The sequence below is a fragment of the Hetaerina americana genome, unplaced genomic scaffold, assembly GCF_022747635.1.
Source record: "Hetaerina americana unplaced genomic scaffold, ioHetAmer1.1.p SCAF_7, whole genome shotgun sequence".
NCBI classification, from domain to species: Eukaryota; Metazoa; Arthropoda; class Insecta; order Odonata; family Calopterygidae; genus Hetaerina; species Hetaerina americana.
The window spans coordinates 72,556,710-72,628,798 of NW_027287316.1; the positions used below are offsets into that span (position 1 = coordinate 72,556,710).

At 35.5% G+C, this 72,089-nt stretch overlaps 2 protein-coding genes across 3 annotated transcripts; one reads left to right on the forward strand and one right to left on the reverse strand.

Moving 5' to 3' along the window:
- Positions 1 to 1,505: 1,505 nt before the first annotated feature.
- Positions 1,506 to 6,191, reverse strand: LOC139696934 (Fanconi anemia core complex-associated protein 24-like). Its single transcript, XM_071595829.1, has 4 exons — positions 5,869 to 6,191; positions 5,656 to 5,795; positions 4,644 to 4,799; positions 1,506 to 1,893 (listed from the first exon to the last, which is right to left on the reverse strand). The coding sequence occupies exons 1-4, from the start codon at positions 5,969 to 5,971 to the stop codon at positions 1,624 to 1,626; spliced, it is 669 nt and encodes a 222-aa protein (XP_071451930.1). The 5' UTR covers positions 5,972 to 6,191; the 3' UTR covers positions 1,506 to 1,623.
- Positions 6,192 to 6,269: 78 nt separating this feature from the next.
- On the forward strand, positions 6,270 to 38,431 carry Syn1 (Syntrophin-like 1). 2 transcript variants are annotated; one of them, XM_071595827.1, is made up of 8 exons: positions 6,270 to 7,610; positions 23,352 to 23,618; positions 24,121 to 24,248; positions 26,978 to 27,073; positions 30,641 to 30,858; positions 31,771 to 31,988; positions 32,883 to 33,079; positions 36,706 to 38,431. In XM_071595827.1, the coding sequence occupies exons 1-8, from the start codon at positions 7,154 to 7,156 to the stop codon at positions 36,796 to 36,798; spliced, it is 1,674 nt and encodes a 557-aa protein (XP_071451928.1). In that variant the 5' UTR covers positions 6,270 to 7,153; the 3' UTR covers positions 36,799 to 38,431. The 2 variants fall into 2 exon arrangements, with proteins under 2 accessions (XP_071451928.1, XP_071451929.1); XM_071595828.1 differs by having other exon boundaries at positions 6,271 to 7,610; positions 23,376 to 23,618.
- The last annotated feature ends 33,658 nt before the right edge of the window (positions 38,432 to 72,089 follow it).

Here is a 72,089-nt window from a genome sequence, read left to right on the forward strand (position 1 = left end):
AATAGTGGGAGAAAACCAATTATACTTACATATATGATAACTGAAAAACTAGTTTAATTAATTTTACAGTTGTAAAAGCATGTGATAAAACATATTTTAATTACATTTTACTTGCCATTAGTAAACATTTGTAATCTAATGGAGGGGCTGCAATCTATATTATAACAAGGGACTTCCTTTCAGCAAAGCACTTATGAAACATACAATTCTTAAATTAGATAAATGAATTAAAGTTGGCATGTGTAGATAGTTTTCATTTTCTTTAGCTTCTGCTCTTTTCCTCTCTTTCCAAAACACTTCCAAAATAGAAGGACTCCCAGGAGGAAATTAATACAGAGATAATGCACGTGTTTTTTAAATCTGAAACAGGGTTTATAATTTAGGTAGGTACAGGTTTTCAGCATCAATAGATTTTGTTGCATATAACATGATTTAAGCTATCAATGTTGTGTGGTCAGTATCTCATGAAACCAGTAATTCAAGGAAGGCACTTTTGCAGTCGCAATAACTTTTAGGGTCATATTTTGATACAGGTATCATTGATAATAAGTTTTAAAGAAACATTAATAACTACAAAAAAAAAGAGCTGAATGTTCAGAAACAAGGCTGGACCAACCAGGGGCTGGTCATATGTTCAAAATACATTGAATGACTGCCAAGATAAAAGGCAGCTCCAAAAACCAGGGCCAATCTATCCAAAAAAAATACTGCTATGGACAAAAATGACCCTTAGTCAATGATTAGAGTCAGCTGCCAAAAAAATGTAATGGCTTCCAAAGAAGGGGAAGTTTGAAAATCCAGAACTGACCACAAAATTCATGGTACTCTGTGTCATTATGCACATCCATTTCATTTTTATCCTGGACTATCAAAAAAAATGCTCTAGTGGATGCACTACAATTATAACTTCGAAGACTTTTGAGTGAATGTATCAATTCTGGCAATAATTTTTTAATTGACTCAGTCCAAATACTTTTGGGACAGACCTCATACATCTTCTCTTCCTTCATGTTTCCTGACTTCCACTGCCCCCTCATTATTCTATAATTCATATTTTGCTATTATAACAGCTAAAGCATTGAAAAAGTGGTATTAGAAGGTTAAACAAACCCATGCTAAAACAGATTCCATGAACTTTCCATCTGAAATTTCCTTCCTGTATATGCCAGATTCAAACGTAGCATACTCACAAGAGGAATACTAAGAATTATTTCCATGAGGGCGACACAGGTACCCTTTTTCAAAATGACTTCCTTGAGAATACGGGGACCATCACATATCACCATTCCTATATTTCCGGCATCAACAAGTCCCTGACCAATTCTGATTCTATAGCCAACACGTTAATCACCTATATAATGTTACCTTGAAACATAGGGTAAGAAAAAATATTTTTTCCACTCGTGACACCAAGTGTTAATAAATAATTTAATTTTTACACTTTAAATATTTTTACAAAAAATACATTATTTTAATCCTCTTATGGAATCAATTTAGATTAATAAGATAGGATAAAATTTTCATCAGAAAATCAAATGTATTTTCCAAGTGATTCATCTGATCAAACACAACTGGTCCACATTAGTATATTGTACTCCAGAGTGAAGAAAAACATAAGAATGATCAATTATTTACAGTCATCACACCTCCATTAAAAAAATCCAGGACAGATTTTGCAACAGAATTTCCAATTGCTCCAGCCAATTCAGAATATGTGGCAGTAGATATGGCTGTGATGGTACCAAAAACTCTGAGTAACTTCTTGGCATTGGTTTCCCCAACACCTGGAATGGTACTCAAGAGGCTTATCTGTTGATCTCGATCACTATGAACTTCTGTTTTTTTCTTCTTAAATTTGAATGGATTCACTGGTGACGTGGTTTCCATTCTTATCTAGAAGGAAGAAGACATTCACAAGAACAAAAATTATACATAGCTTGGGATTTTGGTTAAATGTAAGATTCATGCTTTCCCTTAGAATAAATAACCAACACAACACATTATGATTTAGAGTAGATTGTCTATTAGTAATTTAAAAAGTATTATTTGTAAACCTTCCTTTGAAAATATGAAAAAACAAAAATAGGATCAATAAATAAAGTTTACACTCCATTATGAAATGGATTAAAGCTTTTAATGCAACAATTTTAAAGTGTAAAAAAATCATTCCCCTTGACTTGGATTCGAACCCATCAACCTTGACATCCTGCTAAGTGCCTAAACCATTTAAGCTACCGTGGCACCTTAATACAATCTGAAATTTTATTTTAAAAATTTAGAGGGCATTAGGATGTCATGGTAGCTTAATTAACTAAAGTACTTGACTGGATATCAAGAGATCTGGATTTAAATCCCAATCAAGGCAAATTTTACACTTTGAAATTGATGCATTTTCATGCTGATTAGCAGAAGACTTTTTTCAAGTTTCTTTAAGTCGCAGCATCTCCCGCAGTTTCTTTGAAATTGGCTTAAGCCTTGCTTATTTAATACCCCACCATTAATCAAGTGTTCTGAGAGATAATAAACATTGCATATAACAATCTAAGTAAACATTTACATTAAACTTCTTTTAATTCAAAATTATCACATTCTTACATAAAAAAGTTGTGGCCTGTCCTCCACTAAATACATGAGCACTAGAAGGATTCCCAATTCTTCTGAGCTCAAATACACACGCTAATAAAATATACTCCTAATCAAATGAAAAATTAAAGGAAATAAAAAATTCAGATGGTCAGTTTATTTCCTAGTATTAGTGGTTTGAGGGGAGGCGACTGACAGCTGAGGTCAATTGCACCATTAGGGATGGATGGCAAAGAAGGAAGGGTGGAGAGAAACCCGGCATTGGCATTAGCCTAATCTTAACATAAGGTGCCAAGGGGTCGACAGCTTAATGTCCCATCCGACGGACAGTGTACTCACTCAAAGTTCTCTCTACAAAGCACCTCAAGTAGCGATCATGATACCTGCTGAAAAATAACTGCTGTTTCCAGGAGTCAAACCCTCTTCCAGGGTGCTCTTGGTGGGAATTCAGTATGTTAGCCACCGCACCATGTTGACCCCCTGTGTATTTCCTTTACACACACAAAAGACTAACCCCAAGTACCCTTCTAAGTTCCAAGAAACTGCAGGAGATACCACAAAAGTGACTTTTAATGGAGTTATCCGCTAATATGCATTTCAAAGCAACAATTTCAGAGTGTAAAAGCAATGGTTTTTACACTCTGAAATTGTTCCATTGAAATACACTTCTTAAACTAACCATGACAACAAATGTAACACTGTACTCCACAATTAATACTTCTTTCATTCTGAAAGCTTTTTGCCTACTTTGATTCTATCCAACAGGCCTATTCTTTTCATACCCTGCCTATCTAATATTTTCCTCTTTCTATCACAATTTTCAACATTCCATAACCAATAAAAATTAATTCTCTGAATCAACTTTCCCTGCTTTCTTTGAATTGCTACCAAAAACCCTCTCTTCTCCCCTACCACTAGTATTTCTTCATTTACTTTCATTTCCATCCATTTTACTTTTTCCATTCTTGTCCACATCCCACAGCCTCTGATTTACAACTCATCTGCCCTGAGGACAATGCTCGAGTCGAGCATTGAAATGTCAGCCAACGTGGAACCTCTGACCCGGCCAAAGACACGAGAAAACTTCATCAAGATGTGTTTTGGACTTCTTCGTTTCTTTGTCTTTCTAACAAAAGGTAAAATGACTTTGTAAGACAATAAACCTTTTTTTCCACTAGTTCAACAAGAACAGAATTTCTACCTTCCACAAAATGTTTGTGGAATCCCAAAAATTTCATCATTAAATCTGGCATCAGGGAGAGGTTTTCTGTTTTATAATTATAAAAATCACAAATATTGAGCTTCCAGAGTTGCGCAGATTCAAAAAGGAAAAAACTTGAAACATCTCACCAAAGCTCATGTTGAACCCCAATTCTCCAGTGCGCAGCCGTTTTCCTCATGCTATTCAATTTCTGGCCGGGAAGGATTGAAACTATTTATGGAACTCTGTTAATATAGAATCTTGAACTCAAATAATGAAGACTTTACTAAGCCCTATGAATACCCTCTGCTTCCCTTTAAAAGTTACTTTGGTATTTATTTTTATATATTTTTCAAAAGTGAAACATTATAACAGTCTATTTTCAAAAGGTTTGGCAAATATCTGAGCAGCGAGGTGGAATACAATAACTTTTATGATGTCCATACAGAGATCTACCTTCAATTTACTTCCAAAAAGAAAATATTTATGTTCTCAATTCCCAATGGTCACTGAACATTTTTTGGCATTTTGATATTATCTATTTTGCTCTCAGCTTCATATCCTATGCCGGATGCATAATCAAGTTTATATGTTTGAAGTTTCTTAAGTGGTATACTCACTCTTATACACCATGGAAAGTGTTTTGCTTCTCTAGTTAGCAGTTTTGTGCTTTGGCAATATCCATTATGGCCTATTTGACAAAATGCCAAGGTTACTCACCTACCAGCACCACAATTCACAAGAAGCAAGTTTTAAAAATTACTTTTTTTTATTCTAGCGGTCTTGTGGAATTTTTAAAAGTCTCAAAGGCAGAATAGGCTCTTCAACTTTCAAAGTGCATGTTCATTACCATACAAACCATTTGAATAAGGAGATCTGGTAGGCCATATGATGAAGTTATGGGCAGCACTGTCAGAGAATGATCAATCACGGCTACCTTCTGCATTTCTTTGAAAAACTCGTGTGTTGATGGACTAAGCACCATGATTACCACACTTTTGCATTTGGGATATTCCTTTAAAAAAAAAGAAATTGATAAGAAACAGATAAATAATGATTGGCTAGATTATTCTGTTAAGGTAAAATAACTGCATGCTAATGCAACCGTATATAATAAAATTAAAACTCCTACAGCCGTAAGAAGAATACCAATTTTTCAACAGGGTGCTTTATAAGTTCTATTGGTTTGTCCATATTAAATGAGTTGATAATTTTCCACAGACTTTACTTCACAGTAAAACGCGTTTCACCGGCTTGTGGCATCATCAAGGGAAATAAAGCCCGAGGAAACTTACAAACTCATTTAATATGGACATCGAACAATTCATGAAGTGAAACCTGGAAGTGTAAAGTGTATCTATTGCTTTAGCCGCTAGGAAATCTGATGATCATTTCAGTATCTTATGGTCAGCATAGGGGTATGGGGCGACAGTATAAAAATCAAAATAAAAATTCCACAGATACGATAAAAACAGTCGTCTTTATCATAATTTTGGGGGATCAGAGCCGATGTTTAGGACCGATTCAGTACAAACGAGACGAGTTAATAATGAATTTGGATTCTTATAACAAAATTACTATATTGTGACAAACAATAGGGCCGAAGCAATCCGCTTTTCTTGAACAGCTATTAAAAATTAGGCAATATTCGTCAGTGAATAATGCTGTGGGCGAAGTATCATTACTTTATTCAAATATAGTCAGTTTGAGCTATCCGATGATCATTTAATGTAGGCAACAGCACTGGAAATTAGCGGGTTAATAAACTGTACGGCACGACACGGCCGAACACGATACCACTTAACGGACAGATTTGGTTTACAATTATTGCATTAGCAAACTAAAAAGCTTATAAACCCTTGCCTACCTACCTTCGCCAAAGATTTAACTTTGGATTTATTAGATGACGTGCACAAAAGATCTGCTTCGTTCAAATAAATGACAGGGCAATCGGTGGACGGGAAAAAGTCCACCACTCCTAAATCTTCATAGCAGCAACCTTTGGATTTCCCTGGGCGAAAAATGTGTAATGAGCACACAAATGTACTTTAAATCAACACAAAACACACGCACTATTCTCTCACTGTGTATTTCTTGTGCGATTGAGCTTCCTTGCCATTTCTCATGGATAAAAATATAACCTGCTGGCACATTCATTTTCTTTTGCGGTGTATTGGAAGCAATCATAATTCAAGATCATTACGTATTTGGTATAAGTTTTCAGAGACTAAAATTATTATCTTCTTCTCAACCGCGAGACAAGGGCACACTTTGGGAAAGCTCAATTTGCGCTAGTCATTCAGGCATTCAAACCACGAAATGACAGAAACTCGCCAAAAACCGACACAGTGATAGGAGTAGTCCACCCTGTACCACTGATTCAAACATAACTAGTATGGTGAGACCCACCATTTCGCAAATTACGCTCTTCATCCTCTCTTTTTAGTTCCAAACGCGAACGCTAGGGTTGGAAGATCGCCGTCCGGTTGTCCTTCCAATTGCTCTGAATGTCTAATCGTCCGATATTGTAGTTAACGTTTAGGAAGGAACGGCTCGGGGAAGAGCAAACGTCAGGTAGTGCAATCGAGTTGAAATTTATTCGTCAATACCAGTGCAGCTTGTTCTCAGTGCGCAACCATTGGTCACGGATAGGAGAATGACATGGCAAGTGTGAAGATCGTCTCAAAATAAGCGATACTCTATTGTATTCCTCCTTGAGATAGTGCGCTACTCATTTGGCGACTCGGTGATTTAGTTGGAATATACGTGGCAGACGACTAAAATTCTTAACTCGTGTGCGGCATCTCCTGGAACCTCTTCTGTGTTTTCTGCGTGAATCCGCTATTTTATAATTCCTCACGAGCGTTGCTACATTGTTTAAACATCTCGGGCTATATTTTGAGGTTTTGTTGCTATAGCCTTTACTGTGGAAATAATGACGACGTGGCCGTAGTTACAGGGTGATTTGACTTACGAAGAGAATAGTGCAAGTGGACGAAGCCTGGAGACAATCATTTGCAGATTTTCTCTTATAATGGTTTTTAAAATTTCCCAATATTTCTCCCATGGGAATACAATATTATGTGGAACACTCTTTCTGGATCACTTCGCCGACAGCATCAAAAGCTTTACTTGAAATTTTCTTCAGATGTGAAAAAGGTTGACATTCTTTTGTCGGATATCCATATTTACCTTAAATTGACAGTTGCGAACGGAATAATATGAACTATTCCTGTTTTCAGTTCCCATTACTCTTGGAATTGAATGTTTGTTTATGTTAACAGTTAAGTGGATTGAGAAACCTTGAACTTAAGGCCAGACACTACTTCGGTTATACAAATTTCCCATCGCCTTAAGCCCTCACCGAAGATGGTATCCGTGGGCAGCGTCGGCGGAGTAGCCCGTCAAGGGATCCTTGAGACCCAGGTCAGAGGTCAGTGGCAGCGTGTTCTAGTGGCCCTCGATGACGATCATCTTTGCATCAGCTTGGACGAGAGCTGCGGTGAGATTGTTGGAGGAGGCGTGGTCAACGGCAACGGAGAGGATGCGCCGGAGGAAGTTCCCGAATCTGTGGCGAACCAGAAGCGCACCGTTCGTGTAGTCAAGTCGGATAGCAATGGACTCGGCATCTCCATCAAGGGAGGGCGTGAGAATAGAATGCCCATCCTTATCTCGAAGATATTTAAGGGCATGGCGGCGGACCAGACGGAGGCGTTGTACGTGGGCGATGCTATCCTATCCGTAAACGGGGAGGATCTCCGTGACGCGACTCATGACGAGGCTGTAAGGGCTCTGAAGAGAGCAGGAAGGGTGGTCCAGCTCGAAGGTATGAACATCTGAGAACCAGCTCGATTCAATATTACGTTGTTGATGATTGGGATACGTTTACTGTCAAAGACTGTCATTATATACTCTTATACGTTTGAATTACAGAGCTACAGTTAAGATTAGTTATTGTACATTTATTTTCTACAATAGCAACTTGTATTTCTGAGTCCAAATGGGCATCCCGTATTCGCGTAAAACTGCCGATGGTTACAATTTCTTGCTAATTGACACATTTGGCTTTGATGGCGTGCCTCATGCGTCAACGCCGGAATCTCAGAGGTACATTTCGTGGGCAGACGATTGGAACAAGTATGAAGGCCCTCTCTTTATATGCAGAGCAAATACTGTGCTTTTGGCAAGCTATGCGGAAAGGTGACCCCCGACTCTCCCGTGCAATTTTGTCAGTTGCATTTTAAATTCTGATTAGTTAAATTAAATTTTATTATCATAAGGATTCTGCACGGTATTCTTAGTAGTGAGGTTACCAATAGCTGTGAAAAATCGCCTGCTTCAGCCTTTCCTCTGAATAAATAGTAGGCTCGAAAGTCTGGCTAACTTCCATTTTATATTTTGAGCAAATTAAAACCGGCATCTCTGGCACGACTTATGATTCCCTCCAGTTGGAGCTTTTCTTTTTGTAGTTTTATATTGATAATTAAACAGTTGTTACTTACTGTTAGATTTTGTCCTACAATTTGTTCTGTCATCAATGAATATTTTTATGCATGTCAGTTCAATGAATACTGGTCATTTTCTTCTATACCAGAGAAGATATTAAAATGAACCAATGGAATATGTATACGGCACGACGCATGTAGATATTGCATTTTCTGAAATGCAAACAGTGAACTAATCGGAACTAGTCCCTATGGAATTGGAATTTTTCTTATAAATGTTGAAATATTGACTCAAGAGTTACAAATAGTGTTGAATTGTGGATCATAGTCTTGCTTATGCACAAAATGATCCAAGTTCGGAGAAACTTGAATGCTCCATCAGGTTTTTGCAAAATTGATTCACTTCTTGAGCGCTTCTTTTCTTCCTGTGCTGTTTACTTGTGACAAGTTACATTTCAGTAGATGAAATAATTAAATGCCCTTCATATGTAGTTCATAGAGGAATCTGTACACACATTATAGCTATGTAGTTCTTACCTAGGTGATGGATATGTCGCCATTGTGCTTTGGAAGTTTTTTTTTCAGATTTCTACCTAAAGAGGCTAAAACTAATTTGCCATATGTGTGTCAAAATTTTTTTGCATGGTTCACATCAGATTTAGTGTATCTGAGAGTCTCTTATCAGTCAGTGGAAATAATTTTTGCAAGGAATTTTTATGATGGGTTTTAATTTAAATTGCCCAGCTAAAATTTATTATTACTGGGGTCATTATGAGAGTAGTATTGACAGGTTAAATGTTTGAAGGTCACTAGGGCTGCACATCTCAAAGCAATGAGTTAATTTGAAATGCCAATAAAAATTTATAAATAACATCCTATGGAACTTGGATAAGTTTTAATTGTTGTAATATGCATTATAATTAGAAAGCTCTCCATGAATGAGCATTGCACAAAAACATTGATAATTTTCTTTGAAATGGGCCTCAGTTGAAGCATATGTGCTTTAACTCCTTGTATTTTTTGGTTTCTCTTGTTAATGATGAGGGTAGAGAAAGAAAATTTGCACTTCCACGTGAACATCTTTATGTGGAAGTGCAAAGTTTCTTTCTCTACCCTCATCATGAAGAAATTCCACCAAGTTAAACCTGAAACTGTCATGTTTTTTTGTTAAGTTTAGTTTGTGGGTTTAGTTATAAAATATTCCATTGATTCGTACATATGCTTGTGGCCATCACATGGAGGATTGCTCATTACCTTCTTTGTTCACAGTTTATGCAAAATGACAACATGATCATATGATAGTTGTTAGTTGGATCACAACTATAATTTGGACTGGAGGAATTTAATTTTCTTCCACTTTATGAAAGTATTGAATTTATGATAGACTAGATTTTCATTAATGATTTTAAATTATTCTATGCAACATTTCAACAAATGCTCATTAGAGGAAAACTCATTCTGCTGAGTATTCCTGTGTGCACTGTCTGTACAAACTCATGATGTATCACCTGTTGTCGTAATCAGAGTTCAGTAAGCTCCTCCGTATGGAATGAGATGAAAACCTAAATATTTTTTTTTAGTTCAATGGTAGAAAAATTAGTGAAATGGTCTTTCCAACACTCTAAAGTTAAAGAAAGTCGAGATGTTGATCAGCATATTGACTACAGCGGTTGTTCTTCACCAGCTCAGCTGAAAAGGGGTGTGTGAGAATTCCACCCTCCCAAGTTTTGGCTGTGGATAGCGATTCAGATATGAATCAATATATTGTACAACTTCTTCGTGTAACTACAAAAAGGATGAGAAATATTGCATTCACTCCATGTTTTTTTTTTTTTGGATTCATTAGGCTATATTTTGCATCTTGAGATCTTTGGGGTCCAAATTTCAGCTGCAAATACTACCGTGTTGCCTGTTGATCTGTTGAATGGTGAAAAGATGGAAAGTTATTAAGCAAACTTTAGTTGATGACTCTGGTTGTTTGTTAGGGAGGTCAGCGCCATTTTTGTGTGTGCCATTTGTTATTTTACTTAAAATAAGCAGAAATATGTGATTTAGACTTTAAAATTTCTTATATAACTTATCTTTGGTGATGTGTGTATGTATTAGAAGCAATCTTCTTCCCTCACTTCTGAAGTTTTGGCTGGTAGCTTAAGTAAATTTTTGGTCATCTTTATTGGCCAGAAATAAATACCATTCAACCCTTTTATTTAAGAAATAGAATATTATTGTGTGTCCATTTTTAATGTTAATGTAGCTGATTCTGACCTCATTAACAGAATTCATTTTCAACTCCCGAGTATAAATTGGTTGTATGGTTATTGTAGTCCAAAAAGATCCTTGCTTGGGCATGAAATGATTTATTGATTGCAGTGCCAAATTTATTGGTATCTAATGTAAAATGGACTCAGACAGCCACACAGCCATTCATACAACACCTTGAAAACTGACACAAACTGAGTTTCTGAAGTTTGAACAGCACACGATATAGACTCATAATTGCATTTTGTGGATTCATTTATGAGGGTGTATATTTTTCAGTCTCATTAATAATTAACACATGCGATTTAAATATTTGTTTTTAATAAAAATAATTTTTGTTGCTGTAACTTCTTCACATTTTTTTAACATATAACTTAGATTTTTGATTTGTCTAAAATGTAATTCAGTTAAAAATCTGTCTTTGGCAGGTCTAAAATTTGTCTATTATAAATTGCTTCTGACATAAATGTGCATTTGCAGCCCTTAAAGTGCAACAACACATCTTTTTTTGGATTTAATAGAAACTAATCTGCACTCTTTATACTCTCTCTCTTAACAAATAATGTGATTTTACCTACAAGGACACTTCTGTAACCTTAAATCTTTTCTTCTTGACTGCCACTGACATGACAGGTTATAAGTGGTATGTATCATTTTAAAAAATATCTATCCTTAGTTTAAGTTTTTCTATTAATCATCAAGCCAGATGCCAATTTTGCAACAGAAGGAAGATGCCTATTTAGAAGAGCATCTCTTTAAAAAGATTTTTGTGATAAAGGAATGGTGGGTAATTAATTCCCATACTTTTTCTGCTCATGCACCTCTTCCTTTTGGCCATAATTTTTGGATTTCGTAATAGGATTTTCCCCAATTCTTCTGTAATTTTTGGGCCTTTCATCACATTTCCTTTATGCAGGCATATATCAGCACCTGATTTGTGTACTTCAATCCTTATGCCATATGGTCTGAATTGATGAATTCAGGAAAGGAATGGCACAGTTTGTTACAAAAGATTTTGCAATAATATTTTCAAGTTAAACGAAGGATACTTTTGATGTGGTTGCCAAAAATTTAGCTGATTGAAGTTATTGAAATAGGATTCATATAATATTTTTTTGCACCACCAAGTAGTCTTTCCTCCCTTAAATGTTTTGGTTTCAAAGTTGAAGATTTCATAAAATTACATAATAGAAATACCACAATGATTTCTTCTTTATGGCTAAAGAAAAATATTTTCTCAAACCATGTCAGCAGCATTGGAAAAGTTCATAACCAACATGTCAGTCAACAGTGAGGTAGCAGTATGATTATAGGTGATGACCTGGTTATCCAAAAACTGCTTAATGTGAAAAAAATGTGAAAACTGTTCTTTGAGAGAGAAGCTCTAATACAAGTATAATAATAGATCAAATTTGCGGCTAATGGCTTAATTACCTATGTAGTCTTTCATGAGTGGACAATTTAACTCTGGCTTTTCTCTGCGAAGGTCATGGGCTCTCATGCCTCCATCAATGTAATGTTTCCTTGTCAGAGTAACTTTTGGATGCTAATTAATGATTTACTGGAAAATGCCCAGCCAAGATCAGGTGGTTTACCAATAAAAGTATATATTTTGGGTATAGCCTGGTTGCACGGACTGAACTACCAGAGTTACACAATACCCATATGATTTGTAACTGGTATGAATAATTTAATTTTTGCTATCCAGCCTTAAGCTGCTGTAATCATTGCTACTGGACCATACCTGATACTGTTTACTGCTTTATCAGGAATTTCCCATAAATGGACAATACTTTGAATGGTCTCAGTTTCTTCAAAAATTATCTGGCTAATATTCATATTGTGTATACTTCTTGAGTTAATCTTCAGGGAAATAAGATTAGGGTAAATACATTGATTGAAGAGAGGGGTGTGTTTCCTACATTACTTATACTTGAAAACAAGATACATGACTGGTCTGTGCCTTGAAATCCAATTGAAACAAAACTATTAATATGTCATGCCAGTGGTGCTTTTAATTCTAAAATAACAACTCACTATTATCCAGCCTATCCTTGGATATTATGTGTCAAAAATGTTTTTTATTAATATTCTTATATTTTATATTGAAGGAATTTTCGAATGCTAAAACAGTAATTTTTTAAATTCAATTCTTAAGAGTTCAAATGCTATTTTGAATGTTTTTGGATAAACCGGTCATTCGCTTATCCCTCCTGAAATTCGGTCCTTCAGTTGCCAGTTTAAGGGGAATTTTATGTATATTTTCTAGAAGAGAAGAGCAATACCGATTCAATATTCTTAAATTCCAAACCAGAACCTAATTGTGTTTCATTCTGTGTTCTTTTAATTTCTAAAAATTACTATTATAAATTATTTCTCTAAAGTATAAACTCTTCTCTGAGATCCATGTTGATCTAGTTATTCATTGGGGTTTTCCTAAAAAAGGCCAAAAAAGAATATTGACTCCACTTTCGCACCCTGATTACATTTATGTGCTTGATTTGATTTTGTCTCATTGTATTGTGGTGAAAATTGTTGATCAGTTTAAATCCCATTAAGATAAGTTCTGACAAGCATAATTTTGATTAATGTTGCTGTTCATGAATGCAACTTAAGAAATACTGTCCTCTTGGTTTTGCATGGGTTGCAGAATTAAAATTTGAATAACACAATTTTTGAAACTGAATGTCATATTTACATGCCAATAAGGACATGCCTAAGGAAAGAAGCTTGAAATTACATTAACACCATCATTTTCTGATTAATAATACATGCTCTTTGTTTCAAATAGACTCATCAGCTTTCCAATGTATATATTGCTGCTTACTACATATATTAGTATTGTGCATGCATGTGAAAATTTAGTGTTCTTTCAAAATGGACTCGCATGGAAAAGAATTCCAGTTTAAATATTAAATCTGTTTACATCAGTTATTCTATTTCTATCATGTACAGTGAATGTACGCATAATTTTATTTTATGGTTGATGCTAAAACTGTGTGTGATGGAAAGTGCATTGTCCTATTAGTAAAAAAAATTACTTAAGTCCCATTGTTTTTGTTAATATTTTGAAACCTCTTTAGTGATCTGGAAAGGCATCTTCCTCTTGTGTATGGCTTCAATTTGAGGTATTTCAAGATTATTTTTTTTGCTTAATATGATCCATGGGCACTGGATCCATCCTCTGGTATCATTGAAGAACATTCTTATGATAATTAAAAGTATATGAAGATTTTTTTGTCATGATGCAATAATTTGGTGCATATTACCCTAAGGGCAAATACAAAAAAAATGCTTATAGTTATCTGAACATGAAATGGGTATAAAATATTATTTTCCTTGGCATGAAATGAAAGTCATTTTAAAATTATCATAGAAAAGAAGAATGGAAATATGTGAAACCTTTAACTGCTTATATGGCGTGTTTATAATTATGATCTTAATCAACCCTCACTAAAGTGATATACAGTGAGCATAATTATGTCATTAGAATTTTAATTTGAATTTTGGTTCCTTAGTTTTAATTATTGCCTCCTTTTGTTCCTACTCTATATGCATTACTTCTGACATTTCAGTTTTTAACAAATGCTTATGTAGTCACTGTTTTTCATGGAAACTTAAATATATCACAAGTCATATCACATTTATTTCCTTCCATGTTATCCTATTGATTTGTGTGTAGTCCCCCATTTTTTTATGAAAATATTAGAAGATTTTAATGGTTGCAATATATTTTTGTTTCCAAATAATTAAATATTTTGCAAAATTTGGCTTCAGAAATAGGGGGTATTTACGAGAGGGACTACATTCAGGTTGATTCAGGTGGATGAATTGCTTGAGTTAATAAGCAACCAGTATTCATCTACTTGCTCATTTTCTTCACTACTCACAACTGTCACTCAACTGTGGTTATAAAAAAAAACCATTTATTGATACCATCATTCACAATCATCATTTGTGTCAGTTTACAGCAGGAATTGCTGCATTATTCAGCTTATATAGTTTAGTTGATTGTTAAATGCTGCTGTTAATGCAGACCAATCCATAGTCCTAATACAGACCAAATCATAGTCAACTTAAGTCTTTATCTCCTGAGTAAAGACAATATTCCAGGGCCATTCCATACTATTTTGTCATGATGAATATGATTAATCCTACACATATGTAATAAGTATTTGAATGTTAAGCTCTCAGATGGATCAGATTTTTGTATGATTTTTAGTCAGATTACTATCTAGTTAAAGCAGCTTCAACAAGTCCGATTGTCTCATTTAAAGTTTTGTACAGTATTGCATCCTCATGGGTTTAGCAGTTAAATCATTCAATATCCGACAGATTCAGAGATAAGAATAGGTTTTGCAATACTTTGTATTGTATTTTTTACAAAGTAGCATGTTAATGCAGACTATGTAAGGTGCAAGTTCCTTATAATATGTGGTGACATCTTTTATTTGTAATCCAAGAAAGTTTGACAGGGTAATGCCATGGTTTTTAAATATCATTTTCCATAAAATCATTAGTGTTTCTAGGTGGCACTGATAGATATGCTTTGAATTGTGGATAATATTGTGGTTATGGCAAAAAATGAAAGAGGTGTCAAGGAAATACTCAAGGAATTAGAAATCACCTTGAGCCACTAGTATAACATAAAATAAGTTTAGAAAAAGATTCTTGGATTTGGATAACAAAATGGTACACACAATCAAATAGTACATGCTGAAACTTTAGCCAATGTACAGCAGTTGCTTGTCTAAGTGGTGAAATATCAATAGGTGGAGGAAGGGAAGGGGAAATTCTGAGCAGAATATACGAGTAGAAAAGCTTTAAATGCTTAAAATTCCAATAGTTTCAACCTTGGCCAAAGGAAAAATGTCATTAAGACCTATGTGTGGAGCATTTATTGAAGCGAAGTTAAAATTGGAATGTAAGAGTTGGAGAGCTTAGGACTTAGAAGCCTTCGGTGAATAGTGTTCTTGAAGATTGCGAAGAATGAAAAGTATGTGTTGTAAAACCAGTAGAACCTCTGAAAGGTTGAAGAGTAAGCATCCCTCTGAAAAATTTTATAATGAAGAAGGGATGGCATAATGTATTAACGTCATATCATCTTTTGGATAACAAGTTCAGTTAAGTGTTTTAGTGAAAATCAGAGCTGTAGACAGGTTGTGATTGAGTGAAAAACAGATGATCAGTGATGTCTGTGTCCTTGTGCTATTACTACCTAGCATAAAAGTATGAACATAATATTTTAATGTTGATGATGACCTGGAATTGCTATTGCATCCCTCATTTCTATTGTTTCAATGCCATGCCATTTACAAGTGCCCATTTATTTTAGTATTTCTTAGGCTCTGAATTCTGATGCCTTGTGCCTATCATGGGGAATTATTGAAATATTAAATCAAATTTTTTAATGTGGCCTCATTTTTCAATGGAAGCTGTGACATTTCCAAATGATATGTTGTAATTGTAATTTCATGTTATAACTTATGGATATAAAAAAATCTGCCGCATTATGAATTGCTTCATATAATATTCTGAACATTTCTTTAATTTTCAAATTTTACATTTTTACATTTTACTTTTTTTTTACTGTGCTTTCAGTTCTCATTAATTGGTTTGACTTCTTTGTGATCATCATAAAAAATATCATGCAAGAAAGTCAGCGACAGAATATTATAAATGTTTCAAGAGTAAATTGGAGAGAGTTGGTTGATTAATTTCCTAAAAATAATTTTAGGCCATTAACCTTTTAATATGTTAAATACATTCATTCATGAGCATTTATTATCATTTTTGTCAGAACTTTTTTATTGCTGTATGAGGAGAAGAGGTGGTTGCTTGGCAGATGGCAGTCCATTTCAATGCTTGCTGGGTGATACTTTATGAAGTCAATCACAAGTTCTTCTTGACCCAGCAGAGGTCTGCCTTGAATGGCCAAGAAAAAATTAAATTTTCTTCTTATACCTGTCAGATCTTTGTGCTTCTTCAGTCCATTTGCATTCATAAGTGCACTATGCAAGTTAGTTCATTCAATCGATTCTCCACCAAGAAATATTCTAATTGTAGATTGCAAATTAATGATTTTTAGTCATAATCTGATTTTATTCAAACAGGTTTTGATTAGTGTTAGTTTTGGGCCGGTGGAAAGATATTGGTAGACGTTTGCAGTGATCAAGATCTTGTTATATCTATGTACGGAGAAGCTCATCTGATGTATAGAAGATGTGACTTCTAAGTTTTTGTGAAGGCTATGTGGATAGGGGGACATGGTTGCCCAGTGGTCAGAGCATCCACCTATTTATTGGAGGGCATAGTTTCAAGGTTGGATGAAATTGGGCACCCCCATCTTAAAACTGGGTGATTTTTTCGGGATTTTTTTAGGGCCATAGATTGTACAGAGGAAGGAACTGACCACCTTCCCCATGTGAATTATACTTCATAGGGCTTGGCGTAAATAGGGCTCTACCCTTACCTATCCAACCTGCTTTCAGATTGATTAGTGTGGTGTATCCATATGGATAACCACCATTTATGTGGAATGTTAAGAAAAAATTAATGTGATCATGAAATAAGGCCAAGTGTAAAGGAGGAAACTTGAATGAATGGCAAAAACTAATTGTCATCAGCCCTGGTAGATCCGAGCACAAATTTTCAAATGAATCTTTATTTTTCTTGGAAAATCTCCAACAATTATTTGCGCTTCTATAAATGATTGTATTCATTGTTCTTCTTAGTTTCCATAATGAGATGATGTAATCAGAGCTAAATATTGGTTTTTTGGTAATAAATTCTCCATTCATCTCACTTCTAGCCTTTTGACTTTTTGTAATATTTCTTACTTGCTGCAAGCTGTTTATGTTTGCTCGTCTTCTTCTGTTCTTCCTGTTTTTTTTCTGTTTATAGTGGGCTTTTGCACTTCAGAATTTTGCTGATCAGTTGCTCTGCAATTTAATGTAATCTTTATATTTTATTTGTGAGAATCAGTTCAACATCAGCATATTTCAGTGAGATTTAATGCAAATATATTGCGACTGTTGGTCTTACCATCAATGCTACTGTGCAGTGAAATAATACGTTAGTGTCATGAATTGATGTCTGCCATATAATGTTATTACTCCATTCTTTCCTTAATTCATTTAAAAAGACTTACTGAATGCCTTTATTGGTATTTTTTTAAGCCCTTCCAATTATTTTCTCAACCTTCTTTAATTTTTAATAACTTTTTACTGTTTCTCGTGCCCTTTAAAGTACCTTCATTCACATCCCTTTGTCTTGCACTCATTGTGGCTTCCCTTTTTCTTGCATATTCTGGAAGTGATTTTGCTTAGTTATTGTTTAAATAATTTCTGCATTTTCAGCTCATGATAGTTTAGTATGGTTTTATTGAATGCTTATTTTACTGTCTGTTTTTCAATTACTGTGATCTTAAATCTATGGTTATTTTTTGTATACTTTTTGAATGCTTGTTCTTTTAATAAATACGTTAAATTTTACTCTTGTAAAATTTAGAGTATCAAAAGTCCTTTATTAATGTGGTTGGTAAGTTAGTTTTAGGCCTTCTGTTCTCTGTAATTATTATTTCACCATCCTATTGAATCATTGAAAGATACCTGTTTTTGTCTCGTTTGATTGACTTGCCAATCTCAAATTTATGGTACCAGTGGAATATGAATCATAAAAACTCATTATTCGACAAGCATTGTTTTTCACTGATTTTTGGATGGAGTGATTTCAGGTTTTATTTAATGGTAATTTGTCTCAAGATTATGCAATTGGCTTAATCAGGGTTTATTCAAATTGTATGAACATTTTAAATTTATGAAATAAATAGGCAATTAGTCTTTCAATAACATACAAATACTGAGTTTAAGGATGTATGAATGTTTATATGTGCAGAGTTTTCCTTAATTTAATGCCACTTCTGTTGATGTATTCACTGGAATGTGATTTTTACAAATCATTATTTAACCTTTACAACATGTCACTTTTACAGCATATAAACTATACATTTCTTTTTCAACTAGGATAATTTAAATAGTCATTTACGTGGTATATTTTAGAATTTATTATCTATATGAAATGAATTCCTTTCTCAGCTAATTAAACGCAAAGGAAACTCTTTACGAACAATGTATTGTATCCTAAATGAAATATTTAGCCCTAAGATAATTAGAATAAATAGATCTGCCAAAGGGAATGTAGAATATATTAGCAAAGAGGCAGCCTAATAATTGTAAAACAAGTAATTGGTAAATAAGTTTTGAATTGAATTTATAAGTGACCATGTAGGAGAGAGAAGTATATTGTTTGCATTAACATATGGTCATTACTAGATGGGGACAATAAAATGGATAAAATGGAAGCCAAATGTTAGGCATGAAAGGGCAAGAATAGATGATTTTGGTAAAATTGAAAAAAGGCAAGAAAATTGGATTAAGAAAATATTGAAAGACAAGTGATAGATTAAAGATTGTAAGAATTCAAGTATGTGTTGTATAGGGAGGATAAGAATGAAGTATTTTGGATAGCAAGGAGAGAGAAAATTTGTAGATGTGTAGAATGACTTACCTGTGTAATGACTTACCTGTGTAACCTAAATGTTTTTTCTGTTGAATAGTGCTTAGAAGTGGCAAATCAATTTTTCCTATGAAGACCATGTAAGCATATGTAGTATCTTTATATGTAATTTAAAGCCTACGTCTTGCCAATTGACCAATGATATTGGTTTCAGTTAGTAATGTGGTCAAGTGAGAGCAGATTTAGTATATTGAATAAATGCGTATTTGTGCATGATGAACAGATGGCACCTGGCATAATCCCTCTTTTATAAATCATAATTGCAAATTTTGTTGTGTTATTTGGCAAATCTTGTGTACTGTCACCTGTGGTTCAATCACCTGTCTTTTTTTTGGAAGGAATGTGATGTACATCGATAAAAAGTTTTGCATCTGAGTCTCCCTTGAGAAGGGCACACAAGCATAATGCAGAAACAGGCTGAGAGGCAAATCTGATCTTAAACTCTGTGTTTTTCTATAAGTGCCTCACTGGATAGATATACTTGGTTCCCAGATTACATGAGAAATACTTAAAAGATGTGTTAATAAGAATGGGACATTGTTAGCATAAAGTTAATTCATTTTAAAAGAGTTTATGCTGTTATGGGAAGCATTCATAATTTTTCCATTGGTTCCAGATATTGAATTATTTTAGGAGGTTCGATAAGGTAAACTGAAAGTTCTTCTGTCTGTAGCAGGTTATGAATTTCAATCCCTGTGAGCCTTAATAGTGAATTTTTATTTCTTGGTTAACAGTTTTAATTAGATTCTCATCCTGCTATTGATTGCATGTCAGAAATACCCTGCTTGGTTCTTATCTAGACATGTATTGGTAGCTGGCTCAGCATTTGGTCTAGTGAATGCATTTGGTGATTGGAGTGTATGTAAATGCATCGTAGATAATTCATAAGTTGTTAACAACCATTCTTTCAGAATACTTTTTCATATTATGCTCTTTCAGAATAAGATTTCATGCATACATTATTTTTTATTGTACTCATGGCATGTGAAAGGGTTACACAATAAAGCAAATCATTTCAAATGCAAATTTTATCTCTGAATTCTTTAGTTTTACCATTGTTTTCAATATTTTGCTGTGATAATTATCATTAGCGTTGTTCCAAGTATGTTTAATTAGTCTCATCATAATAATATATACATGTGATGATCACAATTTTCCACTCTCACTGATGTTGCCTAAATATTATTGCAAATGCGTTATTCCAAATGGCGTTAATAACCAGTTGACCCAATCCACAGTATAAGCAACATTGTATTTTTCACCATGTACTAAAATTACCAAACTATAAAATTCTCTACCATTTGGTGTTTTCTTGGGAAGCGGTGTCACAAAATAAGTTTTGACTTTATTTTAGTAATATGAAGTTGGTTTTATATTGGATATATAGGTCAAAAACTCTCTTGTTTTTTCAATTAGTTCCTACCCCATTGAAATAAAGTCTGCCTACCTTCCCAAATCATATTTCTTATTTTACTTAGTTTGTACCTGTCTTTGAGCAGGACCGAGTGGCTGATCATGTGTGTGTAGATTGTGTCTCAAATGACCCCTTTTCACATGGGGTACCCCATGTCCCTCGGTCTCTGATGAATTTGAGTCAAAGAGACATCTTGGTGATAAGTGCCAAACACTTAAGATGTCTATTGTTTGTATGACAGTTGTTTGGATGAGATCAGCCATCTCCATTCATTATTAAAATTTAAGAGGACATCCTTTGTGAAAAAATATTTGGGTTTCAACAGCAAACTCAATAGGTTTCCGTCAGTACCGTCTAAAAGTTCAAAAAAAGTAAATTCAACACTTTTTCAACAGTTCCAGTATACTTCTAAAATGTCAGTGGCTTTTTCACTGAACCATACCCCTAATATCCAAACTAGGCAGATCTGGAGTGTGCAACTGTAAATACTTTGAAACAGTTTCATATTCATTCGCATGTACAATTTAATTGGTATGCATATAGATATTCAATGACATTTTATAGCAATAGGGATATCTCATTTTTAATGTTGCCATTTTAAAGAAAGACTTTTTGTGGTAACATCAGTAACTACATATTACACTTATAAATCACTTTTGATGTGGACAGGGAAAATATTTTATCTGCTACTAATTGCTTATTGAGTTAGAATATGTCCCTTTCACTAATGAGTAACTCATATATACATCATTGTCTTTAAAATCATTTGCAACTCATTTTACATGCCTGGGTCAAGCTTTATGGTCATTGATTTTATTCATGGCTTTGGGTTTCAGTTCTTCATTCATTCGTTTGTATTATGAGCAAATGAGCTTTGATCTCATTTTGTTTTGACTATTTTTATTTATGGCATACGTTAAACTAATTGTAAATGCAATATGTGTGTATTTTATTTCTTGTCTTGCATTACTTGTGTCATTGCCAGAGATCCATAGGCCAGTTCTATCAATGCTGATGCTTGCTTATTAACAAAGGGAAATGTTCTGAAGTGTTTAGTCAATATGATTAAGAGATTATGGCATGGACTGAGGTATATTTGAGCCAGGGTACCAGATACGTACATGAATTTTCAAGGATGATCATTTTAATATTTAAAAATATTAAAGATTTCCAATTTTATTTTATGTAAAAAATATGCAAGAGGTACATCATATTATTGGATTTAATCTGTTTGTTCAAGTTAAAGCATATTAGTAGCTGAAAAGAGGCACCTCTAGTAGATGTTTCTTGAAATATCTCTAATTAATATTAGCTACTTTAATTGATTTTGCAAAATTTGTAATTTTACACCATGCTTAACATAATATTAAAAGAGTGAGTGGACTTAAACTAAAAATTATAAAATTTAGAGTATTTGGGCTTGATTCAGTTTTAAATATTATTGCCGAAGGCTTAATGGTAAATTAAATATTCACGTCTGAGTTAGCGTTGAAGTAACTTCCCCAAAGCTTGATAATTAATGTAATAATTAATTATGGGAAGATGTCAGAGGTTGAGCATTTTAGGTCCATTCTATGACACCCAAGTTGTTAAAACTCCCAAGAGAACAAAATACTGCAGGCCATGTCTAATCTCATATAGAATTTGGTTCTTAGAGGTAGTTACTGTTGAATTTGAAGTACTTTATTTGCAACCAGGAAATATGGCATGTTTCTTTTTGCTACATAATTTCAATGTGCCACATTGCCATAGTCCATTTTTTTACATGTATCTGTACTAATAATTACTTTTTGTGTATTTTAATTTGTTGGTTTGCAGTTCTTATTATTTTAATTATGTTTACCATGCATGCACTCATTCTATTTTCATGTTCCCCGACCCACCTCTTCCCCTTTTCTTTCTTTCTCTTTTTTTATGTGCACCACAACAACAACACCCTTTTACTGCTCCCCTTGCGTCATGTCAACATCTCCTCTTGAACATGACCAATCCCATTCCACGCCGTGGTCATCGTCATCATGCGTATCCTGGAATTGCGTATTTTCTGGAACGATGATGTACACCATCGACTCCCTGTGATGTGTGGCCATGTGGAAACTGCCGTTGTGACAAATAATGTGAACGACATGCTTTGTGATGCTGACTGGTTGGATTGAAATTTCGCCATGTTGCTGTGGTGATCACGGTGCTGCATCATATGTGGGATTAACCTCTTCGCCTTGTTGTCATTGGCACTTGGCACTCTGTCCTTTGCCTATCATCTCATCACTTTATCTTTATGTATACTCTGCTCAACACACTTTTCCAAATCACGTTTCATTATTCTCTCCCCTAATTCTTTCACCATCTCATCCCTTCTTGCACTTCTTTCCACATTTTACTGCTTCTCATCTGTTTTTTTTCCAATTCCCCCTGGAATCCATCTTTTTTTCCATACATCTGACTGCACTTCTTTATCTTTCATCTTGTATTCCTTTTCTGTTTGCTACTTAATTCTCTTACGTTTTGTGTTTTATCATTTTCATTATTGGGAATGGCTTCTCCTTCTTCTTGAACATTGCTAATTTTGTCCTTAAAAAACTGCGTTAATCAATTATATTTGTCTTTAAAAACTGCTTCTGATAATGATAAATCAATGCTGATACCTGTGTTAAACATGGTTTACCCAATGAACAATTTTTAATTAACTCAAAACGATAAAAATTTGCCATTGCATTTATGGTTGTTAACCCTCTTTGCTCATGCTGTTCATTCTTCACTTATGTTCTAATATCTTCAATGAATTTCTTCGGAAATGAACATTTACAATTTGCCATTTAAAATTCCTTCTGATGTACCCTAAATTCTTGCTTGATTTGGTTCATCCCTGCAGTAGTGACCTCATTCTACCTTTCAGTCAAGTACCTCAGGGAGGTGACACCTTACTTCCGGAAGGCCAGCATAATCAGCGAGGTGGGATGGGAGCTCCAGAGGGGATTCCTCTCGGCTGATCCCCCCCAGCCACCACCCCTGCCACATCACACCCCATCTGCACTTGGTAGTCCATCAACGCTCAATGGAGAGAACCACCGGACAGATGCAAGATACATACCCTTGCAGCTGTGCTTCCTTGTGAGGAACTTTCGATTCCCAGACCCAGGTTGGTAGATTTACTTTGCAATCTTCCATTGAAGTTTTTGCCATAAAGAAACAATTTATACTTCCATTTTTGGAAAGCGCTTGGTGTTATATCAATTAAAATAATGATTTATAATCATTTCACTGTGCTAATTACTGACGAAAAGAATGCATTGTTAAAATTTATATTTTTTCCATTGTTAATGGTAAACTCTGCAAATTGAGGGGCAAATGTTAAGGTGGTTCAAAAGTCTTTATGCCCAGGAAAATATCACTCGACTATATTGAAATGAATATGTATGGTTAAACATTTCTTTCAGTGAAATAATAAATTATTTATCCACATGTGTCAATTTTAATACTATTAATTGTCAGTAAGTGACAATTACTGCTAGATGTACGGTGAATATTAACATGTTGTTAGGATATGCCTTTTTTGTTCTCATGAACATGTTTGTGATACATATTCTTGCCTATAGAAGTTCAGGCAATTTTCATGAGTCTCATTGTTAACTTTTTGACAGAACTCCGGTCAATTGAACTGCATTCGCCAGATGGAATCCACTGCTGTGTGCTCAGGGCTGCAGACAGTGCAGAAGCTTCATCATGGTTCAATGCCCTTCATTCTTCCATATCAGCATTATCAGTTAAGGTGAGGGGACACATGGGGGAGTGATACATTGATGAATTGCATGTTGCAGGTGGTGTTGATGCAATTGTTCAAATTGCATTTATTAGCTAAAGACTGAGGGCCATCCCATACTCTTGATTGTTTTCTTCTTAGGTGGTTATCGTATAGTTAGATATGTAATTGGCCTTTCTTGGTATGAATAGAGCCTTGTGATGAATGTTGTCTTCGTTTAAGCAAAAATGGATGGTGCATAGCATGAAGAGATCTTGTAGGCTGATTAAATTTATAATTGGCATGAAAATTAAATTTTCATGCTGTCTCACCATTATTCTATTTTTGCTGTGTGCTGTATATTATAAAATAGATGTAATCCTAGAGGCAGAAGTTAATTTAGTCATTTATTAGTTGCAATTATTGTTATTTCAGTTTAAACCCAGTTAGAGCTAAATGTTCAGTATTTTTTTTATTAATTGCTAGCTATTTTCTATGAGTGAAGTAAATGAAATATTTTCAAAATTTTGGAAATACTTACACTCAGAGATACTTGGGGATATTAGCATAAAGTCTTACCTTAGTGATGCACATCTATACTTTGGGCTTTAACGGCATTTACCTTCGTTGGCAAGAAAATTTATTAGCATGCACATTAAAATTTGGTCGGTTTTTGTGGTATGTAGGCCACTTACTAAGAACAATCATTTATATATGAGACAATACAGCCAATAATAATTCCTGAATTGATGCCGTGGACACAGCTAAAAATTCTTTTCCTCCAAAGTTTGCAAGTGGCGCACTGTGGATGCAGTAATGGCCATATTCAAAATAAATAGTGCAAAAACCTCTTACTTAATGGAGTAATTTCATGTTTTAATTAATTTTTGTAGTCAGCAATCAGGGGAGCTCAACTTTACAAGGAAGGGCATTGCTTTTCATTGGTTAGTTGTATGGAGAAGCACTGTCCGTCTTCCTTTACTACTGGACATGAAAAGTGGAAGGAGCAGACTTGACAATAGATCCTTTATAATTGGGAAGAGATTTTGAGGATCAGTTTAATAGATAGTAATTTCAGCAATTGGTTGCAGTACACCTTCTCCATTGTATTTTGGTAACTATTTTATCAGACACTTGCAAATACCAAAAGAATAGACAGAGATAAGATATAGAAGTTAGAAAGTAACTGTACCTTGAAAAGCTGTTCATAATACTATTACGTATCTTGAGTGACTCATTGTTGTAATTGTGCAAAATATGTTGACACATGTATGTCCACTTTTTGCTTCATTAAAAGAATGAGTTACTCAAGATCTATAAAAGTATGATCATAAATGAGGAAATGATTAAAGAGACATTGGTAGAACTGGAAATAGCAATGAAAGTCAGTGGGGAAATCATTATATCATATAGGTTTGCTGATGACCAAGTTTTAGTTCATCAGTCAGCGAATGTGTTGCAAGCATCGCTAAGTGAATTGGAAATTCAGTGCAATAGATATGGGATGAGAATAAAAATAAATAATATGAAGGATATATAGTTTTCCAGAAAGAGGAAGGCTAAATTAAATGTTAAAATAGGAAGGCAATAACTAGTGAAGGTGGAACAGTTTACGTATCTCGGAGTGTTATAGACCAAAATGGTCAAAGTAGTATGGACATTAGAAGAACTGCACTAGGCTTTCCATAGGAGGGAGTTGATGACCGGGATGTTGTGTAGGGATGTTAAGAAATGGCTTGTTAAAACTTTGATAAGGAGAATATTGTGGTTAAATACGGCATGGAAACATGGTCTTTGAAGCAGAATGATGGGCATAGATTGGAGGATTTTGAAATGTGGGTGTGGAGAGGGTGAAGTGGATAGAATGGAAAACAAAAGAGGAGGTGCTAGTTACACTGGGGGAGGAGAGTGGATTGCTGGAAGAAATCATGAGGGCACATAAAAAATGGATGCAAAACATAATGATATGCTGTGGGGTGTTGAAGACTGTGAGAATAGGGATGTTGGACAAAATGAAGTGAGGAAGCAAGTGTATAGAAATCAAGAGGGGCTTGTTGTAGATGAGGATAATGGATTGTGTTTTGTTTGTAGATACTAGATAATTATTTGGTAGTGGTGGCCATCCAAAAACCTACCTTAACCGGTATTTTCCCTGTAATAATAATGGTAGTTTATAGAGAAGGTCGGCAATGGAATTTTTAGTTTTGGTGAACAAAATAATAGCCACCTTGTGAAAGAAAGCATGTGGAGGACTAGCATAGAAAAAACTTGATTTTTTTTACTAGGAAATGGTATCTCTGCTTTCTGATCCTTCCAGAGTACATTTGAAAAAATAAAATGGTCAACTTAGTCTTGTTAATAGTGAAACTTTGTGATAGACTGCCACTGAAATTTCTATTTTTCCTCAGGTGTTCATAATTCAAAATGTTCTATGAAATGAGCCATAGGAATTAATATTCTAAACTCATTGAATCTTTCAACTCTGAAATATTTTTATTTAGATAGAGGACTCCCTTAAGATTTTACAGTAATTAACTAGGAAAAGACTGTCAACAGAAATGTTATTGTGCTGAAAGTGTCCTACAGTAGCAAAAGTATACACCTCTCCCTAATAGACTCAGTTTTAGGTCAGGTCACGTTTTGTAGTGTTGGTCAGACCTAGATGAAAATATCAAGAGGCAGGTGGTTCACATTTCTCAAATATGTATTATGTGGTCAATTCCCAAATGATAATAATTACAATTTATAACCTGTTGCAGGCAATGGATGAGGCAAACAAAGTGCTTGCATCAGCTAATAGTGGAGTAGAGTTGCAGAGGATTGGTTGGCTTATTAGAAGGACACCAAATGCAGTAGTGAGTGCTCTTTTTATGTTGTAATATCATTGGTATCTTGTAGTTATTGTCTTATCCACCTCTTTTATGTTCTTATTTATGTGGCTGATGATTATGTACTTAAATTAATATTTCACTGTATTAAATTGCACACTTTTTGGGTTGCAATTGATGCTTATATTTAATGCTAACTTCATCTAATTGTTTTGCATTCTTATGTTAGCCCAGATGTTCATTGCTCTTGTCAGTGAATCAAAGAATAATGTTGTGTTCATAAAATAACAGATATGCACATAGTACATAAACCAACTTTTTTTCATATTCCTGTGGTCCTCATCCCCCAAAGGCTTATAGCGTAGGGAAATTATTCCAATCATGGTTTTTACAGCCATAGTGGCATTGTACATCATGTCCTGATATTGTTAATTTTTTTACCCCTCTTCCATTTCTGTAAGCCTCAGTAAAATCCTATTTCTCCAAAAATGGTTGCTACTTTTGTGTATAGTTGGATTTTTAATTCAAATATTTCTATTGTAAGTATGGAGAAATGTAATAATTAACAAAAGTTACACAATTATAATGAATGTGATCTAAAATGTGTTATTTCAGTCTTAGTAAGGGTATTTTCATTAATAATGAATTTATAAATAATAATAGTGTTTTATTTCATATGACTTATTATTAAAAGACTTATGCACTACAATGTTAGTCGATTTGTATTCATAGCCGCAAATTGGCTGCTGGTCAGCTGATTGCAAAGTCATGGATATACTACCTTGATCAAAAAGTTCCCGGAATAACCACCGTGTGGCGCTCCCATCGTTCCGATTTGAGTTCTGTTTTTTTGTTAAATTGGTACATCTGTTGTTGATATTCCCTTTAAATCTTAGTGTCATAACTTGACATTTGCAAAAGTTACGTAGCCAAGAGTACATCTATCTCTGTGTGTGTTGGCGATTTTTTACAATTGCAGAAATGGATTTAAATTTGCAACAACGAACTTGTATTCAATTTTGCGTAAAAAACGGATTTAGTGGCGCACGGACGTTGGAAATGTTGGAAAAGTGTTTCGGCAACGATTCTCTAAAAAAAACGGTCGTTTACCAGTGGCACGAGCGGTTCAGAAGTGGTCGTGAGTCAATCGAAGATGATGAACGCAGTGGCAGACCATCGACATCGAAAGTCGGTGAAAAAATTGATAAAGTAAAAGAAATGTTGGTCAATAACCGCAAATTAACCATCAGAGAAATAGCGGAGGACTTGAACATTGCCTATGGATCCGCCCAAGACATTGTGGTTAATGATTTGGGTTTCCGTCGTGTAGCAGCAAAGTTGGTGCCAAAAGACCTCAATTTCATGCAAAAAAGAGACCGTGTTGACGTCGCAAAAGACATGATTTGCGAGGCTGAATCCGATCCCACATTCATCAAAAGGATCATTACTGGAGACGAGACGTGGGTTTATGAGTACGACACGCAATCCAGACATCAGGCAAGTGAATGGCGTTCACCAAATGAGCCGAGACCAAAAAAACCACGTCGTTTTCAGTCAAAAAAGAAGGCAATGCTGACGGTTTTCATGGATTACAACGGTGTAGTGCATCATGAATTTTTGCCAGAAGGCCAGACAGTAAACAAAGAGTATTATTTGGGCGTTATGAGACGTTTGCGTGAAGCAATTCGCCGAAAGAGACCAGAAATGTGGGCAGAAAACTCGTGGATTTTGCACCAATGATAACGCACCGTCGCACAGTGCTATCATTATTCGTAATTTTTTGACGAAAAATGCAACAAATACCATCCAACAGCCACCGAATTCACCTGATTTGGCTCCCTGTGACTTCTTTCTGTTCAATCGAGTTAAAAAACCATTACGGGGAACGCGTTTTAGCAGCCGAGAGGAAGTAATGGAAAAATCGCAGGAAGCACTGATGGACATACCGAAAACCGACCGTAACTTTTGCAAATGTCAAGTTATGACACTAAGATTTAAAGGGAATATCAACAACAGATGTACCAATTTAACAAAAAAAACAGAACTCAAATCGGAACGATGGGAGCGCCACACGGTGGTTATTCCGGGAACTTTTTGATCAAGGTAGTATTGTTGAATATGCCAACAGTAGTAGACTCACAAAGAATCTGTGTGAACTATTGAAGTATTATTTTTTATGGTGATTTATGTATTTAAATTGTTGCATGTTCGTAAGAAATGCTTCTTTGAGTGTCATTTTCCATAATGTTAGATTTTTATTGAGAATTTTCTATTGAAGTCCACGCAGTAGCTTAATTTAAACCGTATAATGGCTAGGCAGAGTTTGATAGAGTTTGATGAAGCTCTATAAAAGTTTTTACTGAAGTTAAAGATCACTGGTCATTTTTTAGAGGAATATCATTATTCTCACCATCGCCTTTCAGGTGTGTCACTTATTTTTTTGATAACATAAATCATAAAGTTCTTAATTTGTCATTAATTTTGTTGTGGTGAATAATGATTAATCCTGATCTATGCCCAATTTTATTTTTTTATGAGAGTGGTTAGTGAAGCTTACCTCCATTACATTTTTGAGAGTGTTTTTTTTGATGGTTTGATCACCAATATGTTTCACTGTTTTTAAATAAACTGTGAATAATATTATTGCTTTTTAGGTGGCTTTGATCATTTGTAATGGTAGAACTTGTTGCCAGCAATCAGCATTTAATTCGTTTGTGAGAGAGGTGCTTCTGATGACTCTGTGTCATTAGTGGAAAACATTTATTAAGACTAGGTAGAGCTGGCTTGCATTTTCAAATAAAAATAGTACTTTTGTAAAACAATGATCCCAAAAAGGTGGAATTTCAATTTATATTATTTTGATTCCTTATTGTGTGATCAAAATTTTCAGTTATTAGTCCGTTTGAAAGTGGATGTCTGTAACTTTCTTGTCCATTGTTTTTAATTCCTGGGGGAAGTCATCCACGCATATTTGCAAGAAATGACATTTAATACATATTGAATGGCACAGATGATATATTTTTGACTAATGTGCCATTTATTTTTCAAATTGTTGGCCTCTACCATTAGGAGCGGGTGAAGAAGAATTAGTCATTGTCCTGATTGCATTTAAAATCTTTTATTGGACATAAAATTAACCTACTGCTTTCAGAAATAAGTCCCCTGAGAGTATTGTTCTATGTTTTTAATTTGAAAACTATTTATTTGTCATACGGATAAAAAGGCCATTTACCTCCATGTATGGGAAGTAATGTATTTTATTTCATAGCAATCCTCATTGTAACTCTGAAAAATTAATCAAAAAGTGTAGTGTAGTGGTTACTCACAGAACTGATCATGGATAGACAGTAAGGCGATGTCTCACAAGATAAATACTTCACAATCACTGATAGTTTTATACAAACCTGCTTATGGGGTCTGACCATTGCTGAGTAAAATATTAATTGGTTGTGAAGACATTTTGATCAGATGAATATATTAGATTTGTAGATTATGTTCATAAATATTTTTAAAAAAATTGATGAAAATTTGGCATAAAATGCAGGTAAAATGTTTTTTAGTTTTGTGGGAAACTATGTTATGACTGTGTTTCAGGATGGCACTGGAGGAAGCTTCATGGGAACAGATCCATTTCCAGAGGATGGCCTCTCATCATCAGGGTCTGGGGATAGATCAGCCAATGGAAATGCACCTCGTTGGCAATCAGTGTTTGTAGCCGTTACACAAAAAGAATTGAGGCTTTATGGCTCAGCACCATGGAGCTTGGAGGCGTGGTCTATGCCCATTCACTCCACTTCCCTTCTCTACACCAGGTGAGAAATAGTAACACCCTCTAGATGAGTTTTATTGTAGACAGGGATTCATTGAGGGTGCAACCTGCAAGAATTTACGATTAGGGATGTGTGATCAGTATTATTGATTTTGAAGCTAGTCTGTCGAAATTCCAGTTAATTGAATCATGCAAATAAGATTCAATAGCCAAAAGTTGGGCTGCATGTATGAGTAACCGCATATATTTCAGGCTGACCTTTGAACACCAATTTTAAGGGTTTCTATCCTTCGTACCTGGCAAATTTTTTTAAATTTGAATTTGGTAAATGGAGATATTTAGATTCTGGGAAGCAATATGCTTCGGAATGGGGTGATTGAGAAATGTGGGAGGTTTCAATAAATCTTTCGATGACTACTTTATTGTAAAAGCAATAGAAGTCCTGACAGAATCAGCTGATGCGCTGAGGTGAGTACCTGTGAGTCGACACTCATTTGGCTGCTGAACCTTGTGGCTTTTGAATTGCCTTGTCACTAATGAACAAGCACACTAATGAACAATGGGCACCATTCCCTGTCATGATGTCCAAATAAGTAGAATAGAGGATTTATTACTTCAGTAACTGGGTAGAGTACAATTATTAGTTATTTTAATGTAAATATTCATTGGACAATAATCATTAATAGTGAAGGTATGAAGAGTGAAATTTTGACTTGCTTAGGCTGATGTGATATCAGAAACTTTAGAAAGTTGGGAAATTTTAACTTAAAGTATATGTCCCAATGCAAAAAGAAAATAATGCTCATGAAATGGAAATAATTCATTTCATGAAACTAATTGGGTGGCATTATGTACTGGTGTAATTGCTCGACTGTATATTCTTTTTTTTGCCAGTGATTGTTCGTGAATTTCATCTTTTTAAAAATATTAATCAATTATTTATATTCCTCTGTAGGCTCCTGAGTTCCAGCCGAAGGGGTAGTTCGATTGGTGGAGGGGGTAACATCAACTCTGGTTCTGATTCAATAACATTCAGTGTCCGGGTGGGCACATCGGAAGGAATAGCATTGCATAAGTTCCGGGCAGAAACTCATAGAGATTTGGCTGATTGGGCAAGGTCTCTTGTAACTGGTGCACACAGTGCTGTCCAGCAGCAGAAAAACCTTGCAACAAGTGAGTTGAATAACCCTTCCCCCTGATTTTTCACCTCATCCATGATGTGGCCTTTTCCTCATACGTATGGTGAGCTGACAATTTCATCTTCATCTTTGGTGTTTTTTCCTTATCTGTAGACATGGTATATTTGTAGTTAATATTTATTTTAATTTTGATTCTATATAAATAATTTTAACCTTTAGATTACCTGCATTTCTAGGTTAAAATAGTGAGCAGTAAGTTTTTGTATTAGAAATGTAGACCTTGATTGTTTCAAATCATGTGTGCTCATTCATTACAGAGTTGTGTGTGGTAAATGCAGTCACTCTACTGCTTTCAGCATTTCCCTCTTTTTTTGAGTACCTCGAGTGCCATATATATTGGTTTTTGAATCAAACAACAAGCATAGTTACAACCATTTTTTGCTCTGCATTGGTTGACACCATCTAAAAAACTATAATGACGAGAAAGTTATATTATTGTGCCCATTTAAAAAAAAATTCTGATATTTCATTCATTTGGATATTGAAAATAATGATTTTTTAAGTGTTATAATATTACATTGAATCATAATTGTTATTTATGAATGCTTTTTTACATCCAAAACCGACTTTTTTGGTTGGTTACTCTAATGGTGACATTTGTAAGTTGTTCAACCAAATTTGATGTATCCTAAAGGAAGAGAAGTCATAGCAAAATATTCAATGTTTCAAAAGGATTAATTATTGTTTATGAAGTTGCATTAACTTTCTATATTATGAAGTGTTTTTATGCCCTCAGAACTACTCTATTATTGATATGCTTCCTTTTTTGAGTCACAGATTTAGTAACAATATCCTGCCGTAAATCAGCAGTAAACTATTTTGCATAAAATGAAATTGCCCCCATCATTAATTTTCATCATATTTTCAGGGTGTATATGGCAGGGGCACCATGCGAGTTTGGTGCTCCACTATGAGAATGGATTCACCTTGTCAGAAGTTGGTTCATCATCAGGAATCGTCGGTCGAACCCTATGGTCTTTCCCCTTTGAACAGCTTCGATCATCTGCCGATGACTCTTCACATCTGCTCTGGCTCGAATTTTTAGGTGATGGTGGTGGTGAAATGGTATGTTTTCTCTATTACTGTCTTTCTTACAATAATATTTGTAGGACTTTTCACTTTTTCATTTCTTATTTGGTTTATTTCTATTTTTAATCTACCTAAAATGCATCGAGATAGGTCTTTAAATGGAATTTATTATTCCTATATGTTTAATTTACATTTGAAAGAGGACTACTATTTTAAATGAAAAAATTATAGTTTTATTGCAATAAGTTGGCTAGTTTTCTGGCAATTGCATTGGGTGCCTAATATACATAATGTATCAGATTGCAATTTTGAGTCAGAATACCAATATACTTGTTTAGAGTAAAGTGTTAAAGTAGATATTAATGGAAATAAATTTTTGGATTTGAGAAAATGGGAGTTAAATAAATCTATTGTCAATTGCCTTTGAAGTCTTGAGTTAGTTTGTTCAAATCTTGTGATTTGAACTGATTTTTCTGCACTGAAGATATTTGTGGAGAAGTTTGTGGTGAATGTGAATTAAAAGGTATGAGTTTTCCATTTAATGTGGTTCATATTTAATGTAAAATATGTGAGAATACTAAAATCATTTTCAGCTCTGAAATATCAGTTAGTCTCTTCTGTGCTTTGTTTTTGACCAAGTGCTGCCTTAATTAATGTTGTCATTGCTATTTTGAAATCATTTTCCTATTTTTTTCATGGTAATACAACTTCTTGGAAGTACCTATATTGAAATACATCCTATGCTCAGGTGAAAGTAAAATTTTTCTATCTAAGCATTAATATGCTTTAGTGCCAGAGGGCCTCTTTTTGTAGTAATATTTGCTCATGTATAGTTTGATTTTTCTTTGCATATTTTATCACACTTTTATTTTGTAAGCCAAGGGCTCTTCATTACTTTCATAAACCATGGTGTTATAAAATATGAAGTTCTCATTGCATCATGGTTAAATGTAATAATTAGATATCGAAAATGATATTGTATCTCAGAGTGTATGGATTAGCCTGTTCGTCAGTCATAGGTGTAAGAAGATGGCATTCCATGGGTACTCATATATGTTTCCTTGAGAGATGCTGAAGGTTTACAAAATGTTGGAGGTATCCAGATTATATGGGGTTGTCTATGTGATAATACTAAACTATGCATAGATTTTTGGGGGACATCATTGGCAACAGTCAGCTTAACCATGAGCATTACATATTACATTTTTTGTTTCATCTAATAGTTTTATATACCATTGTGAGATATTTCTTGCAGAGTAATAGCTTGAATAAGTTTCATTGTCTATCTGGGAGGAAATATCCTTTTTTATGTGGCTCTGGCAACAAATTAAGACAATTCATGCCAAACTTTATGTAAAATAATGCTGCTCTCATTTTAATTTCCTAGCCTACAAATTTTTACCTCACCATCTTCTTTGCATTCTGATGCCTGGTTTAATTTTGAATAGACTTTATTTAACAGGGATGAGAACGATTTTTCAATTATGTGTCAATGTCTATGCTAACATATCCTGTGATAAGTGAAATTCAAATTGCCAGGCAATGGAGTCATCATTCTAGTCATTTCTGGGTACCTGTAATGATAGGATCCCCTTTGCTCTGTTCTAAGGACACCAGCGAGTGACTAACTTATATAAGGATCTATTTTACTCATTCACCCCTCATCATACTTGTGGCATCTCAACCCTTTTTCTCTTGCCTTCCCTTCTCTTACCTCTTGTAACCCTCTCAACTTGCGCTGAGTGTTCCTGAGAGCACTGTCACGTCTTGTTCTGATTTCAATAATTTAGTGAGAGTCTGAAGATGCACTTTATTTTCCAAATATATTTTTTATTAGTTATTTAATGCAAATTTATTAAGTAGTAATTTTCAGCTATTTTATTCCATTGGTTCAATTAAGTTGTCTCCTACAACTCCTACATTTGCAGTTAGCTGCTTTGCACACATCTTTGAGTCAATAATATCCCCAAATGAGGTTGTTTACTCTGCCTAGAAATCTCAATTCCATTCATAAATTCCTTATAAGGATGCAAAAAATAATTTCATATGATCTAAGGCATTGACTAATAAAACAACAGTGAAAGTATGGAAAATTTGCAACTTTTTGTGGAAAAGATTTTAGATTGAATAGTGTGTCAAATGGTGTCCTAGGGCTCAGCAGGAAAGAGCAGCGTATCGCTAGACAAGGCTTAGTATGGCAAGAATGACGTAGCACTATGGTGATCCATGCATAAGATGAAAGATATGCTAGACAAATTAGTATACTTAATTCAGTTGTGTCACATGCTTGGATTTTTTTCATGTCCATCAATGAAAACTAAGTGAAAGATTAAAGAACAGAAGAATGTGAGCCTTTTATTTTTTCAACATCGTTAACAGTGGTGATAAATAAATATTAGTTATGAAGTCGTTTCACATAACATATATTGTAGTGGCACAGTAGTCCAGTGGATAGTGTCAGACCTCTGGTTATAGGGCTTGGATTCGATTCCAGGTGATGCCTTTGGCCACCTTCAGCTTCACCCAGGCTGTGTGATTTTTTGGGTACCAGATATTCCTGGGGAACCACAGGCAGGACATGAAGCTTCCTGAATATATAAATGTTGGAATATCCCATGCTTTTTGACATAAAATTAGTGTTAGGTGTGCTCTTTCCTCACCTGTCAAACCTACCTTTGTGTTTTGTTTTAATAGGTGAGGATAATTTTTAAAACTTACCACACTGTACTCTTTCTGTTTTGAACTTAAGATTTAAAATCAGAAGAAATTACTGTGCCTTATTTAATATTACTTTGTTGTCATTATTACTTTGATTGATTATAAAAAGTGTTTGTTAGTTTTGTACTTATAAATATTAACCTATACTAAAATTTTTATGCTTCCTATTTCTCTAGACATAGGAACGCATCACACAATACAGTAGGTTTTACAGATGCCATTGAAGCAATTATTTTTGAGGAAGTATTTTCTTTTCATCTTCATCATAAATGTTGTTAATGAGGTTTTTAATATCTGCATCAAATCAATAATTCAATTCACTCCTCATTCATTTAATGAAATTGCCATTTTGAAAAAATAATTCATAACTGATACATTATTAGATAATTTAGTTGTAACTTCCTCAAATTAACCTCATGTGAGTGTATGTATATAATAAAATTGATATTCTTGTTGTTGAAATGGAGTACACAGTGGAAAATATTTTCTGTGATATTCTTATTTCTTTCAGTGTAATTGTATTTTATGTATTTTACTGTACTTCACCTTGTATATTATCTTGCATATTGGTATGTTTGCCAGGTGCTTAAGTATCGCTAGCTGTATCTGTAGTAAATGCTTGAAGTTGATGATTGAAAACAATGTGTAAGACTAACCATTTGTATCATTAAGGCATTCATATTTTGTAAAGGTTAAAATATTTGTCAGATATTTTTGAGAACCTTCACAATAGGTGATGTGAAATTAGTTCAGTAGATTGATTTGCTGGATTAAGATGGTCAATCATGTACTAATTCATGATTACTTAGTGAAATTATTGTTTGCATTAATTTCTACATTAGAAAAGGCATTCCAATTAGTTGAAGATATTGCACCATTCTGTTCTTTTTTGAGATTATGTATTTAATCATTGACTTCTCTAATGTTTAATTTTAAACTTTCAGGAGCTGGACCTGGAGGCTTGCCCTAAACCTTTTGTGTTTGCCCTCCACAATTTCCTTTCTGCAAAAATGCATCGCTTAGGCCTATATGCATAGACAGTGCTGCATATGCATTTTTGTTTTTCAGCTGAAATCTTCCATTGAAAAGGTGATTCATGCGAAAGAAGGAAAGTTGGTTTAAGCCAAGAAAGACTCTGTCCCATTGGTGAAAATTGGTGCAGTCAGGGCGTCGGATTTGTCGAAACAAATCTTCTGTGAAAAAATTGAGTGCTGCTATATGTTCAAGCATGTTTCATAATTGGCAGGTCTTCTTCTAGTGGTCTCTTCTGAAAAAAAAGCCTAATTGAATGTGTTTTCATTGTGAAGTAGAAATTGTAAAGAAACATTCCATTTCCAATCCACACCATTCCCTTCCCTTCATTTTCCGACTCTGCCACTTCAATTGTGTCTGAGAACCCACTCTTCTTCAGTAAGGTTGATCCTTGTCTTACGGTCTATCCCCAAGAGGCTGTCAGGCCGCACAATTTCAGTGACCTTCTTGCTTCTACTGAGGCTCGCTAACTTTGCAAGGAGGCGTGCGATATTGGGGTAGTGATATGCCACCTTGAACCCCCTGAACGTGTGAAACTGGACATTTATGATGAAATAATACTCACTCTGCCTGCGTGTGTGTGCTCAAGTAAAAATAGTCAATCGAGAACTGAGGGGCTGATTAATTTTTGTGCCTTTGGCGTGTACGCGATTTTATAAATTTACACCTTGTAACTCTGCATTTGTAAAAAAGTTGGACTCGGTACAACACTCAAGTGAGAAAAAATGTTTTGCATTTTGGGGGAACGAGTAATTACAGAAATGTGTGCCCCTGTTGCTCTGCTGCAGTCGTCTATTGCCTCTCTTTAAACTTTCTCTGCAAGGTATTTTTTCTCCATGTAGATGCTCCATCTATCCCCTTGAAAGAAGGTAGTTGGCGCTTACCCTAACCATGATTACTTTGGATTTATTGGTTTTACTGGATTAGCTCTTCTTTTCTATGCGTGCGTGTGGTTTGAGATTGTTTTCCAAAGCGTATATATATATATCTATATATACATATAAAGTTGTTAAACGGGTGCTGGATATTTATTTGAATGTGCATGCTACATGGAAACTATCTCTCGAATAACTTGTAGTATTGTTCAGATTGGTATTAATAACATGTATATTTTTTATTTTTATAACTAATTATTTATAACATTCCAGAAAAATAATTGAACTAATTTACTTGCGTTAACTTATCATAATTTTGTTTAATTAGAATGCAGTTGATACTTTGGCAAGTGCTGTACACTTGACCAAAGTTGATCTCTTTGAATATGATGCCTTCTTCAGGTAGTAATTGACTGTAGTCTACTATCAATTAAAGAAATTATGTTGTGGCATCATATATTGTAAAAGTTATTTTGGTGTGGAAAGAAGTAATTTTGTTTCCAGAAAATTCTTTTGAAATGTAATAGCTCGGAAAACAAGCCCATCCTAAGATTTAACTTGTGTCTTTTTCAATAAATGGAAACAATTACCAATTACTTGTTAGATTTATTTACTGCGACATAGTATCTTTCATGAAGTTTATATTTACCTAACTCTACCTACAACTTTGCTTTGTTGAAATTTTATTTTTGGTTGACTGTACAAAGAACTATTCTATTAATAAACAGGTTATGGTTTTTCATTTATTGTAAATAAAATTAATCTGACTAACTTGTTTTGGTTATTTATGTTGAAGTTTCATGCTGGTATACAAATTATTTCAGTTGATATTTTGAAGGTAAGTGAGTATAAATTAGCATTTTAGAAATTTTTTTGTAGTATAAGGATATTTTTACTTTGATGAATATTAATTTTATAATTTCTAGGTGTAATGTAGTGCATTGTAATGAAATTGAACCTTTTTTCTATATATTGCATTTGATTGTTAACCATTGTCTTATTTGTCCTTTCTTGCTTTTAATTCATTCTGCAAATTTTAATCTTGATGAGTGTTAACTTTAACAAATGCAGTTATTCTATGTAGATGATGCAGCTTAAGCATTTACTTAATATTCGACCAAGAAAAATTTTGCTTTGACATGCACCACAAATGTTCAATTTCTTTGTTGCTTGACTGCTTTTTTTCCTGTTCTGTCTATTTCTAGTGTAGTCATTGTAATTCATTTGACCCATTGAATTCATATTGAAATCAAGGTATTGTGTGTGTGTGTTGGATTTTATTGAGAATAGAACATCACATTAGAGACTTGTGTGCACATATAGGTCCTAAGTCATCGTTCATGACCTTTTCTGGCTCCTGCAAAGCATGTGGTTAAAATTCTGGCCTATCAAGATATGGTCTAGACATGCCCATCATCCTAAGCCGCACTGCACAGTAAATTTGATACACTCAAACATTCTACTTATTGTAATTGGACACCTGTTCATTATTTGGAATCCGTAAAAAAATGTACATTAAAATAATACTTGCCACTCAAATGATTTTCAATTAATCAATCAATATGTACAGTACCTGTATAACTATGGTGGAATTAAGTGTATATCTCACTGATGGCTGTGCTTTGTTCCTTGAATGCCTCATAAAATAGTTAGCCAGGAGATTATCAGTTATTTTTTACAAGCCCTCCTAAATTGATAATCCTTGATTTGCATTTGGCTCCTTGTGAAGGTATTTGCTCTGAGATACTGGCAACGATATAACCCAAAATGTTATTGGTTACATTAGTTTTATCCAATGTAGCTTTTGATATTTGCTGCTGACACAGACTAAACCTGTGTCATTTTTAGTAACGAATCTGTTAATTATTTTATAATAGGTTTTCGTTGGAATATTGCTCTAGTTAGTAACATAAATGCATTTGAATTAATATTTGGTTGGGCCAGGCAAGTCTCATTCATGCTGTAGTGAAAGTGGTTGTTTAATTTAAAAACTCTTCATATTTATTGTTTTGCAAGTTTGAGTTAATGGTGTTAAACAAGATGTGGGTAAGAATAGAGGCAAGGGAAGATAAACTTAAAAGCCTGCTATTTGTTTGTTCTAAAATGGTACCCTATTGAATCGTCTTATGAACTCTCATCTCATTTAAACAGATACTGATGTATGAATAGTGATATAACACAAAGTGTGGAGTCTTGGATAATATAATGATTTTGAAGACTTAAAAATCCAAGACATAATTGATGAAATTCATTGTAGAGAACATGCCGATAGATTTTATTTCTTGTGCAGATCATTTGATGAACCACATATGCAATTTAATCCTTTACCGTTGGCTCCCTTATCTTAACACTGTGAAACATTTTTACAATAGACTACTTGACTTGTGTATGTATCTGTTAAGATTGTAAATCTGACTTTCCTGACATGTTTGCACTGCTAATTTTCTCATCCTGGATTATTTGCTTTTTTAATCCTTATAAGTTTCTTTTGCAGAAAAAATAATACAGCTTGCATGGCCATATGTGGCTAAAAATATTTGGATTGTTCTTGGGTTTAAATTCTTTATCATACTGTACAATTATTCTATGCAAATAATTTAATGTACCAAGCTTTTTGGCTACAATTTTTTTATGGTGGGGAGTGAAATGATAATAGTTTTATATAATGTATTTGTTGTTTCTTTATTAATTGTAGATTTGAATATTAGAACAAAAGTGTTCATAGAAACATTTGTATCTCTGTATTAATATGATAAGCTTTAATAGGTCTCTCCTAATCCACTTAAGTCTGACAAGGGTTTAGTTAGTGTTCTGCAGTTTCATTATGCCGTATGAACCCTGCAAGTAGATTCATATGGTTGCAGGATTTATTTTCACTGTCAGGTTTGAGTCAGCTTTTATTTTTTAAGGCATCCATTGATCTTATTTATTCAATTTTGCAAATATCCTTTGCATGCTTTATCAATTTACGGATAAAAAATAAGATAGCAGCAGTTAATATTAGAGAAATATTTGTCTTATATGAAGTTTCCAAAAGACGTACAACATGACAAGATAACGCCCAGTTATGCTAGCAAATTGAAAAAAAAATTTTTTTTGAGATATAGTCTAAGAATGACTTCAATGTCTCTTCATACTGATTGGTTTTTTAAAGTCCCTACTGCTACTTTTAAAAAATCCAATGGAATTACCAATTCTCCATGACAGACACTAAATGAATCCTATCTTCCTAGTCACTTGAAGTATATCATAGCCAAAGATAGGTCAGTTTTATGAAACATAATTGCCCGTTAATTGAGTATATGAAGGTTTGTTTCAGGAATTTATTCAAATTTACTTGAAGGATAAGTCTTTTGAGTCACTCTTTCTTTAATGTTAAAATGAATTATACGATGTTTTAGATCAAATATGATCAAAGCTTTCACTTGAGTTACCCTTCCTCACTATTGCATCCTTGTACCTTCATTGACCTATTGGTGGTGTCAGAGCATCTCTGTTGTTGCACCTATTCCATGTTTAAGTGTATATCTATGTACTTTTACTCTGTAAATGTATATGTAATTGACAAGTAGTGAACCTTCAGCTTACTAGCAGAAATATTTGCAGTCTTTATAATTCCTCTGTTAAATGCACGCCTGTGTACTGCACCTCCACTTTTAATTTAGATTGTTATTGTTCAGTAATTAAAAATAAATTGAAATTGTTTTAAAGCCTTTTGGCTTCATATATCCGTACCACATGTGTGTGTGTGTGTGTGTGTGATTTTAAATATATTGTTTAAAAGACAAAGTTTTTTTCAAATGTGCTCTTCTGTCATTGTAATGAATTATTTGTATTGGCATACCTGTTGACTTCCCATTGGTGGTAACGAATGGTATTTGGTAGGTATGAAACAATGCTATAAGCCCTCTTTAATTAGAGATTGTTTTATAAAGAAAATGTGAAATAAGAAGTTTTGAAAGTATAGCATTGGAAAGTCTGGCAATGTTTTCATCTGATGGTCCTCCTTCCATGGGCTTTAAAATGCATTTTTTGACAGATTTGAGAACTTGCAGTAACTGTTTGTGATATGTAATCTTCGCTGATGTGTTTATATTGATTTTTCATTTATTACAAGGCTGCCGCTACAAGACTGGAAACTGTGTTAAATTTTTTGATGTGTGACATTCAGGTTAAAGTTTATGGACCAGAAAGCATCTTCGATCATTATAATCTTTTCCTCAAGGTTACTTAATATTATCTTCTAATCATGTTTTTGGTAAGTTTAAATGGCTAGTGTTGCTAAAAATATCTCACCAAAAATCATAATTTTAGTATCATTAATTTATGAATGCACAGAAAGTTGGGGCCATGGACTCATATTGCTAGTGATCAGAGGTCAGGGAAAGTAAATATTCTTGGGGAACTGGTGATCAGGGATACACTCATTAAATACCTTAAAAATTATGAATTTTGGAATAGTAATGCCTGAAAGATTAGAAATTTCATAAGGCAATGCTGATATTTTTTCTTGAAATTTTAATCCTGTCATCTCTCAGAATTCATAATTATGCTTACCAACCAAACACTTTTGCATTAATACCCTTAGGTAGTATACGACATACACAATTGCTTTTGATATTTTACTGGAAGTATGAAGCATTTGGGGGTCTAAAAGTATCCTTATGGCATTCAGGAAGGACTATTTGCATGGTCAATTTAAATACAATGAAGTATAGGACAATTTAATGGATATTGGTTTTTTTATTTCAGTGACTATTTCTATGTTTATATACCAATGCTGAATGTTATGATGTGGAATAATATGAACGGTATAGCAATGCCATGAAAAAAAACCACAGCACATTATATTCATGTGTTCGTTTGATGAATATGAGCATACTTTGAAGTAGGAATTTTTTTTCTGTGATTTGATTTTTGAAAAGGTTCATGGAAAATAGTTGAAAGAATGTACGTTTATCTTCAGAAGTTAAATTTTTCAGTGTAAATGAATTTTTTTGCAGGCCATATTGAGAGTGAAAATTGATATGAAGGCAATTGGTAAAATTTGAAAATCTTATTTCTACCATCTCAAAAAAAATGTTTTGGTGCTTTGACAAATTATGGGAGGCCTTGGAAAAATAAAAGTTCTGGGGTATATTTGCACGAACATTGTGCAGCTTTTCAAGAATGAATTTAATGAGATACTGATGCCATTTATTGTGAAACGTATCAGTACTCATTTTGCCTAATTTCACATTTGATTTCCCATTGCAATGTACTATAAAAACAAAAGGAGACCATATGAGGTGACCTTAGGAAGTAAAAATTTCAAACTTAATAGAAGTTAAAAAAAAAATTGAATAATGAAGTGATAAGTTTGAGTAAAATCCTAAATGATTTTTGAAACCTCAACGGATCTGGCTGTGAATAAATCCCCCGGCTGATAGTGACCGTAAGTTTCATTATTTATCTTAAATAAAAGGATGTGGCCATAGGGAAATCAATTTATATTGTTGCCATTTAAGTTTTACCAACTTTTTTCAGGTTAATTTTAGCTGTGCCTCAAATGTATCAAAAGAAGTTGGGGCAATACAGTGATGTCAGTAATTATGATTGTTTGCGGAAGCATAGGAAACATTATAATCTTGTCAAATATGTAAAGAGGAGTTTTTGTGGACATATACCAATACTAGTTTTTCCTTAAGTCAACTGGATTAATTCTAGAACCTCATTTACTTCAAGAAAAGGATTAAGATTGAGGAATTTTCAACAGTAAAAGATATGCAATAGGCGGTAGATGTTACACATACATACAGACACACATAATTTTGACTCATTGTTTTTTGGAGCATACAAAAAGGCAGATTTATGTAATGACTCTCACTCGTATTGTAATTATGGATGTCATTCCTCCTCCTGTAATTATCAATTTTTGTGTAAACTATTATTCAATAATGTAAGAATTTATTATTTGTTCTCTTTAGAAGTAAATAGTCGTGGACTATCCAATAAATTTGTGCTTTAAATAGGTAGAATACATTGGATAAATTTGTTCTCCAATGATTAGGGGTTTACAATGATCATCTGACCTGGTATCAGTAAAATCTTTTTCTCTAATTGAAAAACTTCCCATAATGACCATTACCCAGTACACCAAATGTCTCAGAGCAATTTGTTCTGGAAAATGGGAAAATACCTACAGAGAGTTAATATTTGACAATCAAGCATTTGACTTTCTAAAAAGGTAGTTTTGGATAATGTCAGGCAAATGGTGGATACATGTACATTCCATGTAAACTTGGAAACATTAAATTCCTACAGTTATAGAGACTGATGGTTACCTACATCTTTGAGAGTAATAAGTATTGACTGAGTTTTAGTTTCATCCAGTACAAAAGCACTTGCGGAAAACCAAATTGATAATGCATCCTGATTTGCTTTTAATAATTGACCTTTCAGGTCATCCCAGTCTTGCTTATATTAAGCCAATTATTATCATCAGAATGCTATGGAGCTACCATTATCATTTATATCAATGTAATTCATTATGATGAAAAGGAATAGTGATTCCAGATATCCTCAGGGGATAGGTACCATAGAGAATACTCAACCCTTGGAAACTCTGGCTGGCTGCAGGGAAGTGTGTGTTGTCCCAAGAAGCACAATTGGTGATAAATATTTGGGAAAAAAAATTTCATGCTGAACAGTAAAAAGAAGAAAGAGCGTTTTGGAATGCAGCCATTGGGTATTTATTTTAAGTAATAATTACATCAAAAATATTTTTAAGTCCTTTATAAACTGAAGTGATCATGTGGTAAATAACTTTAATAAAACCATCCAGGTGAAGAGTGAATAGAGTTGCTTGATTGGTACCAAGAATTGTTCTTTGGATTAGTGTAAATCTAGAGACGGCAGAAATTGGTTGAGAAATGATTGTACTTTATTTCAGTAAACTAGAGGACTCCCTGGATGGTATACCTCCAAACAACTTTATAAATTATGAAAAGATATTTTTTGGATGACCCAGGTGAGCCGAATGCTGTTGAATTGCCAGGCATCTAGAGAAGATACATGTAGTTTACTATTAAAAATCCTCTTAAGTGTGTCATGATGGGGTACTGTTCCGACCATTTATAGTTTATAAGGCTCAGCGAGTCTAACTCACTTGGAATGAAGGAGGCATGCACTATCTCAGCATACAGGATTCAAAAAAGTGTTTTGTTTGATTGACAAGTTTCAGAAGAAATTTACCTCCCTAAAAAAATTCTTGTAATTTCCAGTGAAAAATTTCCATTGATCAATTGAATGTTTTCCAGTCAGGTTGTAACCAAAAATAGCATTACTTTTTTTCAAAAAACTTTACTAAATATGTGACTTGACTAAGGGTTTCATTCTTCATCAAGTTCCTCACATATGCTTTGAATGACAGAGTTCAATACATCCACTTGTCATCAAATGTTATCAAACAATATAAGTAAAGTTCCCATGATTAGCTGAAGAAAGGAACTCCAGTTACATTCTTCTTATGATTCCAAGGTCACCTAAAAGCATAATAGTTAAGAAATAGGAATAGATTATTAGGATCTGTAGATAATACATAAAAACTCACTACTATTGGAGGACATTCTTTAACTGGAAATTTGTTTAGAATATTTAAAGAATGTTTTAATGCATTGAAATTATCATTTCAGTGATAATAATTTATGAGCTAATTAATATAGATAGATACACCACTTAAAAGTTAAAATTTTTGAAGACTCGCAAGTACCACACTTTTAGTTTCATAATTTTACCAATATTATTAAACCCCGTTTTCTTGCACCAGAAAATAAAAATACGCGCAAATGTGCAATTTACATTACAATTTTTACATGCCATATCGCACAAAATGCTGTCAATTGAGGGACTATTTTACATTTGAAAATAAAAATGAACACATTCAACAGGTGGTTAAAAGAGTAACTAATTTTTAAAAAGCCTACGTTAAATGCATGAGCGGGGTGTTATGAAATAATTATGGCAATGAGAATTGATCATTATATTCCACGCGGTAAAACCAATGGAATTTACCATTTGAATGCGAATCGAAAGGCAATGTTTAAAAATATAAATGAATCCGTTAGTATCAACACTATCTACTCATTTCCTCCCTACCGCCCCCACCCATCATGCGTTTCGATGCACTGCCAGTTGACTGGCGATATTAATTGCTAATCCTGTCGCCATGGTGAAAGGACTAATCTTTATATTGTACCCAGCGCTAAGGTTTGAATAAGTAATTAGGAGTGTTCCCTTTGTTTCAAGGATATACACACCTTATTAGGTGAATACATTTGTTTATTCCTCTTTAGAACCTATATTGACTGTTATAACTATGTTAAATCGTCGAAATCGTTGTCTTAATAAATCCAAGACCCACCTCGACCAGGATCATATTCCTGTACCCAGGAATATGATCCTGGGTACAGGAATATGATCCAGGGTACTATTAGGAAAGGAAGTATTCAACGTTGAATTCTTTTCATGATTTATAGATGTATTTACATTTTTGCTCTATGAAGCATATCTTAGCGATCTGCATGTATTTCCGTGTGTGTCCAAAATCGCCGAAAATCGTTTGCAATGAAAGTACTCGCAATGGGAGAATACCTGTACATATTAGTAAGGAAAAGCTTTAGGCAGGAACTTAGCATTCCCATTGTAAACGTAATTACCCACATTTTCATTCGGGAAACCTTCACTTCTACGTGTTTAACGGTGTAGTAGTTCCCGTATCCTGGTGATTGTTCTTAGCGCAAATTCCGAAGACCAATGGATTTGATATGTGCTCACGGGTTGATTGGCCATGATCAATTTTGTGATGTATGCGACCAATGAGCACCTGGCAGGTGATGACATATTTTAGATTATTTTGACCTTCGACTGATATTACGTATGTGCATTAGTTCCAAATTTATCGGTAACATATCCGCACCGAGGGTGTCTCAAGCGAAGCGAAGCTTCCGGAATAGCCTCCGGTCGTTGGACTTCGAGTGAGTCGAGGTAGAATATTTAAGTTTGGCACCTGAGTGAATCTTTGGTGAAAAATGACGCGAAAATTATTAAAATGTGTAATTATATAAAGAGATATTTTTTACCCAATTTTGTTCAGATTTAGCTCCAAAAGTAAAGTAATTCAATGCAGATTCTATTTTGTCTTTTGCAATAGCGTTTGCACTACAATATCGTGACTGGAGTATAATGCGGCTGGAGAAAAAATTGTTTTTTCCCCCGTTCATGACTGCTTTCCGCATCTCGCTCAAATAGTGCACACATCTTTGTTTTACGCGATTTTCTATAGATTTTCTCTGTTTTTTGGTGTAACCATGACGACGGCATTGTTTTGTTTTTTAATATTGCTGTCTTACAAGGAATACGTAGTTTTTTCTTTGTTGCTTCCTATTATCCCGCCACATTTAACGAGCAGCATGTTTGCTAGTATGCGAGTAATACAAGTATACCAGTTTTGAAAGGCTTTTTTTAATCGTAAATTTTAAATAATTTAAGCCTCTTTACGGGGAAGGAGTCTTGGAAAAATCTTACCTATGGTTTATAGTTGCATTATTTCTTCCACTTTTATGAGGAACATTTAGTTTTGTCATCCTCTATCTCCAATGAGCACCTTGTGCGTATACTCTGATGAAACTCGCGGGAGAATTATTTGAACATTCATTTCACGTTTCATTCATTTCATTGTAATATTTTACCCTTTTTCAGTACAAAACTTGCAATTGAAGTGACCAGTAGATGATCATCGTAGAAAATCTTCGGTCAGTCCTAAATGCACTCTTTCATTTTATTTAAAGATAAGTTTTTGAAATATTAATGATGTCAACGATAATAACCTAAGATTGAGGTACTCGTACATATCTTACGGATCCTTAGGAAGGGATGGAGGCAATTGAGAAACCGGAAATGACCTCATGTGACTTAAAGACTTTTTTGACCGCGACAAAAGCGTGCGTGCCCTTTGCATTTGAGATGCTTGCGCGATCATTTTGTATGTATCCATTCCTTCGCGCAAAGTTGGCAAATAGCGTCAGAATAACATTTATACATCAGATACAGGAATAACGCACAATCATCGCTATGGCATCGCATGAATCGTGACCCTAGGCCTGTTTGTTGTCAAATTGAAGATTGTAATGAAAACTGTCTTCCTTCCGGTGATTTTCACCGCCGAGGAGAGATTTCCAGTTTCGAAATTCCGTTTATTTTCGGCAGTGAAATAGGTTAAGGATCAATTGAGTCTCTATAGCTCGTGTGCCCCCGTAATGAGCTTGCGTGATGAGTCGCGCCCTCGCACGGTCGTCAGCCCCTTGTTTCAGCCCCGTAAATTTGAGGGAATCCATAATTTCACGGCTCCCCAATGGAGAGACGGGAGTGCGCGGGGTGTTTGTAGAGGGGCTGCGAAATTTCCTCTCCCGGGATTTTCTCGGGAGACTTTGCCTCGGGGGCGGTGGGTGGGGAGCGAGAAATTGCGGCGGAGTGGGTGGGGAAATTCGAGGCGCGGAGCGGAGCAGGTTAGAGGGGATTCGAAGGTTCTCCTCGTTAGTTGGGGGTGGGAAGCAAGATTTGTCCCGACGCCATCAAACCTATGATGATCCGGCCGGTATGAGACGAAACATAAATCACACCTGGTGCTGGAAAAAGTATTGCTTCCTTCTCAGACTCAGCAATTCAGGCAATTCCTATCGGGCAAAAATTGACTTCGTATCCATTTCCCCATAAACATCCTTATTCCAAAACCCGGTTTCATCGAAACGTTGGTATCATCACGTGCGAATAGGATGACTAGAGGCCGAGAGTGCAGATGCGGGACATTTACCATGTTGAGGACGAAAAAACCGGTACGACCGGAACATAATCGGAAAGTAAACGAATCGAGAGTAATCGAGGAAATACCAGAGTCTATCTTGGACAATTTCATGGCATAATTTTCATGGTTAGATGTGTTAAAATATTCCAGTAAAGATACTCTCGTCTTCTGTTTATCCCTCAATCATAAACTATTGGGATTTTATATATTTAATGTCAAAAAATGTTTATCTTACTTTAGAAACGTACAATTATATGAATAACATATAGCCTTTTATATTTAATGAAGTTGAAATCACAGTCATAAAAGCAGTAAAATTAGATCGAACAATGATTCAGAGTTATGCAAAATACTGCAGGTTTTTTATGATACAATTAAAATATTTCTCAGTACATGACATGGGGTTCTCTCAAAGGTCTATTTGAGGACATATGTTGGTAATTCTATTTTGAGGTCACTAAACAGCGAAGATTATTGTTACCAAGCAATCGAATTCTGTGTGGTTATTGTTATTAAATTAAATACTCTTGCCTGGAGATGAAAATGGATAAGATTAATCAATACGATTTGGATTGTAGGTTCGACTTCTAACGAAATGGCACCTTTTTCTTTCAAAAATATAGTACTAAAACTGAAGTTCATCTTCAAATGTGAATCGTGACTTCGAATTTCAGGCAAACTTATTATAGTGCATACTTTAAAATCTAACGACGACCAGGTTAGTCCTGTCGTAAATAATATTAGATCTGAATATTGATGCCTTTAGGCTCAGAGAATTCGATGAATCATTGATTAAAAGGAAGGTGAAACAACTTTCTGTGGTTTCATAGTATAATGGAATAATTCCGATATGAAATACTTCCCAGAACTTCATTATTGTCATAATATAAAATTTTGGTTTACAGAGTACTTAAATTCGAGCGAATATCTAGTAGCTTTTTATTCACGTTTTTAAATATTTCTTATCCCAGCTCAGTGTAACTTTTTCATGGATGCTTAAAGACCGTGGGTCTTAAAATGAGATTCAACCGCCTGATTGAATTGTACCTTCATACTCATGAAGGTTTTCATTTTGAAAGAATAGATTTTAAGTTTATCTTTTGATATTTAAAAAAATAATGTGTTTGCTTATTTATATTATATTCTGTATGAATAAATCTGGATCAGGATCTGTTCTTTAGAGCATCTAGTGCACAATCGGATCGGTCGGTGAGGTCGATAATTACATTTTTTTTGCCCATTATAAGAATTATTATTATTAAGAGCAGTCTACCCTACCAGTCAAGTTATGTTCAGGTTTTTGATGAATCTATTGCCTAGCATTGTTACGTTTATAAGCCCCACCTAACTTGAAACTAATAAATACTCTTAAAAATCGTATTCTAACAAAACTTTCTTCAACCGCATCTATTTTCTGCTTCCATTTATCCCGTGCAGCATATCTGCAATCTATCCATTGTATTATTTTCCTACATATGTATGCATCTTTTCCTTTGCCCAATTTTCTCTCTTCTGTCACAATCTTGAACATTTCATTTCCACTTAGTTTACCCTGCATTCATCTTTCTTTCCTCTTTTGTATTTCTCGGAAAATTCTCCGGACTCCCATTAGAACACGATGCACTGAAACGCTGTAACGCTTCCACCTAGCCGTGGTGACGTCCTTTCAGCACGGATTTGAGGCGGGGGAAGAGGAAGAACTCTGGTGGGGCAACGTCAGGGCTGTAGGGTGGCTGAGACATGGTCGAGAACCTTTTGGTAGATCCGAGGGCGAGTTTCCTTTGGTTCGTACGAGAGAACTAGCGGCATCAACTTCGCACGCACCTTTCTTATGCCCATGTTTTCGGTCACAGGTCGATTCACATTACTTTTAGAGATGCCAAATTCAGAAGAAACCATGCGAACACTTAATCTGTGATCCCTGTCCAACAGAGCCTTCATTCTTGAAAAATTTCCGTCCTTTTTTGAGGTCGAAGGGCGTTAACGAATGGCGTTAACCTATTATCAAGATGGAAGTTTTTTTAAATATTCTAATGGTCAATTAAATGGAGAATTAGTCTCTCGGAGCTATCTTATGGCCAATGGCCATTTTACTTAAGGTATGTGCAGTGATTAATTTGGTCCGTTAACATAAACATAAAAGATAATAGCGGGAAGAAAAAATATACTACATTTTGGGAGCATACTCGTATTTATTACAATTTATTTTCATTTGACAACTATGGGTTCAAGCATTCTGTAATAGATAAAACATCTCCAATACAAGCGGAAGTATACGATAATCATATTACAAGTATTTACATGTTACATGGAATTTAAATGGAAACTTTCATTACAATCTAACATTCTCCCGCAACTTTCGTAACTTGGCAGCCATCTTTTAAAATAATGTTTCTGGTTTATTTAGAGAAACTCGCATTTACATGTGCGTCGATTGGATGTGGTACGAATTTTCGTATTTACAAATGAGTAAGTTAGTTTCTCCCACGGCAGAAGTAAACAGTACTTCCAACCGGATTGAGAGGGAGAGGAGAGGAAATTTATCTTGTGACTGTACTGCTCGATTGTATCTTCGAAAAAGGTATACACTCGAGCGCCATGCCTGTCGTGGCAACAAGTAGTCTTCTCGTTTAGTCGCGAGATGGCCTAAATAATTTTCTCGTGCTACACTCTATCGAGTGCTCAAAGCACTAACTTGTTTCGCCTCCTGCGGAGGTCATCGCTGCATGCCAGAGGAAATGGCCCAAAGTGAGGGTTGCGGCGGTAATTTGAAATTAGCCACAGTTTAAAATTATTTCTTAGATAAGACCTGCCTTCCGGATTGAAACATTCCTGCAGATAATTATAATTTACACCAGTAATTTCCGATTTTCGTCAGTCGTTTTTGATTTCACCCAACTTCGGCATGACCAATCATTGTTATTTCCATTTATGTCGTAGTTTTTCATTAACGTCCTCTTTCAACGTCCCTGTTATCAAACCCCTCGTTGTGAAAGCTTTTCTGGCTAACGCAATTCGTACTACTTTGACCATCGTGATCCATAACACACTCAAGATGGGCCAACTGTTCCACCTGCTCTAGTTTTTTTGCATCCTATTTCAGAAGTTTAACTAATCTTTCTCTTTCTCGAAAACCTCCGAACCTTTCAATTGTTTACATTGATATTCATCCCATACCTATTGCACTGACTGTCCCGCAGCACTCAGCAATGATTGATCCCCTTGACTGACAGGCAAGCTTAAGTTTGACCAACCACAAATCCTATTTTTTTAAGTCTTCATTGACATTCATTCCTATCTCCAGTTTTTCCCATACCTCTTTAATCATTTCCTCCACATATTGAACCCCTCCCATAGAATAAAACCTAGACGAGGTGGAAGGGCATGTACGCTCCGACGACCCCTAGAGCTGTGCTGGCGGGAGCAATGATAATTGCTCCTGGTAGGGTCACCCATGCCAGTCAGATAGGTCGAAGGTTAGGAGCCAGACGAAAGGTAGTCCACGCAGCGTCTGTTCCTCAGTGAGGCGGCTGCAATGGCGTCTGACCCCAGTGGGGCGGCCAGTAAGTGATGGTGTCACGTTAAAAACACTATTGAGGAAGGCAACGGGAAACCACCTCAATAATCATTCCCAAGATTAACATGATGGACTATACAGAGATTTTGAGTCCTGGCAACTACGGGGCTCAGCCCAATCGGTCATGTGTCGTGCCCGGCAGCGGGGGAGGCAAGGCTTCCGCGGTCGTCATCCCACGAAACCCTTGCAAGGGAAAACCAGCAGCAGCAGGACAGAAGACGCAGGAGAAGACCGAATTAGTTAGAATAGGAACTTGTAATGTTAGGATAATGTTGAGGAGAGGAAATTTAGAGAATATTAAGTGAGAGATGGAAAGAGGAAATGTAGATATTTTAGGTTTATACGAGGTGAGATGGGAGAAGAGCGGGGATTACTGGAGCGATAAGTATAGAATAATATACAGCGTAGGGTACGAAAGCCGACGAGGAGTTGCCTTATAATTGAACAAAGAGGTAGGAAGAAGTTTAGTCAATATAGAGCAAGCAGCAGATAAAATATTACTAGTAGAGACAAAAGCAGAACCGACGAACTCGGTCATTGTTCAGGTATACACGCCACCAAGCAATCATATGGAGGAAGAAGTCGAAGTTAGTTAGAGGCACTATCGCAAGTGTTCCTGCAGGGAAACATTGGATAGTGATGGGGGATTGAAATGTGGCGGTAGGCGAAGGAAGACATGGGAAAACTAATGAGTATATTGCAGAAAATAGGAATAGATTGGAGGGACAGGAGGTTAATCCGCAACCTGTATATGTCTCAGACTGCTCAGGTACAAGTGGGGGACGGAGAGTCCGGATGGGCAGTGTGAGGAAGAGGTGTAAGGTAGGGTTGTCCATTGTCAGTGGTGCTGCTAGAGATAGAATTGAATGTCGGTGGATAATTTATAAAATCAATTAGATTTGCTGATGACCAAGCTCTAGTTTGTCATTCAACCAAGGGGTTGCAAGCATTGCTGAGTGAATTGGAAATTCAGTGCGATAGAAACGGAATGAGAATAAATATAAGTAAAGCAAAGATTATGCGATTTTCCAGAAAGACCAAGGCTACGCCAAACATTAAAATAGGAGGGCAAAAACTAGAGCATGAAGAACAGTTTACGTATGTAGGAAGTGTATTGGACCAACATGGTCGAAGAAGTAAGGACGTAAGGAAAAGAATTGTGCAAGGCAAAGAGGCTTTCACAAGGAGGAGGGAGTTGATGAGAGGGACGCTGAGTAAGGATAATAAGAAAAGACTCGCAAAAACTTTGATATGGAGCGTAGCTATGTACGGCGCGGAAACATGTTCACTGAAGCAGGAAGATAGACGTAAATTGGAGGCTTTTGAAATGTGGGTGTGGAGAAGAATGGAGAAGGTGAAATGGACCGAAAGGAAAACAAATGAGGAAGTACTAGGTATGGTGGGCGAGGGAGGGGTTTGTTGGGAGAAATCCTATGGAGGCAGGGAAAGTGGATGAAGGGCGTATTGATCGGCAGTGGGAAGTTGAAGACTATACGAATAATAGAGGGGAGAATGCTAGGCAAACGAGGAAAGGGAAGGAACAGGATAGGTATGTTGGACGGGATGAAGAGAGGAGGGAAGTGCACAGAAATGAAGAGGGACCTGATGTAGAGTACGTTGCTGGATTGTGTTTTGATAGGAGTCACAAAATAGTTATTTGGTAGTTGTGTTCATCCATAAACCTACATTAACCGGTAGATTACCTTAAAAAAATACATTGAACAACACTGGCGATAATGGAAAACCCTACCTTACTCCTCTTCTTATCACTACCCATCTGGACTCTCCATCCCCCACTCGTAACTGAGTAGTCGAAGACATATACAGGTTGCGGTTATGTTTCCTATTACTTCCATTCACTCCTATTTTCCGCAACACATTTATTAATTAAACCCAATTCACTCTGTCGAACGTTTTCTCGAAACATACGAAACGGGCAAGTACATCCTGAGAGTATACCATATGTACGCGAACCTGCATTAGCGACCTCATTACTGCGATGGTATCACGTGTGCATCTCCCTTTCCTGGGGCCCAAGTCTGTAACTTGTTATCTCCAGGAAATAGCGCTTCCGAATTTCCCAAATAGCTGATTCTCCAAACCCAAGTCTGTAACTTGTTTTCTCCCGAGATAGAGAAATATAGTATGACGCTCTCTGAGAGAAAATAATCTCTTAGCCCAAGCCTGTAACTCGCGAAGCAACTTCCGGGAGACTCTGACGGTAGAATCTATCTCGTCGGTCCAGAGAGGGGGATAGTTAAACCTTTTTACTAGGTAAAACTTCGTATTCCGACAGGGATTTGTCAATTGTTTGCTGAATTGTGAAGCAAGATATGGACAACCGGGGTTAATTTCCGAATATTAGGAGTAGTTAGATGGAAGCAATCATGCATAATTCTGTGGACGACTTTTGTATCTCAAATTTTGTCTATGAAGGAATCCCGTCAAAATGATACTGTGTTTTGGTGTTATGCCCATCTGCAGCCTGTTTGTTTACTGCTGTTTATTGTAGAAGTTCAGCTACATGTACATGGTAATCATAATTAATATTCCGAGTGGTAAATAGTTATGTTTATTGCTAATTGCTGCATGCAAATGACGATCATAATACCTGCGATGCAAACGAGGTAGATTGCAGCAGTTTAGATGCAGTAGGTACTTCAAATTCAAAAATTGTTTTTCTTATAGGCAACCCGAGCCCCCAGGCAAATGTCTTTTTTTTGGGAAAATGGTTAGTTTTGTGCATTCATTAATGATAAATTGTTATAATGCGTAATATCGATAAAGGTTGAATTTGGTCGAGGAGCTTAATAGGCATCAACCAAATTCCTTCTTACTTTGAGGTAGAGACAAAAACAAATACTATAGAACAATGCAAAATTAATTTCATAATTTAACCAGACTTCATTAATCTGTTGCATTAAACCAATAATAGTATTTTGTTGTTCCAAGTTATAAGCTAATTGGTTCTGTGGTAAATATTTTCCGTAAAAATCATTTAAGGGCTGTATTAATTTATAGTGTCACACCACTGATTGATTGACATGCATCATTGACTGTCGTTGCTACGAAGAATTTGAGTTTCGAATATGCATGTCATTGAAATATAATTACAAATGTTTTTAACATCATTTTATTTGCTCGTAAATGATTTTTTTGTGTAAATATTGCACTGATATTCATTGCTCACCATAATATGCAGAGCGTATCTTTCCGTTAAAGTGGTCATACATTAAAAATTGTAATTATATGTTTCTATAGACCATGCAATCGAAAAGACTTCGTTTAGCCTGCGAGTGTGGTAAGAATCATTAATTTTTTTATGTGCCGGTTTATTAATTTTTTATTTGTAAGAAAAGTGACTAAGATGAAGTAGGTTAGCTAACTAGTTAGGCTGGTGTAAGTTTGCATAGTAATGGATTAAAAATAGTACTTTTATACATTGTGCAGATTAAGTCTGAACAGTTATTAACTAGGTATGGGGACTTCATTTTCTCTTCCTGCCGAAAAGAACTTTAGAGATTTCGCTAAGAATTGTAATGATATATGGCTCGACGATAGGACAGTGACCTTTCATTAACTTATATATTTATGCAGCATCCATAGAATGCAGTACCATCTTCTACGACAATAAAACCGCAGTTCCCTAATGCAATCGTAAAACATACATACACCTATCATATTAACTTCAATCTCACAATCGCATGCACAGGAAATAATTATAGGCATTCGTCTAATGCTGATTTGATAAAATACTTTCAAACGTTGATTTCATTGAATCTCGTTGATCAATTCTTGACACAGCCAATTAAAATCGTTAACATAGCCATCATTATCTCTCTCACTTATCTTTCAATCTTTGCAGCATTTTAAAATACCATTTCAGAGCCAAAATCAGAATGCACTCAGGTTTTTTAAACCAAATTTTACTTTCTATTCAGGCCAATTCACCATGATTTGTGTTGGTTTAACTTCAACTACATAAAATTTCTCAGTCTTACTTGAAGATGTGCCAATAGTGTATTCCCTGCTTTTCTTCGACGGCAAAATGACGAAATAAAATATTACTATGAGCGGGTTTATTCAGTTTCTAAATATTTGTAGAGGAATAAAATTTGGAAGGAGTTATTCCTTCGTCCTACACTACAACAGCTGATGGGTTGAGCTTGGTCCGGCTTCGATGAAATAGTTTTTGATCTACAAGTTTTCCTTTTTTTTACATTGCTTTTAATGATTACCATCGTTAACTTTAACCTGAACGGCTAATGTTGTGTATGCATTCAAATGTTGTATAAGGATTAATTTAATTGCGTAAATATGAAATTATCTTTTATCAACTTAAAATCAATGAAAATAACTACGTTGATACTAATCTACCAGCGGTATTTTTGAGGAATTCATCATCCTATTAATGCAAACATCCTGGCAGATTGTTGCAGTAGCATCCTCAACAAATTCATCTATCAAAATATTTATTAAATATGAAATATACGAACGATACAAACTCTTTTATGCTCCGCATATACTCGTCTGCACAAGATGGATTTGGGTGACGCAATAAGTAAACAGGTTGATTTCATTGGATCGCGAAGCACTTCTCACGAGAAATTCTCATCTTCCATAAACTTCTTAGAGTCCAGACTAATCTAACTTCCGGTCGTCAGAAAAAGTTATCCATCCCAGGTACGGACTTGCATCTAGAGATATTTAGAGAAGAAAACTTTTTAACGTTTCTCCAGGAGAGAAAAGTTACAAACTTGACCCCCTGAACTCAAATTGATTATCCCCTGAGTAATCATCCACTCTCTTCTCCACCCTCTCATTGATGATCCTGAGTACCATATAAGTAGCATGTACTACGTAAATTCCTCACATACGGATTCTTTCCCCCTTTTTTTGGGATGGAATCAACACTGATTTGACGAAGTCTTCCGGCCAATTATCTCTTTCACAAATTAACGAATAATAAACGCCCATAAAATACTTACCCTTCCACGTTTTTCTCAACCTTCAGGTAGTTCTGCGGTGTGTTGTCTATTCTCCCCACGGTATTTTAGGATTCCAATTCCTATCTCGTAATCAAGTTACCTGGACCTAACCTGTCCCCATCCATGTCATTTTCTCAGTCTTGTCCACCTAATATCTTTTCCATACAGCTCCTATTGTATTCTTTTTATCTCTTTTGAATCTTTCCTGGACCAATAAATTATTTTTTGTGTCTTTAATAGTGTGCAATCATGTTTCCTTCTCATTAGAATTAAGCGGTCTTTTTTGTCATTACTTTTTATGTACCACTACTGTTAAAACTGCACAAAAGGCTATGGTAGCTATCGGAGTGAAATACCTGTAGGATTGACCATTATTGTCAGTGATCTTTAACTTATGCGTTGAAAAGTTCTATCCATAGCTCTCTGGTCCGGTTTCAAAACTCCAATTTAGATACGTAACTAACGAAGTTGAACTACCTAAATGCTTGTGCGATAGTTTTTTAATTTGTGATCTTTTTCTTAATGAGTAGAGGAAATGAACTGCTAATTTTACTACAGCAGCGGAGCAAGTAGAAATGACCATGAATTTCAACTTTAAAGAGGATTTAATTGAAGGAAGGTGCAACGTGTAAGGTGTAGAATTGTTGGTTGATATACGTATGCACGTCATATCACATTCATACAATTAAATAATGTTATTTTTTTTAAACATCCTGAGATCAAATTCCTGAGAAATGTAAGGAAACGTAGCCGAGTAAGGGTTCATTTTGTGAGAAAGTTTATTAATCAGGAGCAACACAACTGTGACTACCAAAAGAGCGTGAAAAAACTTTGCCGTCAACTTTGAGAGTTCTTATAACTCTGTAATAAATTTTGCAAAATAATTATGCAAATAATTTTGGCAAAATTTAAACGCACGTTATATGTCGAGTAAAAAATAAAAAGAACAATTTTAAGGGAACTGTATGCATGCATGACTTCTTAGTTTAAATTTATATTTGAGTTCATTCTGATGTTATCAACAAAATGCTTTTCACTGAATCGTAGAAAGAAGATTCTTTCATCTGTTCCAGCAGCAAGACCTTTTCAAAGGAAATGACGAGATGATGCATTCTCTCACTCATTCATTCATCTCTTTCATTCATGAGCTCCATGGGATGCTTTTTAACATTTTAACATGAGAAAAGCCTCTTTCGTAGTTGGAATAGTAGAAATTCTTTTCTAAACGCTGCCTCCTGGCTCAATCCTCTTCAGAATTATTTTTTATCCCTCGCAAAAAGCCTTGCTTCTTGAACTAGCTTCCGATGGATATCACACATATTGGATGTAAAAGCTAGTGCGATGAAGTTTTGTCTGAAAAATATTTAACAAACTCTACATTTCACTGTATGTATTTATATATTTTTTATAAAATAAATGAAGTTACATTCTTGCTGTTTGTAAAAAATATCTTTAAATTTACACCAGTTAATATAATAATGTTAATATTTCAAAAAGGAGTATTACGAAATTACCTTCATGATATCTTCCATTTACAAAGGAACGATATACCATACATATTTATTGAATGAAGATAGTAACTTTTCTCGTACTAAACTAATGGTCACAGTGCTAATTTCATTTTTTCCTCTGTAAATCACGATTGCTATTTTTTATCAAAGTAATTTATGCTACAGTCAGTAATTTTTATTTTTATTCCATTAATTAAAGACATAAATGTTTCCATTCCTCCTTCCGTAAATACGGATCAACATAAAAAGTTTCAATTTTTCCTCTTTCAAATCTTGACAACTATGATAAATTTCAATTTTTCCCGTATATACAACTAGGCAGACGGGTTTCTGAAAAAATTGGGGAAAGATGAGGAGTGGGATGAGACAAAGGTGAAGACGAAATAGGGCGCGGCTCGATGGAGAATCTCTCCATGACAATGGGGACTTTGCAGGACCGGAAGGATGTTTGTGGCATTTACACTGCGCCTGAGCGGCTCGAGATAACGGGTTTAGTCACCGGGATGTGTTGGTAACGGAGGGTAAGGTTAGGCTTTGAGGGACAAAAGACATTTAAGGAAGGATAAACGTAAACGGGAAAGGAGATAGAAAAAGAGGTTACAATGCCGTTTCGATGGCAAGGCCATCTTCGTAAGGCAAAGAATGAGTAAGGGACTGCACCACAAGAGATCACGGGAAATAAATGCGGAAAGGGGAAGTAGCGGATGTGGAGGAGGTAGGAGATGGACGGAGGGCGGAAGGGATGGGCTTAATTTGTGTGAATAATTGGAAGAGGGGGGGGGCGAAAATGGGGCACTGGTCTGAATTTAAATTTATGTCGGATTTGCTGAACAAAATGCATTATTAGGGGTCGAGGCAATGGTTCGGGGCATTTTCAAAGTAGTGTAAACCAGGATGGGATATGGAGTGGTTTCTATTAGATGCTTGGCAATGATGAATTTTTCCGGTCTATTGTCTTTGAAGAGTGATAAATGTTCCTAGAATCTAATGAGGAGTTGTTTTATGTTTTTTTTGCTGCAAGGGGATTGAATTTGGTTTCATTAAGTCAATTCCCACTCGATGAACTCATTTCTGACATTGAGTTCGCTATTAGTAATCTAGCCGAAACAGTGAAAAATCCAATCCATAATTTCACCTTCGTCAAAATTAAAGAAAATTTTCCCTCACTCCACCCTAACAAGCATCTTCGAATGTCATTACCAAACTATCAATTCTCTCAAATCCAAACGCAAGAGAAGTTCGAGATTTTTTCAATTCTGGCCCTTGCCCGAAAATGTAAAGAAATCTCTTACGAGATAGGAATAAGGTATTCCAATGGGTAGAGCGCTGAGCTACTGACCGTAGAGCATAGGCTCGTTTCTCAGGCACGCCTCTGGGCATCATCACCCAAGCTGTGTAATTTTTCGGGTACCTGATATTTCTAGGAAACCGCTGGTGGAATAGAAATGTAAACTGCCCCCCCCCCCCTGTGCCCTGTTGACGTGCAAATTTCACGTGCCGCTGGGCTTGGGTACTGGGTGAGCTCTACCCTTGCCAATGAAACCGACCATCGTGTTGATTGCTGTGCTAGGTTCTGAAGAGATGATCTCATAAGCTATAATGATCCTCAAATATCATGTTATAACCTAATGAAGCATAGATTAAAATTATCTCGTAAATTCCTAATTCTATTACCCCAAAACTACCGCCTCCTCTACATCTATAAAACTAATTGCCCAATTAACTATCTTTGACACTCCTGCTGCCAACGTACATGACTTCATTTGTAATCTCAATAATGTTTCCCCATCCATTTACTTCACCGTATTAATAATCCCACAATTACCTACCCTTTGTGGGCACTGAAATTAAATCGGACCCTTACAATTCATTGTCTCTCAAAATAGTTATAAAACAATCACATTGTCCTTTATATCCCTTCAGATTCCTTCCACCTCAACAAAAACAAACATTACGCCTTTGATTTTTTTATAAGCCGTCTTCTGTCGAACCCACATTATAAACATATATTTTCCAATGATTAACAAGCTTGAGTTAATGGCTTGTATAATGACTTAAACAAGCCATTGACCTAGGTTAAACCGCCAATTTGGCGCACTAATCCTATAACAACATAAATTAAAAACTAATCAATTCTATCACCACCTCTACGCTAATTTAATTGACAGTAGAAAATAAATTAAACTTCATTTCCATCCGTCTTTAACCTATGACCTTCCCTCTATTTAAAAAAAACAGCATTTAGTGAAGACCAAAAGGCAAAAAATTAATTTTTTGAAGCAATAAGTATCAAACCTAGGATATTTGAGAATAAGGTTGCATTTTTTTCTGGGAGGTTCTCGCTATGGATTGTAAACCCTGAAAATCTCAGCGAAATCGCCGATAAAATAGTTTTTGCTGGGCGTTTGGGTCCTCTGTCATAATCCTCATCGGCTATCATTTGAAGTAGATTTGTATTAATATGGCGGGTAGTTGTCAAGCGGGATCGACATCGACATAAATATCCCGCGATCCACCAAACAGGTGCATGGCAGGTGGTGCAGTCACCAGATGGGAAGGATAAGTGATAAGGGAGGATATTTGGGTACTACTAATAATTCCCTAGAAGCTGTAGGGATTGAATAAAATGAAAAAGAAATGCAGGAAGAGATGAGAATTAAACTTGAAAATTTCACGTGAGCATAGCATAAAAATCATCGACTGGTTAAAATATTTAATCCATTCATTCTCTTAGAATTGATTTATAACCTTCCTGCAGAAGGCTGTTTGGTGATCTTGCACGTTGCGTTTGTGATGCCGTGAATGATAAGCAATGTTTTACGAATAAGAAGGGAAAGGCGGACTAATTTAATTAATAAATATACGAAAAATTATCGGGTAGTTAAAAAATAAATTGGTACTAAAAATAAATTTCGAGGTAATGGTAAATGCATTCACGAAGTGGGAAAAGAGATGATTGAGAAAAACACCATTTATTATTCTAATTTCGATCCATAAAATTAATCTCAATATTTGATATAAAGTCATTTACTATTCTTCCAGATTATGACAACTCCATTAAATTCGAGATTACGTCAATTTATCGAGGGGTAGGTAATATTAATTTTTCACTGTGAATAATCGTACCATAATATATTTTTCCTTTCGATATATTATGAAGATCATATTAATTTATGTTTCCCACAAGACAACTCGATTAATTAAGTCTGAAAATAAATTTTAACTGTAAAAAAACCGATTTGTTCTCTTGAAAATTTTGCTTTTCCACCACTCATGGCGGTCTTTTAATAAAGTTCTATAGTGCACAACTGAATATTCCGCTTTTCTTGCATTTAGTGTTCACTTAATAATATTTCCTATGCTATTCTTAATAATTTTCAAACAGTAATAATTCTCTCCTAGCAATTGTCTTGGGCAATTTCCGTATTATGCCATTATTCGGAAAATTAGTTTGAAAAATGGGAAATGTGTATGAGGTGATCTTTGTGGGGTGAACGTTAAAAAAGTATTTCTTTAAGAGGATGCTGATTTCAATCTATCTGCTACTATAGAAATTAGGACAATTAGGGGGTCCTGGGCACCTTTATATCTAGGAAAATAGGCAGGAATACAACCAGAATTTGATGGTATTTGATTACATGTCATAGGTTGGATGGGTTTATAGGAGTACATATCTTTTCTCTTTAATTCGAAATTATGGATTTCGGATCTCTGCGGCCCACTTCTCAAAGCTACCAATCATTTCACAAGCTCTTTGAAAACAATTGCAAGTGTAATATTACGCATTGTAAACTGCGTATTCCTTGAACATTAGACGTGATAAGTGTCAAAAAATATTTATATCTGTCAGAAAGTTCTGCTGGGGTAAGTTATGAGGACTTTTAATTTGACTGGTAACTTTGAGATACGGACCTGGTCATTTATGCCTCATACTGATTACTTCACTGTTTCGTAATGCATTTCCTCGTAATTCTACTTTTATTTCCAATATCTTAGCGTGCCTTTTATTTTTTCTTAGTCCGTTCGTCATCGCGCGATAATCAGGCAAGTTTTCGTGGAGTGCTTTTACATTCTTCTCCACATCTCCACTCTCAAAAAACCTCCAAACTACGCCTATTATCGTGCCGTAACGGCCATGCACACGCGCCGTACAACACCAAGCTCCATAATAAAGGTTCAACTAGTCTTTTCTTACTCGACGTCCTTGACATTTTCTCTTCATTTAAAAGCTTCCTTGTCTAACGTAATTCTTCTTTTGATGCCCCTACTAATTGATCAACTCGGTCCAAAACCCTACCAAGAACGATAAATTGCTCCATCCGCTCTAGTTTTTGCCTTCCTATTTTAGCGTACAACTTAGCCCTCTTTCACGTAGACCTCATAAATTTTGTTTTGCTGACATTGATTCTCACACTGAAAATATAATGCGCTCATGAATGATTGGAAACTCTTGAGTGGCTTGCTAACTGAAGTTTGATCATCCGCAAGCGTAACCGATTTTATAAATTTTCCGACTTTCTTTCTTTCTTATCTCCAGTTCCCATACCTCTGTAACCATTTCCTCTGCATATTCGATAAAAAGCACCGATGATACTGGGTGTCTAACCCCTCTTCCTAACACTGATCATCCCGAATTTGCATCCGCCACTCCAGCCTAATCAGTCTGAGACATTTACAGGCTTCAGATAAGGTGCCTATTTCTCCGATCTTCTTCCTTTTCTGTAATAAGTACATTCGTTAATTTCATTCAATGCACTCTGTCAAACGCCATCTCGAAACCTACGAAACAAACATATACATCCTGATTGGATTCTATGTTCCTCTCTATTAGTAACCTCATTACTGCTATGGCATCACGCGTGCCTCTTTCCTTCTTAAACCCTAACTGATTATCGCCTAAGTAATCCTTTGCCATCCTATCCATCGTCTTATTCACCATCCTAACAACCACTTTTGCGGTAAGATAAAACGTTGTTTTGCTGTCCTCACGTACTGCCTTTCTCTTTTTTGATAATGGTAGTAACATTGACCTGACAAAAACTTCCGGCTTAATTCCTCACTCGTAAATGCTACGAATTATCCCTCAAAAACTCCTCGTATTCTTCTACGTTTTCATAAAACCTTAAGCAGTTCCGCGGGCGACCCCTGTGGCCTTATTTTAACTCACGTAATTCTCTTTCTCTCTCGCAATCAAAAGTTTGCATTTTTGAATTAAATGAACAGTTTCAATAAACTTCCTTCCATTTTTGGGCTAGGGGAATTTTCCTGAGAATAAATTATGATGTTAATCTGAGGAAATTCACTTCTGTTAAAAGCTTTAAACATTAAATGAAACGTTTAAATGAGTTTAAAATGTTTTGAAGTACATCTGTTTTTGACTTTTTCGTGTTTGCTAGGATGGGACGTGGTTGTCTAATTGGCAAAAAAATATGCCCTTACTACTAACCGGAAGGCCCTGGTTTGATTTCCTGGTATGCTTCTGGGTACTCTAAGTTTCATCGATATGTGGTTTTTCGGGTACCAGAACTATCGTATACGGGAAACTGTAGGCGCTCTAGGGAAAGAAACTGACACCCCTACTCCAGTGCTAAAATGTTACGCGCCGTTGAGGTTAGCACATACTAGGTCAGCATATCAAACCAAAATTCGGATTGATTGCTGTGGTTATATAAAAGGCTAGTGATTGTGATCTGTTAAAAAGATTATTGAGGTTGGAAAACACCTCAATTATATATCCCACGGCCTTTGATTGAAACATCCTCACTAAGGTTATTGTCAGCAGCTCCATCCTCTATGATAGAGCTTTGTTGCCTTACCTAATTCTACTTCTTGTATTCCTACCACATAGACCATCCCCGACCAAAACACTGAGTACTATGAGTACCTTTTAGCTTTTTACTTGCTCTGCTTCAGACCGAACCTTACTACGCTGACAAAGAAACAAATTTTTAGTTGCAATTTTTTAAAGTTCCTGCTCTTGATGGTTTGTAGCTCAGTGCGTTCGACTACCGGTAGGATACCCGATAGTAGCGATGCCTCTGAAAAACGCCCTCTAAAATCTAAGCGGTGTGATTTTCTGAAGCGCCATTCTGTCACACATTTAACGAATTTTTCTTGCCATCAACACCACTTTGTAAATGAACATAGTGACCGACAGTGGTGGCCTTCGACTTGTTTGATGTTTATTTTATAAACCAGCTAGCTATCAAGTCATTCAGAAAGATAGCGAGACGTAACTTTGAAGCGCTGTTTGTAACTGCAACTTCATGAGAAACCGAACGTGAAAGGAATGAACTCCCATAATAACGATAATTTCACTCTGAATGTGTAAATTTTACAGCCTTAGGAATCAGAGTGAGGGAGGTCTATTCTCACGTGTTATAATCAAACTTAAGAATGAATATTGTGATTATGAATGACATTTTTGACTAGTGAAATTGACAAGTAGTCGTCAAAGTGTAAGAAAATTAGGTTAGACTATTGTGCTTGGCTTTTTCACAGGATTCAGTGCATAGAAGGCCTCGCAATTGAAAACTAGAACTGTGTGAAGAGCTATATCAAGACAGGTTCAGGGCTCTCTATCAATGATGACGAGGACCCTCAAAAAGAAGCCGGGATCAATATTTGCCAATTGTATTGAGTTGATTAGAACAGTTTAATCTCACTATGAAGAATTATTCAATATGATGCAACTGTTTTCTTTAAATATTAGCCGTTTCTCATTTACGAACAAAATGATTTCACGATGGTACTGTCGTTACCCAAATGTATTTTCAAAATATAACGCTGAAGAACGACTGGTCTTCTATATTTTTTCTGACACAAATATGCAGTATTTGGAAGAAACAGTCACAGTCTTGCTTTGGATGAGGAATATTTTTAACTTACTAAAAACTTTGACTAAGTGCAAAATGATTTTTTATTTTATGATTTGTTTGCTAAGTAAAAGTTTTACGATGCATTTTTCACATCATAAAACAAGGGATGCTCAATCAAAAGCTTCAATGCATTGTGCGTTTTCCCGTTGTCATGGAAATGGGTAATTAGCAATTGTTTATTGGTAAAATATGTGGATGTAACATATTTAAAAGACATTGGGATCCGCGAAAATGGGAGCAAAGCTTTGTGACAATATTGTGGGCTTTAGTTCCTTCGTCCCTGAAGGCCTTCGTTTTCTACCATTTCTTAATTAGCTCCGGATAAACTTAACCTATTACACTTTAAGTGCTTATTTTATAATTTCGTTATGTATCAGCGATTAATTTCCTTTGAACCGCAGCATCATAGGAAAGGACACAGGGATTTCTATGATGTGCCTACCTTTTTCGCTTTAAGCCATGCAATTAAATCTCAGTTACCGTGTTTAAGTCGAACTATATATTCAATCTCTTTCACATTTTGCACGACCGTTTTCAAAATTTAATTGAGAAGAATAAATAGTAAACAATCAATTTTTGAAAATATTATCAGATAGGACTGAGCTAATTTTTATGAGTATTGTTGTGTCGTCTTTAAACCTCACTAATCGTCTCAAGGACTCTAACTTGGGGAGATTTTTTCGCGTTTAAAATATTCCTCACTTATCGTTATTTTTCATCTTTTAAAAGAATTATTATATCTTCTTTAACGGATGTGAGATCTGTGTTTTCAAATATATAACCATATCTGGTGTTTATCATAGCTGACTTAAAATATGAAAAAGAACTGGGCGCCCAATATGAAAATTTTAATTCGATTGCAATCGGGTGCCCATCATTGTCCGACGTAATTAGTTAATTTCCGAGACAAGGTGAACTTTTAAATGAAACTAAAACCTCTGATTTAGGTTATTATATTGACATATTAACTCTTTTCTTATATTCACATCTTATTTACGTCTTTCAAATCAAATTATCTTCTTTAAAATTCAGTACTATACTTGATTAATTGATTGATTCCCTATTAGAAAATTACCGCTCGACGCGGAACATATTACGAATATTTTCGATTGTCAAATTAGCCCATGCTGTAGAACTAATTGAAAAAAAAACTTCAAATTAAATCACTAAATGAATTAGGCCAAGGTATACAACTCTCGCTTTTCCGCCCATAAGCGTCGTTTCACTCGGAAAAGAAAGATTGGGATGGTAGAATTGCCATTTGGAGAGACTGTGGGGTGAATGGCGAGGGCCTGCTAACGAATGACTCGACGAGACAACAAGCAGAATCACCCGGCGTAGTAATTTTGACCCTTGGAAATAATTGGTGCCGTCTTTTCGATCGGCGGCTGTGAGATGGATATCTTTCACCGGCATAGACCCTTGGGGCTGTACCCGGCGGGTTTGTGTCTATGTGTGCGTGTGTTGACTCGCGTGCACGTGATGTTTCCGAGTTCACGCTCCGATGGTAGAATTCCCGAGGTCGTTCCTCGAAAGGTGGGTAAAGAAACAGCGATTGAATGGATGCTAAGAAAAACAGCGTCGGGGAACGAAGAGTTACGCGGCGCGTATGTAAGTTTGATTAATGAGGCCGAGGGGTAAAAGGAGGTTTTCGCTGGGGGACGGAGGAGGAAAAGGGTCGAAAGAGAAAAGCGCTGATGTGGTCGGGGCATGGTGAGGGAGGATAAGTAAGGCACATAGTCAATGTTGCCGTCAGAGCGATATTACGAGAAGGGAAGAGACAATTGTCTTTTGGAAACTGTGCGACATTGTCCAACCATAAGTTTGCATGCGGATTTGCACTATCTGATTTCGTTCAATTCGTTTCTCCCGGATGGATTTCAAGAAAGCATACTTATTGATGGAAGGAAAGGAAAATAAGCGAAGATGTACTGGGTGGGAGAGGGTAATTGGGAGATCCAGAGGAGGAAAGAAAAGAATCTTGATTTGCGATGGAATGTTGAAGACTGTAACAGAGGGGAGAACATTAAGAAATAGAGATGAGGGTAGGAAAAGGATAGCAATGTTGGATGGAATGAACGGAGGAAAGAAGTATGCGGTATTGTAGAAGGTTTATTGTAGTGTCGGGTGCCGGATTGTGTTTTGTTGGGAGAAGCAAGGAAATATACCGTTGAACAGGCAGTGTCCATCCAAAACCTACCTTAAATGGTAGACTACCAAATAATACGATTATTCTGAGTGGTTCTTACATGATATCCTTGATAATTTTATACGAGTTGTATTACAAAGCATAGCACTTTCTTTAGGGCTAGTGGTCATTGTTTTTAGTACTGTAAGCGAATACGTAAGTAAAAGCATATGCGGCTTTAAAATGGAACGTATCACTGTAAATTTCCGAAAACAGCGGCGCGATCATCTCCACAACGCACCCGTGTTATCTTTATTAATGTGACGGGTTACGAAAAAACGCATTGTCATTCTTCAAACTTCGCGCTGCTGAACTCAATATTAAGCAATTGATACATAACTCACAAATCATTGGAGCTGGGTGACCAGAACCGTAATCGCAAACTCTCCTACAGAGGACTACCACGTTTACGACGTTATCACGTTAGGGAAATAGCAATACCGTGCAAAGAAAGATCCGTGATCGTGCGTTCATCCATTGGAAATGCGGATGGGCGTAAATGAGAGACCTAGGAGATGTTGGAATTGAGAAGAATGTTGAAACCGAGTTCGAATGTAGAAACTGAGAGGTGAAGTTATATGATCTGTCATATACCTGTCTGTCGAGATCTGCAGCCCTTAGCCGAGAGCTAGTTGTTAAATGGAGGAGACAGAAAAAGCGGATGTGCGATTTATTGATCTACATCTACATAATACCCTGCAAGCCACCGAAAGAGTGTATGGTGGAGGATGTTTGGTCACCAGCCATGCATACACAATTACAATCATGACAACTCTACACCAATATTAGTGTGATCATGAACTAGGATGAGTCAATCACGCGTAAAAAGATACTTAAAATCAAGACTATTCAATAGCAGGATCTACTACCTTGATCAAAAATTTCCCGGAATTTATTCAGAAAATTAAAAATACAAGTTTATTCATCTAAATCTATATTGTCCCCTTCAAAGTAATCCCCATCGATTGCAACACACTTATGCCAGCGCTTGATCCAATCCTCGAAACATTTTTTATATTCGGTTTTCGGTATGTCCATCAGTGCTTCCTGCAATTTTTCCATTACTTCCTCTCGGCTGCTAAAACGCGTTCCCCGTAATGGTTTTTAACTCGATTGAACAGAAAGAAGTCACAGGGAGCCAAATCAGGTGAATTCGGTGGCTGTTGGATGGTATTTGTTGCATTTTTCGTCAAAAAATTACGAATAATGATAGCACTGTGCGACGGTGCGTTATCATGGTGCAAAATCCACGAGTTTTCTGCCCACATTTCTGGTCTCTTTCGGCGAATTGCTTCACGCAAACGTCTCATAACGCCCAAATAATACTCTTTGTTTACTGTCTGGCCTTCTGGAAAAAATTCATGATGCACTACACCGTTGTAATCCATGAAAACCGTCAGCATTGCCTTCTTTTTTGACTGAAAACGACGTGGTTTTTTTGGTCTCGGCTCATTTGGTGAACGCCATTCACTTGCCTGATGTCTGGATTGCGTGTCGTACTCATAAACCCACGTCTCGTCTCCAGTAATGATCCTTTTGATGAATGTGGGATCGGATTTAGCCTCGCAAATCATGTCTTTTGCGACGTCAACACGGTCTCTTTTTTGCATGAAATTGAGGTCTTTTGGCAGCAACTTTGCTGCTACACGACGGAAACCCAAATCATTAACCACAATGTCTTGGGCGGATCCATAGGCAATGTTCAAGTCCTCCGCTATTTCTCTGATGGTTAATTTGCGGTTATTGACCAACATTTCTTTTACTTTATCAATTTTTTCACCGACTTTCGATGTCGATGGTCTGCCACTGCGTTCATCATCTTCGATTGACTCACGACCACTTCTGAACCGCTCGTGCCACTGGTAAACGACCGTTTTTTTTAGAGAATCGTTGCCGAAACACTTTTCCAACATTTCCAACGTCCGTGCGCCACTAAATCCGTTTTTAACGCAAAATTTAATACAAGTTCGTTGTTGCAAATTTAAATCCATTTCTGCAATTGTAAAATATCGCCAACACACACAGAGATAGATGTACTCTTGGCTACGTAACTTTTGCAAATGTCAAGTTATGACACTAAGATTTAAAGGGAATATCAACAACAGATGTACCAATTTAACAAAAAAAAACAGAACTCAAATCGGAACGATGGGAGCGCCACACGGTGGTTATTCCGGGAACTTTTTGATCAAGGTAGTATTCAAAATTTACGGGAACAATGTTATGAAAATGGGTCTATTTAAAATTCATGAAGGATATCGACAAAATATATATTTATACACTGCCAATACTAATTATCCCCTTCTTGCATACGGTTATATTTATTTTGATCTCTAATTGTACGATTTTAAATTTATTCGTTCTACTATCTGTCTCTCTGATTTTACATGCGTGATCTGATCTACAAAAGTAAGTCAGTGCTTTTAATATATCGTTAGTATTTTCAAATAAGTGATCTGCTTCGGATTTACGCAGTAAACTTAACCTTCGTTTCAATCTATGGTCAACTGGTGGCTCCCATCCTAATTTTTCCAATGGTGTCATTACAATGCTGCGTTTTTAATAATATTTTTTCAAAAAACCATCCTGTTCTACGTTGAACTCGACCTAGTTCCAAAATGAAATTATAAAATACCTCGTGAGGATCCCATACACCCGCAGCATACTCTAGATGGGGCTTATCTGACATAAAATAGCAACTTTTACCCTCTGATTGCATTTCCCAAGTATCCTTTTTATGAATTGATAGGCCATGGGATGTGGAACATTGTGATAAGAGAAAAGTCCTGGGTAAGCGGGGAAGAAAAAGGGAAGGAATTTTAGATAGAATGAAGGAGACACAGAGTATGTAGAGCTGGAAAAGTTAATAATATTGATAAAACAAAATTTAGAGCTGGGATGAAGTGGTTTGAAGTCCTCGACGATGCGTATTAAGTTTAAGGGTTGTCCAAAACTGAATTCAATTTGTTAGGCAGTGGTTATGATTGGCTTCCAAAGAGTAGGACTGAGTTTTGATCTACAGAGAGAAAAGGATTTTTTTAAGATACATTTTTGACACTTTTTTAGCAGACCTATGATGAATTATTGGGTGGTAGTTCACCGTTTGTTGGAATGGACGTTGCTCCGTTGATCCCTTGAAGGAACTCTTCCAGATCATGCTAATCTTTACCCTCCCATTTTAGTAGCTCACCTATCTCTAAACTACTTTTAAAAACTGCTGTCCTTCTATCGATTTAACAGGACATGTAGACCACAAATGGAATATCATTTTGTTTGATTATGAATTATTTTTCTGAAATATTTTAAAAACATGGAATGTAATCAGAAATGTTGCTTAATGTACTTATTTGTTCCGGCATTTAATGAAAAATTTACAGCTGAATGAACTCTTCATCAATAAATTGCTAATTATAAATAACTTAATAAGTGCGTGAGGGGTATTAGATTGAAAAGAGATTCTTCCATTTGGAAGTTACTCGAGCGAACTGTCTTTTTTGGCTAATATCGTTGTGAGAATATCTTCAGACTACCCGTATACGTACGAATATATCTTCACTCTCTTTTGACTTCTCCGAATTTATTACTCTGTTGCAATACATCTGGTTGCTCACCAATGTTCTTTTTTGGTGGTATAACTTAGTTTCCAAAAGTTTGACCAAACAATGCGTTTTAAGCTCTTTGTTGTTTTTATTTAAGATCATGCATTCAGCCTCCAATTTATTATTTCGTGCAGATATTTAATGATTATAAGTTCGCGAAAATTGTTCAAAATAAATGTCGGTAAATACCACTTATCTTGCTAAATAACTTTATTTTTTTAGTCGTATTTAATGTTGGAACATTAAATTAACTGTTCCAGTCGATTAATATGCGTCGTTATGGTTTCCAAATACATCTGTATGTCTTTACTCTATAACAATTTGACAGAAAACACGAGATTATGTTTTCACGAATGCAAATTAGTCACTTGGTAGTGTCCATATGCCTTCGATCGATAACTCTGGGAGTAAGTTTTTTAAATCTCTCCGGAATTAATTACAGTAGACGACATCAATAATGTCCACCATCATTGACGCAACTATATTAATTGTAGAACGTACGGAATGAAATATTCCATAGTCGGGTTCAGACTGCGGCGGCAGATGTGTAATAAATTTAACTCAAGCCTTGTGCAGCAGAGGGGAAGAAAAATCAATCCGAAGCGTGTTTATTAATGCCCCATTCCATGAGTTAGTTCCCGGTTAAATACTCGCACCACTAAGCGAGATGTGCAAAATGTCACAAGGCCGAATGTAAAAGGCAAAAATGAGTAAGGACGGTGGTCAGCGTCAGCGGGTCAAAGAAAGAGTCACTGGGTTTGCGCTTAAGTGGAGTTTGTGTTGTGTGTACTTAGTTTTCCGGTCAGAACGAATTTTCGGGGAGTGCGATGCCAGCCGAGT

Bases quoted from the DNA above. Each gene is read 5' to 3' on its own strand.
- LOC139696934 (XM_071595829.1), bottom strand. From the start codon at position 5,971: ATGATTGCTTCCAATACACCGCAAAAGAAAATGAATGTGCCAGCAGGT. The intron at 4,800-5,655 runs GTAGGTAGGCAA...TTTTTTTTAAAG, and splicing joins AAGTTAAATCTTTGGCGAAG to GAATATCCCAAATGCAAAAG. The intron at 1,894-4,643 runs GTTTGTATGGTA...TCTTCCTTCTAG, and splicing joins CAGATCTCCTTATTCAAATG to ATAAGAATGGAAACCACGTC.
- Syn1 (XM_071595827.1), top strand. From the start codon at position 7,154: ATGGTATCCGTGGGCAGCGTCGGCGGAGTAGCCCGTCAAGGGATCCTT. The intron at 7,611-23,351 runs GTATGAACATCT...TCATCCCTGCAG, and splicing joins AAGGGTGGTCCAGCTCGAAG to TAGTGACCTCATTCTACCTT. The intron at 27,074-30,640 runs GTGAGTGCTCTT...ACTGTGTTTCAG, and splicing joins GAAGGACACCAAATGCAGTA to GATGGCACTGGAGGAAGCTT.